At 34.5% G+C, this 72,089-nt stretch overlaps 1 protein-coding gene and 2 pseudogenes across 1 annotated transcript; all 3 read right to left on the bottom strand.

Moving 5' to 3' along the window:
• Positions 1-34,490: 34,490 nt before the first annotated feature.
• On the bottom strand, positions 34,491-45,085 carry LOC129250802 (uncharacterized). The gene is made up of 8 exons (XM_054890389.1): positions 45,017-45,085; positions 43,076-43,207; positions 41,945-43,018; positions 38,053-38,184; positions 36,815-37,995; positions 34,999-35,192; positions 34,550-34,680; positions 34,491-34,508 (listed from the first exon to the last, which is right to left on the bottom strand). Exons 1-8 carry the CDS (start codon positions 45,083-45,085, stop codon positions 34,491-34,493), a joined length of 2,931 nt encoding a protein of 976 aa, XP_054746364.1.
• A 155-nt stretch (positions 45,086-45,240) lies between these two features.
• LOC129250801 (uncharacterized) lies at positions 45,241-51,299 on the bottom strand (annotated as a pseudogene).
• Positions 51,300-51,479: 180 nt separating this feature from the next.
• Positions 51,480-56,846, bottom strand: LOC129250800 (uncharacterized; annotated as a pseudogene).
• Positions 56,847-72,089: the final 15,243 nt, after the last annotated feature.

The raw sequence follows: 72,089 nt of genomic DNA, 5'->3' as shown, positions 1-72,089 counted from the left end.
CGCCGATTCGCATGACTACTGAAGAAAATCATGCTCACTTTGTGCGGAACTCGATTTGCCTGTCGTGCCCTCTATTCCTCCTCGCGTTCAACTAATGCCATAAATTTATACTGACGGGCTAAGGGATTCACGGTTGATATTATCTCGTGTAGGCATTTCATCAAGGAACTATCGCAATTTGCATTCCTTTGTAGTCGAATGTCAGTGGATTGGTCAGTATCAAGTATATAAAGCTGTGCGTATAATGAGTTTGAATCATTATTAGCATGAAGAGGACCCACTCGATGGTAAATTGATCCATGTATCCGAAAACAATAAGGGCCACGTCCTGGTGGCCACGTCCTCTACAATTTTAGCTTCAAAAGATGCAAAAGCGAATGAGCTATTTATTTGTCTTATATTCTCTAAGTAATGGGACCGGAAAGAGTTCAAATTATTTTCAAAAACCCTTTCCAAAAAATCAGGTATGCGAGGTATCGGTATCTGCACTTTCCCACCGTGGCAGCATGTAAGGAATTGATTTCTTCCCTATAAAAAATTTTTCTTTATCAAGTTTACCAAAGTTTTTCAATAATGGAAAGTTACCTTTTCACATTTAAAATGTTTAGCATTGCAATGCAAACATATACTGGTTAAACCACCAAGCGTGTTATATTCTGCATCAAATGCTGGATCTAGAGCTTTTTTGTATGTACTTGTGCTTGCATGAATACGGACCTAAAAAACATGAAATCGTTTAAAACATATATTATATGAAGCGGAAGCAAAGAGATGTAAGTTTTCAACAAAAACCGATTTAAGCGCACAACCACTTTGTTAAAACTCTATCTTATTTGAAGGATAGACATGTACTCTTTTCTAGTCCGACACATCGCGTGCCAAATGCCAAAAGGGCGTTTACAGCAAGTAGATGTAATAATTTGTCTCTCTCTCTCTCTTCATTTTTTAAAACTATTTAAAATTTTGAGTTTTGCAAAAAGAATCAAGCGGACACAAAATTTTTAAATACATACATACGTTTATATATTGTAGATCAATTGTACCATATATGAACGAAAAGCAAAGTGGATGCTTCTACCAATCATATCCAATACGTGACGTTTCAAACATTTATCACTTACTTACCTGCTCTATTCCTCCACTTAAAGTAGGAACTCTTCTACGAACTCTTCTTGGGCGTCCTCTAGGCATATTTTAAAATTAAATATGTATGTATGTACTTTTTTCTCAAAATAAATTCTATTTTGCGTCTGCCCAAAACTCTTACTAATTTGCACTGTTACCGTTGTTTTAAGTGAACTGACAAATTTCAAGTAAATTGTCAATTTATACCACATCATGGCAATACCATCACAACAAAATTTTGAAAAAAATTCGCAGCAACCGTTGGGACTATGTTCATGAATACATATGTATTTATTAGTAAGGATAACAAAACAAAACAATTATTGAGAATCCAAATGTATACAATGCTGTGCTCATTAGAAAGAGAGCTAAACAAAGCAAACGTACTCATATATACATATGTGTTTGTGTGTCATCCCGCTTTGCATAGACATCGCTGTTATCAATATGAAAATTTTGATAACTTTACACGCAAATATTTCATGAACAAATTAATCAATTTTAATTTTTATAATTTTCCGGAAATATGCTCATCAAAACCTTTCTTTTGATATATAATATATTTCATATATGTACATATTGTAGTTAAGTCAGAATAAGCGCCATGTTTTAAAATAATAAAATAATACTATAGAAGAAGATAGAAGAAGAAGATTATTGCGATCACAACAAAATTCTGAAAAAAATTCGCAGCAGCCGTTGGGACTATGTTCATGAATACATATGTATTTATTAGTAAGGATAACAAAGCAAAACAATTATTGAGAATCCAAATGTATACAATGCTGTGCTCATTAAAAAGGGAGCTAAACAAAGCAAACGTACTCATATACATATAAGTTAATAAATCATAGATTTATTTTAGTTTTTAAAAAAGCTAGCGGACTTGTGTCCGCTTTTGACTTTATTAAAGTGAATCAAACTTAAGATTAATTACATTATATTTCTTACTTCTACATTACACCTATAATGGTCATCAATGTACTGACTGTTGTTGACTCGTACAATATGCTGACTGTTGTTGACCCGTATTGATTGGTAATTTGCTGATCGTTTCTTACGCAACTGGGTTGAAGCGTCAGCGGTTATGCTGATGCGCGTGCAGGGTAGTTGACCATTGTTAAGTGTCAACTTTGTTGAAATTTTGTAAGTTGTTGCGTTAACTCTTCCCCTCTTAAAAGCGATCGTCCTCGAGCGTTACGTGTTGTAGTTGAAATATGGTGCTGTACTATTCGTGTGGTCATCGTATTCTGTTGACTGTGTGTTAGCCTCTTCTTGTGTAGTTTTCATTCTCTCCAATGGTATTTGTTTTACGTATTTTCCGATTAATTTATTTTCCTTTATTGGTCTAAATTTCATCATTAGCCCTATTATTAGAACCAGTAATAGGCTGGATACGCCAAAATTTGTTACTGTTGATATTAAGGTTCTTCTTTTTGCTTCTTCGATGTGCTTAAGGTTTTTTAAATGCAATTCCTTCATCATTTCAAGACTTAGAATTTCTTCCTCTGGGTTTATTGTATTGCTGGGCTGGAGAATAGCAGGAAGTGGGTTGTTTGCTGATATTCCGTTGAAAATGTATTGCTGGTTGTCGATGATAACTGTGGAATTTTGGAATTGGATCGCATATGATCCACTGAGTCGCATTTCTTCATTGTCCAATGTGACTGACCCTTCATATTGGTTTAAAAATAGTATTCCTGGTAAAATGGCTTCTATTGCGGATACGTGTTGGTTGTTGATTGTTGTACAGTTAGCTGGATGACTGTTGAGTAGGTTTGGTATGCACGAGGAGTTGCTTATGTCAATAATGTCCTTATCATTACATATTTCTAATGTGTTATGCTTTTCGCACTCATTTCTTTTTCCAAATATTTTATTTTCACATATTAAAATTTTTTCGAATTGTATTTTATTTATTTTGTTTCCCTTTTTTATTGGTTTTATTAGTAATGATTCGCATGTATTTTTATTGGTTAAGGGAATATTTACTACATATAATATTACTGAGTTATTTGAAGCTACATTAACGTTAGAAAATTCTAAGGCTTCGTCTATATTATTAAAGGGGTTATTTTGATTTTCATGAATGCTTTTCATTAAATTTATTTCATTATTTGAAAAAATGTAAGAATTTACTGTGCCTATTTTTGCCCAATGAATGGCGTAATTTATGTTAGCAATATCTTCCTTTATTATATCTAGCTTATACTTAATATTAACAGCTACATTATGCTGTATGTTTTCATTATCTTTTAATGCACTTAGTATTTTATTAGATTGTTCTGTAATGTTTTTTATTCTTTCACTTAGTACTCTATTTATAATTATTTGATCATTACTGTTTTCCAATGCATTATTAATTTTTTCACTTAAGATTCTAAAGTCGTCATAATCTGGGCTTCCTGCAAGCCATTTCCAAGCAGTGCCTAATATTTTAATTGAGCGTTTATTTTTATTAATTTTTGGTTGTGTTTTTAATTTATCCAAATTGTTCTGGATGTTTTCAACTTCGTGTTTTAGGAAAGGAAGGAGTGGGTTAGTGTTAATTATTTTTTGCTGTATGGTAGTGTTAAGGTAGTCTAAGGTCTCTTGGTATTCGTCTAAGTTAATAACGTGTACGATCCTATATGTTCCAGTTTGCAGTCTTGTTCATCCTGTATTAAATGTAACTAATTGTGCGTTCGTATAGTCAATTATTCGAAATCCTGCGTTTGTCATTTGAAAATATAATCTAAATTGGGAATATAGAAAAGGGGACAAAAAATTTGTTTTAGGTCCTTATATTGGCTTTGTATACTGTCCGTCCTGTTTCTGTTATGACTACACTTCCTTTGTCTTCCTTAACAATTTCTTTTCTATATCTAGCAGTTAGTTTCGATCCTAAGCGTTTATTGATTTTTACATATATTGCATCACCTGGAGAATAAGTTTTTTGTGGGTTCCTTTTTTTATTATGTGATTCCAAATCTTTTGTTTGTTTCTGTCTGAGTGCTTCTATGTTTTCCTGTCTAGCAATTTCATATTGTTCTGGGGTTGTTGAAACTCTTCTTCCAAAGAATACTTCAATCGGTCTTTTCCCTGTTGTTGAGTGGATGGAGTAGTTGTATTCATATACTGATCTGTCAAGAAGTTCTATGAAGGATCTGTGAATTCGGTCTGTTTTCAGACATCTCATTATTTCAGAAAGAGTAGAATGAAAACGTTCTACTTGTCCGTTTACTGTACTGGCATATGGTGGGGTTTTATACACTTGAATGCCCAATTGGTCTTCAAGCATGAAATAGATTGATGCAGAATTAAGAGATTTCTCATTGTCTACTATTATGTGTTTGGGTACGCCGAAGGCGAAAATGATTTGTCTCAACGGCTCTCTGATGTCTTCTATTGCTTTGGATTGTATGATCCTCGTTTGCGCGTATTTAGAAAATTTATCTACTGCTGTGAGAACTAGATTTTTTTCGGTTCTGTATATGTCTATGTGGATTATTTCACCTGGGTATTGTGGGATAGGTGTTTCAGCTAATTGAGGTTTGTTTGGGTGACGGTCGTATTTGTATTCCTTCCGTCTATTCGTTCGCTAAACAGTCTGTCAACTAGTTGTGTCACATATTGGTCCATAGACCTCTGGTTCGCTACTGTTGGGGGGTTGGGGGCGTTTAGGACAGGGGGTCTAATTAGGTTTTCGGGGTTGGTCATATTTTTTTCTAATTTAGATATTACTTTTTCTTAGATTGTAAAAAATTCTTTGCAATTGTAGAAATTTCCTTAAATTTGTCTAAAATGTTTTACAGATTTTCTAATCTAATCTCTTTTCTTCTTCAAATTTTAAATAATTTTATTTTAATCAATTACATAAAGTTTCAGTTTTCCTGATATATTTTTTTTTCACTTCTGTATGTAAATTTAGTTTTAGTTATTGAATTTTTTTTTTTTTTTTGATCACTTTCACTTCTTAATTCTAATTTTAATATATTATATTTCTAATGAAATTTTAATAAAAAAAAAATTTTAGTGTGTCTTACATTATTAGTAGGAATATCATCCTTTCTGGAACCTCGGGCCGCTCGTGTTTGCTTCCACTCCCCTTTTGCTGCTCTACTCAGGTGCCTCGTTTCCCGTGGATTTTTTTGTTGGTTGGACCAGTAGATGTCTCCTCCTTTTTTTCGCTGCAGGCTATCCTTGTAGTCCGAGTTACGCGATTTGGAAGTTGTCCTCGGTCGGTTGTCCTGCGGTTACGGGTGATTATCTGCGGCGGGCTGCTTTAGGCCGACTTATGCGGAGAAAATATTTTTTTTTATTATTTTCACACTCGTTTTTTTTTACCGATTGCGGCGGGCTACTTTAGGCCGACTTATGCAATTTTTACTGGGACGTTTACCGACTGATCCTTTTGACACTACTGGTCCCTGCTCGGGCGCCAGTTAATAAATCATAGATTTATTTTAGTTTTTAAAAAAGCTAGCGGACTTGTGTCCGCTTTTGACTTTATTAAAGTGAATCAAACTTAAGATTAATTACATTATATTTCTTACTTCTACATTACACCTATAATGGTCATCAATGTGCTGACTGTTGTTGACTCGTACAATATGCTGACTGTTGTTGACCCGTATTGATTGGTAATTTGCTGATCGTTGCTTACGCAACTGGGTTGAAGCGTCAGCGGTTATGCTGATGCGCGTGCAGGGTAGTTGACCATTGTTAAGTGTCAACTTTGTTGAAATTTTGTAAGTTGTTGCGTTAACTTATATGCGTATATTTGTGTGTCAACCCGCTTTGCATAGACATCGCTGTTATCAATATGAAAATTTTGATAACTTTACACGCAAATATTTCATGAACAAATTAACCAATTTTAATTTTTATAATTTTCCGGAAATATGCTCATCAAAACCTTTCTTTTGATACATATTTCATATCTGTACGTGTTGTAGTTTAGTCAGAATAAGCGCCATGTTTTAAAATAATACTATAGATACTATAGAAGAAGATAAAAGAAGAAGATTATTGCGATCACAACAAAATTCTGAAAAAAATTCGCAGCAACCGTTGGGACTATGTTCATGAATACATATGTATTTATTAGTAAGGATAACAAAGCAAAACAATTATTGAGAATCCAAATGTATACAATGCTGTGCTCATTAGAAAGAGAGCTAAACAAAGCAAACGTACTCATATACATATATGCGTATATTTGTGTGTCAACCCGCTTTGCATAGATATCGCTGTTATCAATATGAAAATTTTGATAACTTTACACGCAAATATTTCATGAACTAATTAACCAATTTTAATTTTTATAATTTTCCGGAAATATGCTCATCAAAACCTTTCTTTTGATATATATTTCATATCTGTACGTGTTGTAGTTTAGTCAGAATAAGCGCCATGTTTTAAAATAATACTATAGATTATAAGATTATATTATATTAATTTTTATCGGTATGGGAAATTTAAAAACGCTGTGAGCAGTTCGCCCGCCTGGCAACAAAATTGAAGCTATACCTGTCCAAGCTACGGTAATCACTGTTTCTCCAATACCACGAATATAGTGAGTAAGAGTTTTATATAGAAATGTTTTTCCAGAGCCACCAGGTCCATCAATAAAAACAGCTTTAACAGATATGCCCTCATCATTTAGCATTGTACATACTTCGTCAAAAATGTGTTTTTGTTCTCGATTAAGCTGTTTGTGCGCAAATCAAATCGACTTTAATGTCAGTTGTTAAAGTTGTAAGGTTGTCTGCAAAAGAAACTTCCGGCAAACCAAAATGTTTTAAAGATGTATTGTGGGAAAGTATTGTAAAATTTGATTAATTTCCCGCAACGCCAATATTTCACTTTCTACTACATTATTATCTCTTACAAAATCTTCAATAAAATATTCTTTAAATGTTGTCCAAAGTTCAAGGGGCGAAGTAGGTTCTCCAAACACGCAAATCATGGCAAAAATACGTCTTAACTGTGAGGGTATTTTGAAGGTAGAAACTTCTGTCAAAACAGCAACCCATTCCGAGTTATCCACTAATAGCTTTCGTTTGACGGTGGAAGTCGTTATGTCATCAAAATTAATGCAGCTACTAACAGGTTGTTCAACGATCTGAATACTTGCACAATCATATCCTTTATAGATATATTTATGTAGGTACTTAACACTTTTGATTGAAGAACATATTTCAACATTGATGTGAGCGGCGTATTTTTTTGTTAAGTATTTATTATATGGTACGATCCATCGATTATCTAATTCAATTTGGTTTTGATTGACTCGAACTAAAACTTTGCTCCCGTCATCGCGGCGACGATACTGGGGATACCCATTGACATCTTGCAAAGTAACTTCTTGAAATAGTTTTGGATATTCTTTTGTGCATTCTCCAGATTCAGACATGCAAGGCGATGAAGGATTAAGTGGGCCACATGGACCATGCACCATACATTTTAAAACAATTTCATGAAGTTCAGGCTCAGTTTCTTTATTCGGAATTTCAGCACAAACAGCCAAGTCTATAATAGAAGCATCAATAATGGCATCTGCATCATGAAGAGCAACCAAAATATGTGCATGCGGTAGACCTCTTTTTTGAAATTCTATTACGTATAGAAAATATTTCACCCTTCCAAATACATGCTTTTTTGAAATATCATTTAAAAGATCTTTTAGTTTTTGCTTAAAAACTCGCGCTATTAACTCAGGACGCATTTGGGGTACTTGATACTGTTCAATGTTTTGAGTTATCTCAGGCCATTTTGGATTAGAGGTAAAAGTTATGAAAAGTGACGGCTTTCCATGTTTTCTAACAATAGCCATGGCATCTTGGTAATGCATATTCATATTGCGAGGTGAGCCTGGAAAACTGGAAGGCAGAACGACAATGCGACCAGGGCGTGCATTTTCTAGTTCTGCTTGACGCATAACATAATCGTGTAAGCCAGCATATGTTTCAACTCGAAGCTGATGTTGGTGATTACGCAAAAACGCCAACCTTGCACCCTCTATTCTAACGTACTGATCAACTAAATATTGTTGCCAAAGTTTACCTGAAGCATGAAGTAAGCTGAAACCTTCTCGAATCGACATTCGATATCCAACGAATTGCAACTGTGTGACCCTGAACCTGCGACTTGTTCTGTATTCTTGCTCATGTAGTAGTGCTTCGTCGTATCCTGGCTCACCATAGGGAAATAAAAGAGGGTAAACCAAGGGATCGCATAATCTATGTAAATTGAAATCGTGGTGCAATACTGTGTTTCTGAGCTGTGAGAAAATACTCTTAAATCAGGGCTTGCCGGTGGTTCACCATCCTCAGTTGTGAAAACGGCTGCAATTTCTGAGCAGTTAGGCAAATTATAACGCCGATTCGCATGACTACTGAAGAAAATCATGTTCACTTTGTGCGGGACTCGATTTGCCTGTCGTGCCCTCTGTTCCTCCTCGCGTTCAACTTGTGCCATAAATTTATACTGACGGGCTAAGGGATTCACGGTTGATATCATCTCGTGTAGGCATTTCATCAAGGAACTATCGCAATTTGCATTCCTTTGTAGTCGAATGTCAGTGGCTTGGTCAGTATCAAGTATATAAAGCTGTGCGTATAATGAGTTTGAATCATTATTAGCATGAAGAGGACCCACTCGATGGTAAATTGATCCATGTATCCGAAAACAATAAGGGCCACGTCCTGGTGGCCACGTCCTCTACAATTTTAGCTTCAAAAGATGCAAAAGCGAATGAGCTATTTATTTGTCTTATATTCTCTAAGTAATGGGACCGGAAAGAGTTCAAATTATTTTCAAAAACCCTTTCCAAAAAATCAGGTATGCGAGGTATCGGTATCTGCACTTTCCCACCGTGGCAGCATGTAAGGAATTGATTTCTTCCCTATAAAAATTTTTTCTTTATCAAGTTTACCAAAGTTTTTCAATAATGGAAAGTTACCTTTTCACATTTAAAATGTTTAGCATTGCAATGCAAACATATACTGGTTAAACCACCAAGCGTGTTATATTCTGCATCAAATGCTGGATCTAGAGCTTTTTTGTATGTACTTGTGCTTGCATGAATACGGACCTAAAAAACATGAAATCGTTTAAAACATATATTATATGAAGCGGAAGCAAAGAGATGTAAGTTTTCAACAAAAACCGATTTAAGCGCACAACCACTTTGTTAAAACTCTATCTTATTTGAAGGATAGACATGTACTCTTTTCTAGTACGACACATCGCGTGCCAAATGCCAAAAGGGCGTTTACAGCAAGTAGATGTAATAATTTGTCTCTCTCTCTCTCTTCATTTTTTAAAACTATTTAAAATTTTGAGTTTTGCAAAAAGAATCAAGCGGACACAAAATTTTTAAATACATACATACGTTTATATATTGTAGATCAATTGTACCATATATGAACGAAAAGCAAAGTGGATGCTTCTACCAATCATATCCAATACGTGACGTTTCAAACATTTATCACTTACTTACCTGCTCTATTCCTCCACTTAAAGTAGGAACTCTTCTACGAACTCTTCTTGGGCGTCCTCTAGGCATATTTTAAAATTAAATATGTATGTATGTACTTTTTTCTCAAAATAAATTCTATTTTGCGTCTGCCCAAAACTCTTACTAATTTGCACTGTTACCGTTGTTTTAAGTGAACTGACAAATTTCAAGTAAATTGTCAATTTATACCACATCATGGCAATACCATCACAACAAAATTTTGAAAAAAATTCGCAGCAACCGTTGGGACTATGTTCATGAATACATATGTATTTATTAGTAAGGATAACAAAACAAAACAATTATTGAGAATCCAAATGTATACAATGCTGTGCTCATTAGAAAGAGAGCTAAACAAAGCAAACGTACTCATATATACATATGTGTTTGTGTGTCATCCCGCTTTGCATAGACATCGCTGTTATCAATATGAAAATTTTGATAACTTTACACGCAAATATTTCATGAACAAATTAATCAATTTTAATTTTTATAATTTTCCGGAAATATGCTCATCAAAACCTTTCTTTTGATATATAATATATTTCATATATGTACATATTGTAGTTAAGTCAGAATAAGCGCCATGTTTTAAAATAATAAAATAATACTATAGAAGAAGATAGAAGAAGAAGATTATTGCGATCACAACAAAATTCTGAAAAAAATTCGCAGCAACCGTTGGGACTATGTTCATGAATACATATGTATTTATTAGTAAGGATAACAAAGCAAAACAATTATTGAGAATCCAAATGTATACAATGCTGTGCTCATTAAAAAGGGAGCTAAACAAAGCAAACGTACTCATATACATATAAGTTAATAAATCATAGATTTATTTTAGTTTTTAAAAAAGCTAGCGGACTTGTGTCCGCTTTTGACTTTATTAAAGTGAATCAAACTTAAGATTAATTACATTATATTTCTTACTTCTACATTACACCTATAATGGTCATCAATGTACTGACTGTTGTTGACTCGTACAATATGCTGACTGTTGTTGACCCGTATTGATTGGTAATTTGCTGATCGTTGCTTACGCAACTGGGTTGAAGCGTCAGCGGTTATGCTGATGCGCGTGCAGGGTAGTTGACCATTGTTAAGTGTCAACTTTGTTGAAATTTTGTAAGTTGTTGCGTTAACTCTTCCCCTCTTAAAAGCGATCGTCCTCGAGCGTTACGTGTTGTAGTTGAAATATGGTGCTGTACTATTCGTGTGGTCATCGTATTCTGTTGACTGTGTGTTAGCCTCTTCTTGTGTAGTTTTCATTCTCTCCAATGGTATTTGTTTTACGTATTTTCCGATTAATTTATTTTCCTTTATTGGTCTAAATTTCATCATTAGCCCTATTATTAGAACCAGTAATAGGCTGGATACGCCAAAATTTGTTACTGTTGATATTAAGGTTCTTCTTTTTGCTTCTTCGATGTGCTTAAGGTTTTTTAAATGCAATTCCTTCATCATTTCAAGACTTAGAATTTCTTCCTCTGGGTTTATTGTATTGCTGGGCTGGAGAATAGCAGGAAGTGGGTTGTTTGCTGATATTCCGTTGAAAATGTATTGCTGGTTGTCGATGATAAGTGTGGAATTTTGGAATTGGATCGCATATGATCCACTGAGTCGCATTTCTTCATTGTCCAATGTGACTGACCCTTCATATTGGTTTAAAAATAGTATTCCTGGTAAAATGGCTTCTATTGCGGATACGTGTTGGTTGTTGATTGTTGTACAGTTAGCTGGATGACTGTTGAGTAGGTTTGGTATGCACGAGGAGTTGCTTATGTCAATAATGTCCTTATCATTACATATTTCTAATGTGTTATGCTTTTCGCACTCATTTCTTTTTCCAAATATTTTATTTTCACATATTAAAATTTTTTCGAATTGTATTTTATTTATTTTGTTTCCCTTTTTTATTGGTTTTATTAGTAATGATTCGCATGTATTTTTATTGGTTAAGGGAATATTTACTACATATAATATTACTGAGTTATTTGAAGCTACATTAACGTTAGAAAATTCTAAGGCTTCGTCTATATTATTAAAGGGGTTATTTTGATTTTCATGAATGCTTTTCATTAAATTTATTTCATTATTTGAAAAAATGTAAGAATTTACTGTGCCTATTTTTGCCCAATGAATGGCGTAATTTATGTTAGCAATATCTTCCTTTATTATATCTAGCTTATACTTAATATTAACAGCTACATTATGCTGTATGTTTTCATTATCTTTTAATGCACTTAGTATTTTATTAGATTGTTCTGTAATGTTTTTTATTCTTTCACTTAGTACTCTATTTATAATTATTTGATCATTACTGTTTTCCAATGCATTATTAATTTTTTCACTTAAGATTCTAAAGTCGTCATAATCTGGGCTTCCTGCAAGCCATTTCCAAGCAGTGCCTAATATTTTAATTGAGCGTTTATTTTTATTAATTTTTGGTTGTGTTTTTAATTTATCCAAATTGTTCTGGATGTTTTCAACTTCGTGTTTTAGGAAAGGAAGGAGTGGGTTAGTGTTAATTATTTTTTGCTGTATGGTAGTGTTAAGGTAGTCTAAGGTCTCTTGGTATTCGTCTAAGTTAATAACGTGTACGATCCTATATGTTCCAGTTTGCAGTCTTGTTCATCCTGTATTAAATGTAACTAATTGTGCGTTCGTATAGTCAATTATTCGAAATCCTGCGTTTGTCATTTGAAAATATAATCTAAATTGGGAATATAGAAAAGGGGACAAAAAATTTGTTTTAGGTCCTTATATTGGCTTTGTATACTGTCCGTCCTGTTTCTGTTATGACTACACTTCCTTTGTCTTCCTTAACAATTTCTTTTCTATATCTAGCAGTTAGTTTCGATCCTAAGCGTTTATTGATTTTTACATATATTGCATCACCTGGAGAATAAGTTTTTTGTGGGTTCCTTTTTTTATTATGTGATTCCAAATCTTTTGTTTGTTTCTGTCTGAGTGCTTCTATGTTTTCCTGTCTAGCAATTTCATATTGTTCTGGGGTTGTTGAAACTCTTCTTCCAAAGAATACTTCAATCGGTCTTTTCCCTGTTGTTGAGTGGATGGAGTAGTTGTATTCATATACTGATCTGTCAAGAAGTTCTATGAAGGATCTGTGAATTCGGTCTGTTTTCAGACATCTCATTATTTCAGAAAGAGTAGAATGAAAACGTTCTACTTGTCCGTTTACTGTACTGGCATATGGTGGGGTTTTATACACTTGAATGCCCAATTGGTCTTCAAGCATGAAATAGATTGATGCAGAATTAAGAGATTTCTCATTGTCTACTATTATGTGTTTGGGTACGCCGAAGGCGAAAATGATTTGTCTCAACGGCTCTCTGATGTCTTCTATTGCTTTGGATTGTATGATCCTCGTTTGCGCGTATTTAGAAAATTTATCTACTGCTGTGAGAACTAGATTTTTTTCGGTTCTGTATATGTCTATGTGGATTATTTCACCTGGGTATTGTGGGATAGGTGTTTCAGCTAATTGAGGTTTGTTTGGGTGACGGTCGTATTTGTATTCCTTCCGTCTATTCGTTCGCTAAACAGTCTGTCAACTAGTTGTGTCACATATTGGTCCATAGACCTCTGGTTCGCTACTGTTGGGGGGTTGGGGGCGTTTAGGACAGGGGGTCTAATTAGGTTTTCGGGGTTGGTCATATTTTTTTCTAATTTAGATATTACTTTTTCTTAGATTGTAAAAAATTCTTTGCAATTGTAGAAATTTCCTTAAATTTGTCTAAAATGTTTTACAGATTTTCTAATCTAATCTCTTTTTTTCTTCAAATTTTAAATAATTTTATTTTAATCAATTACATAAAGTTTCAGTTTTCCTGATATATTTTTTTTTCACTTCTGTATGTAAATTTAGTTTTAGTTATTGAATTTTTTTTTTTTTTTTTGATCACTTTCACTTCTTAATTCTAATTTTAATATATTATATTTCTAATGAAATTTTAATAAAAAAAAAAATTTTAGTGTGTCTTACATTATTAGTAGGAATATCATCCTTTCTGGAACCTCGGGCCGCTCGTGTTTGCTTCCACTCCCCTTTTGCTGCTCTACTCAGGTGCCTCGTTTCCCGTGGATTTTTTTGTTGGTTGGACCAGTAGATGTCTCCTCCTTTTTTTCGCTGCAGGCTATCCTTGTAGTCCGAGTTACGCGATTTGGAAGTTGTCCTCGGTCGGTTGTCCTGCGGTTACGGGTGATTATCTGCGGCGGGCTGCTTTAGGCCGACTTATGCGGAGAAAATATTTTTTTTTATTATTTTCACACTCGTTTTTTTTTTACCGATTGCGGCGGGCTACTTTAGGCCGACTTATGCAATTTTTACTGGGACGTTTACCGACTGATCCTTTTGACACTACTGGTCCCTGCTCGGGCGCCAGTTAATAAATCATAGATTTATTTTAGTTTTTAAAAAAGCTAGCGGACTTGTGTCCGCTTTTGACTTTATTAAAGTGAATCAAACTTAAGATTAATTACATTATATTTCTTACTTCTACATTACACCTATAATGGTCATCAATGTGCTGACTGTTGTTGACTCGTACAATATGCTGACTGTTGTTGACCCGTATTGATTGGTAATTTGCTGATCGTTGCTTACGCAACTGGGTTGAAGCGTCAGCGGTTATGCTGATGCGCGTGCAGGGTAGTTGACCATTGTTAAGTGTCAATTTTGTTGAAATTTTGTAAGTTGTTGCGTTAACTTATATGCGTATATTTGTGTGTCAACCCGCTTTGCATAGACATCGCTGTTATCAATATGAAAATTTTGATAACTTTACACGCAAATATTTCATGAACAAATTAACCAATTTTAATTTTTATAATTTTCCGGAAATATGCTCATCAAAACCTTTCTTTTGATACATATTTCATATCTGTACGTGTTGTAGTTTAGTCAGAATAAGCGCCATGTTTTAAAATAATACTATAGATACTATAGAAGAAGATAGAAGAAGAAGATTATTGCGATCACAACAAAATTCTGAAAAAAATTCGCAGCAACCGTTGGGACTATGTTCATGAATACATATGTATTTATTAGTAAGGATAACAAAGCAAAACAATTATTGAGAATCCAAATGTATACAATGCTGTGCTCATTAGAAAGAGAGCTAAACAAAGCAAACGTACTCATATACATATATGCGTATATTTGTGTGTCAACCCGCTTTGCATAGATATCGCTGTTATCAATATGAAAATTTTGATAACTTTACACGCAAATATTTCATGAACTAATTAACCAATTTTAATTTTTATAATTTTCCGGAAATATGCTCATCAAAACCTTTCTTTTGATATATATTTCATATCTGTACGTGTTGTAGTTTAGTCAGAATAAGCGCCATGTTTTAAAATAATACTATAGATTATAAGATTATATTATATTAATTTTTATCGGTATGGGAAATTTAAAAACGCTGTGAGCAGTTCGCCCGCCTGGCAACAAAATTGAAGCTATACCTGTCCAAGCTACGGTAATCACTGTTTCTCCAATACCACGAATATAGTGAGTAAGAGTTTTATATAGAAATGTTTTTCCAGAGCCACCAGGTCCATCAATAAAAACAGCTTTAACAGATATGCCCTCATCATTTAGCATTGTACATACTTCGTCAAAAATGTGTTTTTGTTCTCGATTAAGCTGTTTGTGCGCAAATCAAATCGACTTTAATGTCAGTTGTTAAAGTTGTAAGGTTGTCTGCAAAAGAAACTTCCGGCAAACCAAAATGTTTTAAAGATGTATTGTGGGAAAGTATTGTAAAATTTGATTAATTTCCCGCAACGCCAATATTTCACTTTCTACTACATTATTATCTCTTACAAAATCTTCAATAAAATATTCTTTAAATGTTGGCCAAAGTTCAAGGGGCGAAGTAGGTTCTCCAAACACGCAAATCATGGCAAAAATACGTCTTAACTGTGAGGGTATTTTGAAGGTAGAAACTTCTGTCAAAACAGCAACCCATTCCCAGTTATCCACTAATAGCTTTCGTTTGACGGTGGAAGTCGTTATGTCATCAAAATTAATGCAGCTACTAACAGGTTGTTCAACGATCTGAATACTTGCACAATCATATCCTTTATAGATATATTTATGTAGGTACTTAACACTTTTGATTGAAGAACATATTTCAACATTGATGTGAGCGGCGTATTTTTTTGTTAAGTATTTATTATATGGTACGATCCATCGATTATCTAATTCAATTTGGTTTTGATTGACTCGAACTAAAACTTTGCTCCCGTCATCGCGGCGACGATACTGGGGATACCCATTGACATCTTGCAAAGTAACTTCTTGAAATAGTTTTGGATATTCTTTTGTGCATTCTCCAGATTCAGACATGCAAGGCGATGAAGGATTAAGTGGGCCACATGGACCATGCACCATACATTTTAAAACAATTTCATGAAGTTCAGGCTCAGTTTCTTTATTCGGAATTTCAGCACAAACAGCCAAGTCTATATTAGAAGCATCAATAATGACATCTGCATCATGAAGAGCAACCAAAATATGTGCATGCGGTAGACCTCTTTTTTGAAATTCTATTACGTATAGAAAATATTTCACCCTTCCAAATACATGCTTTTTTGAAATATCATTTAAAAGATCTTTTAGTTTTTGCTTAAAAACTCGCGCTATTAACTCAGGACGCATTTGGGGTACTTGATACTGTTCAATGTTTTGAGTTATCTCAGGCCATTTTGGATTAGAGGTAAAAGTTATGAAAAGTGACGGCTTTCCATGTTTTCTAACAATAGCCATGGCATCTTGGTAATGCATATTCATATTGCGAGGTGAGCCTGGAAAACTGGAAGGCAGAACGACAATGCGACCAGGGCGTGCATTTTCTAGTTCTGCTTGACGCATAACATAATCGTGTAAGCCAGCATATGTTTCAACTCGAAGCTGATGTTGGTGATTACGCAAAAACGCCAACCTTGCACCCTCTATTCTAACGTACTGATCAACTAAATATTGTTGCCAAAGTTTACCTGAAGCATGAAGTAAGCTGAAACCTTCTCGAATCGACATTCGATATCCAACGAATTGCAACTGTGTGACCCTGAACCTGCGACTTGTTCTGTATTCTTGCTCATGTAGTAGTGCTTCGTCGTATCCTGGCTCACCATAGGGAAATAAAAGAGGGTAAACCAAGGGATCGCATAATCTATGTAAATTGAAATCGTGGTGCAATACTGTGTTTCTGAGCTGTGAGAAAATACTCTTAAATCAGGGCTTGCCGGTGGTTCACCATCCTCAGTTGTGAAAACGGCTGCAATTTCTGAGCAGTTAGGCAAATTATAACGCCGATTCGCATGACTACTGAAGAAAATCATGTTCACTTTGTGCGGGACTCGATTTGCCTGTCGTGCCCTCTGTTCCTCCTCGCGTTCAACTTGTGCCATAAATTTATACTGACGGGCTAAGGGATTCACGGTTGATATCATCTCGTGTAGGCATTTCATCAAGGAACTATCGCAATTTGCATTCCTTTGTAGTCGAATGTCAGTGGCTTGGTCAGTATCAAGTATATAAAGCTGTGCGTATAATGAGTTTGAATCATTATTAGCATGAAGAGGACCCACTCGATGGTAAATTGATCCATGTATCCGAAAACAATAAGGGCCACGTCCTGGTGGCCACGTCCTCTACAATTTTAGCTTCAAAAGATGCAAAAGCGAATGAGCTATTTATTTGTCTTATATTCTCTAAGTAATGGGACCGGAAAGAGTTCAAATTATTTTCAAAAACCCTTTCCAAAAAATCAGGTATGCGAGGTATCGGTATCTGCACTTTCCCACCGTGGCAGCATGTAAGGAATTGATTTCTTCCCAATAAAAATTTTTTCTTTATCAAGTTTACTAAAGTTTTTCAATAATGGAAAGTTACCTTTTTACATTTAAAATGTTTAGTATTGCAATGCAAACATATACTGGTTAAACCACCAAGCGTGTTATATTCTGCATTAAATGCTGGATCTAGAGCTTTTTTGTATGTACTTGTGCTTGCATGAATACGGACCTAAAAAACATGAAATCGTTTAAAACATATATTATATGAAGCGGAAGCAAAGAGATGTAAGTTTTCAACAAAAACCGATTTAAGCGCACAACCACTTTGTTAAAACTCTATCTTATTTGAAGGATAGACATGTACTCTTTCCTAGTACGACACACCGCGTGCCAAATGCCAAAAGGGCGTTTACAGCAAGTAGATGGATCCATGCCAAAAGCGTATCAAATAAAAAACTAATTTGTCTCTCTCTCTTCATTTTTTAAAACTATTTAAAATTTTGAGTTTTGCAAAAAGGATCAAGCGGACACAAAATTTTTAAATAATATACATACATACGTTTATATATTGTAGATCAATTGTACCATATATGAACGAAAACAAAAGTGGATGCTTCTACCAATCATATCCAATACGTGACGTTTCAAACATTTATCACTTACTTACCTGCTCTATTCCTCCACTTAAAGTAGGAACTCTTCTACGAACTCTTCTTGGGCGTCCTCTAGGCATATTTTAAAATTAAATATGTATGTATGCACTTTTTTCTCAAAATAAATTCTATTTTGCGTCTGCCCAAAACTCTTACTAATTTGCACTGTTACCGTTGTTTTAAGTGAACTGACAAATTTCAAGTAAATTGTCAATTTATACCACATCATGGCAATACCATCACAACAAAATTTTGAAAAAAATTCGCAGCAACCGTTGGGACTATGTTCATGAATACATATGTATTTATTAGTAAGGATAACAAAACAAAACAATTATTGAGAATCCAAATGTATACAATGCTGTGCTCATTAGAAAGAGAGCTAAACAAAGCAAACGTACTCATATATACATATGTGTTTGTGTGTCATCCCGCTTTGCATAGACATCGCTGTTATCAATATGAAAATTTTGATAACTTTACACGCAAATATTTCATGAACAAATTAATCAATTTTAATTTTTATAATTTTCCGGAAATATGCTCATCAAAACCTTTCTTTTGATATATAATATATTTCATATATGTACATATTGTAGTTAAGTCAGAATAAGCGCCATGTTTTAAAATAATAAAATAATACTATAGAAGAAGATAGAAGAAGAAGATTATTGCGATCACAACAAAATTCTGAAAAAAATTCGCAGCAGCCGTTGGGACTATGTTCATGAATACATATGTATTTATTAGTAAGGATAACAAAGCAAAACAATTATTGAGAATCCAAATGTATACAATGCTGTGCTCATTAAAAAGGGAGCTAAACAAAGCAAACGTACTCATATACATATAAGTTAATAAATCATAGATTTATTTTAGTTTTTAAAAAAGCTAGCGGACTTGTGTCCGCTTTTGACTTTATTAAAGTGAATCAAACTTAAGATTAATTACATTATATTTCTTACTTCTACATTACACCTATAATGGTCATCAATGTACTGACTGTTGTTGACTCGTACAATATGCTGACTGTTGTTGACCCGTATTGATTGGTAATTTGCTGATCGTTGCTTACGCAACTGGGTTGAAGCGTCAGCGGTTATGCTGATGCGCGTGCAGGGTAGTTGACCATTGTTAAGTGTCAACTTTGTTGAAATTTTGTAAGTTGTTGCGTTAACTCTTCCCCTCTTAAAAGCGATCGTCCTCGAGCGTTACGTGTTGTAGTTGAAATATGGTGCTGTACTATTCGTGTGGTCATCGTATTCTGTTGACTGTGTGTTAGCCTCTTCTTGTGTAGTTTTCATTCTCTCCAATGGTATTTGTTTTACGTATTTTCCGATTAATTTATTTTCCTTTATTGGTCTAAATTTCATCATTAGCCCTATTATTAGAACCAGTAATAGGCTGGATACGCCAAAATTTGTTACTGTTGATATTAAGGTTCTTCTTTTTGCTTCTTCGATGTGCTTAAGGTTTTTTAAATGCAATTCCTTCATCATTTCAAGACTTAGAATTTCTTCCTCTGGGTTTATTGTATTGCTGGGCTGGAGAATAGCAGGAAGTGGGTTGTTTGCTGATATTCCGTTGAAAATGTATTGCTGGTTGTCGATGATAACTGTGGAATTTTGGAATTGGATCGCATATGATCCACTGAGTCGCATTTCTTCATTGTCCAATGTGACTGACCCTTCATATTGGTTTAAAAATAGTATTCCTGGTAAAATGGCTTCTATTGCGGATACGTGTTGGTTGTTGATTGTTGTACAGTTAGCTGGATGACTGTTGAGTAGGTTTGGTATGCACGAGGAGTTGCTTATGTCAATAATGTCCTTATCATTACATATTTCTAATGTGTTATGCTTTTCGCACTCATTTCTTTTTCCAAATATTTTATTTTCACATATTAAAATTTTTTCGAATTGTATTTTATTTATTTTGTTTCCCTTTTTTATTGGTTTTATTAGTAATGATTCGCATGTATTTTTATTGGTTAAGGGAATATTTACTACATATAATATTACTGAGTTATTTGAAGCTACATTAACGTTAGAAAATTCTAAGGCTTCGTCTATATTATTAAAGGGGTTATTTTGATTTTCATGAATGCTTTTCATTAAATTTATTTCATTATTTGAAAAAATGTAAGAATTTACTGTGCCTATTTTTGCCCAATGAATGGCGTAATTTATGTTAGCAATATCTTCCTTTATTATATCTAGCTTATACTTAATATTAACAGCTACATTATGCTGTATGTTTTCATTATCTTTTAATGCACTTAGTATTTTATTAGATTGTTCTGTAATGTTTTTTATTCTTTCACTTAGTACTCTATTTATAATTATTTGATCATTACTGTTTTCCAATGCATTATTAATTTTTTCACTTAAGATTCTAAAGTCGTCATAATCTGGGCTTCCTGCAAGCCATTTCCAAGCAGTGCCTAATATTTTAATTGAGCGTTTATTTTTATTAATTTTTGGTTGTGTTTTTAATTTATCCAAATTGTTCTGGATGTTTTCAACTTCGTGTTTTAGGAAAGGAAGGAGTGGGTTAGTGTTAATTATTTTTTGCTGTATGGTAGTGTTAAGGTAGTCTAAGGTCTCTTGGTATTCGTCTAAGTTAATAACGTGTACGATCCTATATGTTCCAGTTTGCAGTCTTGTTCATCCTGTATTAAATGTAACTAATTGTGCGTTCGTATAGTCAATTATTCGAAATCCTGCGTTTGTCATTTGAAAATATAATCTAAATTGGGAATATAGAAAAGGGGACAAAAAATTTGTTTTAGGTCCTTATATTGGCTTTGTATACTGTCCGTCCTGTTTCTGTTATGACTACACTTCCTTTGTCTTCCTTAACAATTTCTTTTCTATATCTAGCAGTTAGTTTCGATCCTAAGCGTTTATTGATTTTTACATATATTGCATCACCTGGAGAATAAGTTTTTTGTGGGTTCCTTTTTTTATTATGTGATTCCAAATCTTTTGTTTGTTTCTGTCTGAGTGCTTCTATGTTTTCCTGTCTAGCAATTTCATATTGTTCTGGGGTTGTTGAAACTCTTCTTCCAAAGAATACTTCAATCGGTCTTTTCCCTGTTGTTGAGTGGATGGAGTAGTTGTATTCATATACTGATCTGTCAAGAAGTTCTATGAAGGATCTGTGAATTCGGTCTGTTTTCAGACATCTCATTATTTCAGAAAGAGTAGAATGAAAACGTTCTACTTGTCCGTTTACTGTACTGGCATATGGTGGGGTTTTATACACTTGAATGCCCAATTGGTCTTCAAGCATGAAATAGATTGATGCAGAATTAAGAGATTTCTCATTGTCTACTATTATGTGTTTGGGTACGCCGAAGGCGAAAATGATTTGTCTCAACGGCTCTCTGATGTCTTCTATTGCTTTGGATTGTATGATCCTCGTTTGCGCGTATTTAGAAAATTTATCTACTGCTGTGAGAACTAGATTTTTTTCGGTTCTGTATATGTCTATGTGGATTATTTCACCTGGGTATTGTGGGATAGGTGTTTCAGCTAATTGAGGTTTGTTTGGGTGACGGTCGTATTTGTATTCCTTCCGTCTATTCGTTCGCTAAACAGTCTGTCAACTAGTTGTGTCACATATTGGTCCATAGACCTCTGGTTCGCTACTGTTGGGGGGTTGGGGGCGTTTAGGACAGGGGGTCTAATTAGGTTTTCGGGGTTGGTCATATTTTTTTCTAATTTAGATATTACTTTTTCTTAGATTGTAAAAAATTCTTTGCAATTGTAGAAATTTCCTTAAATTTGTCTAAAATGTTTTACAGATTTTCTAATCTAATCTCTTTTTTTCTTCAAATTTTAAATAATTTTATTTTAATCAATTACATAAAGTTTCAGTTTTCCTGATATATTTTTTTTTCACTTCTGTATGTAAATTTAGTTTTAGTTATTGAATTTTTTTTTTTTTTTTTGATCACTTTCACTTCTTAATTCTAATTTTAATATATTATATTTCTAATGAAATTTTAATAAAAAAAAAAATTTTAGTGTGTCTTACATTATTAGTAGGAATATCATCCTTTCTGGAACCTCGGGCCGCTCGTGTTTGCTTCCACTCCCCTTTTGCTGCTCTACTCAGGTGCCTCGTTTCCCGTGGATTTTTTTGTTGGTTGGACCAGTAGATGTCTCCTCCTTTTTTTCGCTGCAGGCTATCCTTGTAGTCCGAGTTACGCGATTTGGAAGTTGTCCTCGGTCGGTTGTCCTGCGGTTACGGGTGATTATCTGCGGCGGGCTGCTTTAGGCCGACTTATGCGGAGAAAATATTTTTTTTTATTATTTTCACACTCGTTTTTTTTTTACCGATTGCGGCGGGCTACTTTAGGCCGACTTATGCAATTTTTACTGGGACGTTTACCGACTGATCCTTTTGACACTACTGGTCCCTGCTCGGGCGCCAGTTAATAAATCATAGATTTATTTTAGTTTTTAAAAAAGCTAGCGGACTTGTGTCCGCTTTTGACTTTATTAAAGTGAATCAAACTTAAGATTAATTACATTATATTTCTTACTTCTACATTACACCTATAATGGTCATCAATGTGCTGACTGTTGTTGACTCGTACAATATGCTGACTGTTGTTGACCCGTATTGATTGGTAATTTGCTGATCGTTGCTTACGCAACTGGGTTGAAGCGTCAGCGGTTATGCTGATGCGCGTGCAGGGTAGTTGACCATTGTTAAGTGTCAATTTTGTTGAAATTTTGTAAGTTGTTGCGTTAACTTATATGCGTATATTTGTGTGTCAACCCGCTTTGCATAGACATCGCTGTTATCAATATGAAAATTTTGATAACTTTACACGCAAATATTTCATGAACAAATTAACCAATTTTAATTTTTATAATTTTCCGGAAATATGCTCATCAAAACCTTTCTTTTGATACATATTTCATATCTGTACGTGTTGTAGTTTAGTCAGAATAAGCGCCATGTTTTAAAATAATACTATAGACTAGTATGTAACCCCCGAAAATCGGGTGGGCTTTTTTCCCACGGAAAGTAAACAGCATATGTGACACTTTTATATATTAAAAGTTATGATGATTAGAAAAGTGTATATTTTTATTCATATGTAATACCTATGCAAGAACTTATGCATGCCTATAACATTTTTAAAATTTTGTTCAGTTAAATGAGTAATTTTCTTTTTTAAATTACTTCATTATAAACTACATTCAACGTGAGGTTTTCGTTATTGCCCATTTGAACGCGTATATTTTCCCAGGATCTAACCCGGCTTAACGCAACATAAAGTTGGCCGTGGGCAAAGCAATCCTCCTTTAAATGAAGCCCCACCCTTGATAATGTTCGCCCCTGGGCCTTATTTATAGTTATGGCGAAGGCTATTATAATTGGAAATTGGCGACGCTTCAACGTAAAGGGAAGTGTGGTTTCGCTCGGCTGCAAATTTATACGAGGCAATAGAAATCGCCTTCCCTGAGCCTCTCCGCATAACACTTCCGCGTGCAAGCAATTCGGATGCATTTCTTTTACGATAAGTCGTGTGCCATTCACCAATCCTTCTGCTGGGCTTAAATTGCGAATCAACATTATCACTGTTCCAATTTTCAATTGAAGCTTATGCGGCGGAGTTCCACTAAAATTGAGGGAGTGTAAAAATTCCACTGGGAATCTTTCCTGATCTTGTGAATCTTGTGAAACAATCGTATCAGCGCTGAGATATGTACGCTCTTGACCAGGTAGCATATCGACTATACTCGAGTTTATGATGGCACATTGATCATTTTTTGGACATAATATGGCTCGGTCTTTTAAATTATCAATTTCTATTATTGCATTATTTGGTTGGAAACCCCAGTCAATGAGGTTTCCGTTTTTTAAAAGAATTTGATCAGGAATTTTTACTCTTGATACATTGTCTTGCCCTTCACCGTGTCCTATGCGCAAAAGAAAATTACAATAGTCGGGTTCTTGACTACGCATATTGATTGTGAGCTTAAATGATTTAAAAAATTTCCACAAAGAGCAACGTTTTAAACAATTATCAACTAAGCCAGTTCGCGTACTTCTCGGTACCACAGGCAAAACTTGCCTAAAGTCTCCACCCAGAATAATAATTTTCCCACCAAAAGGCGTTTCATTTTGGTGAATATCGCGCAAAAGACGATCTAAACACAACAGAGCTCTGCCAGGTACCATGCTAGCTTCATCCCAAATAATAGCTTTTGCTGCCTTTAATGCCTGACCAACTTTAGTGTTTGGTTTTACCAAAGAAACTGACGATTCAGTCAACGGTATGGGAAATTTAAAAACGCTGTGAGCAGTTCGCCCGCCTGGCAACAAAATTGAAGCTATACCTGTCCAAGCTACGGTAATCACTGTTTCTCCAATACCACAAATATAGTGAGTAAGAGTTGTATATAGAAATGTTTTTCCAGAGCCACCAGGTCCATCAATAAAAACAGCTTTAACAGATATACCCTCATCATTTAGCATTGTACACACTTCGTTAAAAATGTGTTTTTGTTCTCGATTAAGCTGATCTTTTAATGTTTGTGCGCATATCAAATCGACTTCAATGTCAGTTGTTAAAGTTGTAAGGTTGTCTGCAAAAGAAACTTCCGGCAAACCAAAATGTTTTAAAGATGTATTGTGGGAAAGTATTGCAAAATTTGATTAATTTCCCGCAACGCCAATATTTCACTTTCTACAACATTATTACCTCTTACAAAATCTTCAATAAAATATTCTTTAAATGTTGTCCAAAGTTCAAGGGGCGAAGTAGGTTCTCCAAACACGCAAATCATGGCAAAAATACGTCTTAACTGTGAGGGCATTTTGAAGGTAGAAACTTCTGTCAAAACAGCAACCCATTCCGAGTTATCCACTAATAGCTTTCGTTTGACGGCCGATTCCCAAAAAGAAGAGAGGAGCTCATTACCAACTGTCAATAAATCATTGTATGATTTAGGACCCTTTATGGAAACTAACAGTAAACGTAATGTATAAATTCTGCCTATTGCGTTGGCTAAATTTTATCTTCTCTGCCACGAACGTGAGCCTTGTTGCCAAGTGCAATGTTCAGGAATTTCTTGGTAAGTCAATGTATTAGCAAAAGTATCTATTGTATTCAGCTTAAAGTACGCAGTAAGTGTAGTGTCTCGGAATTCCGTAATCGCTTCTGCTATAATAGCCCTGTCTTCACGAAAGTAAATATTTTGTAAATTTGGAAGGTGTACCGCAAGAGGTTTTACTGTGTGTGATTTTTCCTGCATTGGAAATTCAAAAAGTCTCCAACACGCTTCTGGTGCGCTTACATACCTAGCATCTACAAAAGTCGTTATCTCATCAAAATTAATGCAGTTACTACCAGGTTGTTCAATGATCCCTTTATAGATATATTTATGTAGGTACTTAACACTTTTGATTGAAGAACATATTTCAACATTGATGTGAGCGGCATATTTTTTTGTTAAGTATTTATTATATGGTACGATCCATCGATTATCTAATTCAATTTGGTTTTGATTGACTCGAACTAAAACTTTGCTCCCGTCATCGCGGCGACGATACTGGGGATACCCATTGACATCTTGCAAAGTAACTTCTTTAAATAGTTTTGGATATTTTTTTGTGCATTCTCCAGATTCAGACATGCAAGGCGATGAAGGATTAAGTGGGCCACATGGACCATGCACCATACATTTTAAAACAATTTCATGAAGTTCAGGCTCAGTTTCTTTATTCGGAATTTCAGCACAAACAGCCAAGTCTATATTAGAAGCATCAATAATGGCATCTGCATCATGAAGAGCAACCAAAATATGTGCATGCGGTAGACCTCTTTTTTGAAATTCTATTACGTATAGAAAATATTTCACCCTTCCAAATACATGCTTTTTTGAAATATCATTTAAAAGATCTTTTAGTTTTTGCTTAAAAACTCGCGCTATTAACTCAGGACGCATTTGGGGTACTTGATACTGTTCAATGTTTTGAGTTATCTCAGGCCATTTTGGATTAGAGGTAAAAGTTATGAAAAGTGACGGCTTTCCATGTTTTCTAACAATAGCCATGGCATCTTGGTAATGCATATTCATATTGCGAGGTGAGCCTGGAAAACTGGAAGGCAGAACGACAATGCGACCAGGGCGTGCATTTTCTAGTTCTGCTTGACGCATAACATAATCGTGTAAGCCAGCATATGTTTCAACTCGAAGCTGATGTTGGTGATTACGCAAAAACGCCAACCTTGCACTCTCTATTCTAACGTACTGATCAACTAAATATTGTTGCCAAAGTTTACCTGAAGCATGAAGTAAGCTGAAACCTTCTCGAATCGCCATTCGATATCCAACGAATTGCAACTGTGTGACCCTGAACCTGCGACTTGTTCTGTATTCTTGCTCATGTAGTAGTGCTTCGTCGTATCCTGGCTCACCATAGGGAAATAAAAGAGGGTAAACCAAGGGATCGCATAATCTATATTATGTAAAGTTGAAATCGTGGTGCAATACTTTGTTTCTGAGCTGTGAGAAAATACTCTTAAATCAGGGCTTGCCGGTGGTTCACCATCCTCAGTTGTGAAAACGGCTGCAATTTCTGAGCAGTTAGGCAAATTATAACGCCGCTTCGCATGACTACTGAAGAAAATCATGTTCACTTTGTGCGGAACTCGATTTGCCTGTCGTGCCCTCTATTCCTCCTCGCGTTCAACTTGTGCCATAAATTTATACTGACGGGCTAAGGGATTCACGGTTGATATCATCTCGTGTAGGCATTTCATCAAGGAACTATCGCAATTTGCATTCCTTTGTAGTCGAATGTCAGTGGCTTGGTCAGTATCAAGTACATAAAGCTGTGCGTATAATGAGTTTGAATCATTATTAGCATGAAGAGGACCCACTCGATGGTAAATTGATCCATGTATCCGAAAACAATAAGGGCCACGTCCTGGTGGCTCTACAATTTTAGCTTCAAAAGATGCAAAAGCGAATGAGCTATTTATTTGTCTTATATTCTCTAAGTAATGGGACCGGAAAGAGTTCAAATTATTTTCAAAAACCCTTTCCAAAAAATCAGGTATGCGAGGTATCGGTATCTGCACTTTCCCACCGTGGCAGCATGTAAGGAATTGATTTCTTCCCTATAAAAAATTTTTCTTTATCAAGTTTACCAAAGTTTTTCAATAATGGAAAGTTACCTTTTCACATTTAAAATGTTTAGCATTGCAATGCAAACATATACTGGTTAAACCACCAAGCGTGTTATATTCTGCATTAAATGCTGGATCTAGAGCTTTTTTGTATGTACTTGTGCTTGCATGAATACGGACCTAAAAAACATGAAATCATTTAAAACATATATTATATGAAGCGGAAGCAAAGAGATGTAAGTTTTCAACAAAAACCGATTTAAGCGCACAACCACTTTGTTAAAACTCTATCTTATTTGAAGGATAGACATGTACTCTTTTCTAGTACGACACACCGCGTGCCAAATGCCAAAAGGGCGTTTACAGCAAGTAGATGGATCCATGCCAAAAGCGTATCAAATAAAAAACTAATTTGTCTCTCTCTCTTCATTTTTTAAAACTATTTAAAATTTTGAGTTTTGCAAAAAGGATCAAGCGGACACAAAATTTTTAAATACATACATACGTTTATATATTGTAGATCAATTGTACCATATATGAACGAAAAGCAAAGTGAATGCTTCTACCAATCATATCCAATACGTGACGTTTCAAACATTTATCACTTACTTACCTGCTCTATTCCTCCACTTAAAGTAGGAACTCTTCTACGAACTCTTCTTGGGCATCCTCTAGGCATATTTTAAAATTAAATATGTATGTATGTACTTTTTTCTCAAAATAAATTCTATTTTGCGTCTGTCCAAAACTCTTACTAATTTGCACTGTTACCGTTGTTTTAAGTGAACTGACAAATTTCAAGTAAATTGTCAATTTATACCACATCATGGCAATACCATCACAACAAAATTTTGAAAAAAATTCGCAGCAACCGTTGGGACTATGTTCATGAATACATATGTATTTATTAGTAAGGATAACAAAACAAAACAATTATTGAGAATCCAAATGTATACAATGCTGTGCTCATTAGAAAGAGAGCTAAACAAAGCAAACGTACTCATATATACATATGCGTTTGTGAGTCATCCCGCTTTGCATAGACATCGCTGTTATCAATATGAAAATTTTGATAACTTTACACGCAAATATTTCATGAACAAATTAACCAATTTTAATTTTTATAATTTTCCGGAAATATGCTCATCAAAACCTTTCTTTTCATATATAATATATTTCATATGGGGAGGTTGGCAACTCTGCATGGTGACAGTCGTGTAACTTGTGCGCTCCTATAAAAGTTTTGATTTTACCACGGATATTCTGAGATATAAATAAGCTCTGGCAGTTGTAGCGGAAGTGGTACTGGTGGTGATTGCATTTGTAAGGCGAAACGTTTGTACGAGTGAGTTGGAATTGAGATTAGCCTGGTGGTGTTTCTTTTGGTGTTCCTTTTGTTCACTTCTTCGCGCGGATCAGTGTCCTAGTAACTGGAAGGAGAAGCGACGTCTAGCGGAAGGATCAAATACCGAAACAATCTTTTGGTTCGTGCATTAGATAAATGAGTGTTCAGACAATTGGAAGGTGAAGCGACATCTGGCGGAAGGACATCATCCCAAAACGATTTCTGGGTTGGTGTATTAGCTAAAGGAGGTGAAATACCATCCTATAAAGGTTGAAGGCGCAACTTAGCATCCTGGAGAAAAGAAAAGCTGACCAGCTGTCCCCAATGGACACTAAAAACCAAACCTCAAAAATGCACAAAATGAGTATCCAAAAAGTTGGTGATTTGGATGTAGAAACTCTTAAGCTTATAATCAAAGAGAGTAACAATGAGATGCTTGAAAAATTAAATGAATTAAGTAGTGGTGTGGCGGAGCTAAAGAAACAAAATGAATACTTATCGCAGGAGATCGAAAAAATTAAAGCTGAAAAGAATATGGATAAAATAAGACTCGCCCAGACTCGCCTAACTGTAAGTACATCGACCAAGGAGGCAGTTGATAAAGTGTGCAAGGAAGTACTACAGATAAATGACGCATCAATTGTCAAATCGACAAAGAAAATCTACGAGCGAGATGGAAAAATGACGGTGCTGGCAGAAATCAGATCAGAAAAGGATATCGGAGATATTTTCAAAAAATCAAGTAAGCTTGCGGGTACAACAATCTATGTAGAAAGAGATCTTAATTTAGAGCGGCAACAAGACAAGAAAGTTATGATGCAATTGAAAAAAGATATTATGGCGATTTCCTCTAAACATCGAATTGGCGTCCGAGACGATAGGATGAAAGTAGCAAACAAATGGTTGAGATGGAATAAAGATAAAAAGCTGGTATGTGGCATGGAAGATGCAAATATTACATTGCAACTTTTATATGAAAACAGACTTCAGAACGTTAAAATAGATTATAATATATTGTTAAGTAAAATTATTTCAAAAAATTAGAAAACGTCTGTCATAGCAAAATGATTAGCAAGAATAACCTTAAAAGTATTAGAATTGAAAATAATTTAAAATGTGTACAAATTAAATTTAATATTATTTCCTTTAATGTCAATGGCCTTGAAAACAAATATATCTTCTCTGCGTTTTTCGACTATGTTAAAAAGCATGACGTTTTTGAACTTATAGAGACCCACCTAACCGAAGAGAAAATAAATCAAGCAAATAAATATTTCCCCGAGTTTGACACTTACTGGAAACCAGCAAGTCGTAGCAGCAAATTTGGAAGAGCGTCTGGAGGTTGCGTGTATGGAGTCAAAAAAGAGTTGCAAAAAAAGGGCATACGACATAGTTTCAAAGCCGAAAATGGAGTAGATCTGATAAGATTCCACGTAAAGGATGACATAATCACATTTATACCACTGTATATAAGAGGAGCAGCTTGGCACGAAGAAATTGAGGTTGTTAAGGAATTTTTCAAGGAAAACACAGAGAAGATATCCGTCGTTATGGGAGATCTAAATGTTAGAGTTGGAAATATACAACAAAATATTGAAGACTTGTACACAGCTACATTCTCAGCAGATACTGGAAAAAGGAGCTCAAGAGACGCGGTAATAAATAATAGAGGCAAAAATTTTATGGATTTCTGTGAAGACTATGGTTTAATTATATTGAATGGCAGAACAGCTGGTGATGAGGAAGGTAATTTGACTTACATAAGTGCAGTTGGTAATTCCGTAAACGATATATGCGCAGTTTCCCAAGAAGGTTTGAAATACATTGAAAGATTCGAAGTTGAATCAAAGGTATGGTCTGACCACATGCCAATTAAATTAATATTAAAAACAAATATGGTACTAAACGAATTGGAAAACATCAACTTATTGCCGAAAGTAGTGCTTAAAGGAAAAGATAAGATAAATTATCAATTAAAACTAAACCAATACCTAAATAAGTTTAAAAATGGAGGAGAAATTATGGATCTGAAGAAGCTTGCCGACGTAGTGAAAATGTCAGTGCCACAGTCACCTGCCAGAAATATTAAAATCACTTTTAAAAAAGCATGGTTCAATTTCAAATGTTTTAAGGCTAGGGAGCTATCCTTCAAATATCTGAATGATTTTAGAAAATCTAACATTGAAGACGATAAGCAAAAATATCTAAAAGCAAATCAATTTTATAGAAACGCATGTGAAAAAGCAAAGAAAGAATATTACGAAAAAATTGAAAAACGAATCAACAAAACTGCAAATGCAAAAGAATGGTGGAGTTTAGCGAAGGATATAAGAGGAAAGTCATTTCAAGTTGGTACAAATATCACTGCGAACGATTTTAAATACTATTTTCAAAGCCTACTAAACCAACCGCAATTAACAAAAGACATTTATTACGCAGCTGCGTTATGTAAAGATGAATATCTCGATAAAGATATAACATTTATGGAAGTTGAAAAAACCATTGAAAATGCTAAAACCAATAAAGCGCCAGGAGAAGATAGAATACCTTATGAGCTGCTAAAGTTTGCTTCGCCAGAATTTAAGTTAGAGTTAACAAAGGTATACAACATAATTTTTGAGAGCGGAAGAATCGATGAAACTTTTGAAAAAACGATAATTTTCCCAATTTTTAAGAAGGGAGATGTAAATGCAGCCAGTAACTATCGGGGAATATCGTTTATGAATTCTATCGCAAAGGTGTTAATGGGATTGATAAACGCAAGACTTACTAATTGAGTAGAAAAAAACAACGTGCTCACAGAATTCCAAGCCGGCTTTAGAAGAAACTATTCAACTGTAGATAACATTTATAATCTTGCGTCTATTGTACATCTAAAGTTTAATGAAAATCAAAAAGTTTACGCATATTTTGTTGATTTCAAGGCGGCGTTCGACAGGGTGCCGAGGAGACCGATGATTTATAAACTTCGACAGATGGGAATATCTAGCAAAATAACGAACCTCATAGAAAATATTTACGGTAATACTAGATCGGCGGTTTGGACGGGAAAAGAAGTATCCGACTATTTTGAAACCTGCACTGGTGTGAAACAAGGATGTCTGTTGTCGCCATTATTGTTCATTTTATATCTAAACGATTTGCACGACTATTTAGAAGGTGGTCTATTGGTTGAGGGCATGAATATACGTATTCTCCTTTATGCCGATGATATCGTTCTCCTAGCGGATAACCCTAAAGTCATGCAATCCATGATTAATAAACTGGAGAAATACTGCGCTGAATGGAATATGGAAGTAAACCAAAATAAATCGGAGATGATGGTGTTTAGAAGAGGTGGACGACTTTCCCAGGCTGAAAAATGGTGGTACCAAGGTAAAGAAATTAAATTGGTGGCCGAATATAAATATCTTGGTGTCACTCTCACACCCAAAATGGCATTCGGCAAGCACTTAGAAGCCAGAAATACTTCAGCAAAAGCTAGTATTAATTGCACATGGAACGATTTTTTAGCGAAGCCATTAATTTCATTAAAATCAAAATGGAAGCTGTTCCAAGCGGTATGCAGAGCGATACAAACCTACGCAGCGCAAGTTTGGGGATATGCCTTATACGATGAGGTAAATAAACTTCAACGCTACTTTATTAAAAGAATCCTCAAACTACCCGAGTTCACTCCAAATTATGCAATAACATTAGAAACTAATATAGAAGATAGCCACATGTATTCTTTAGAATTACACATGAAGTATATCTGGAAAACTATTTACAAATATAATTGCAACAGACTCCCACACAAACTAACGCAAGGCATCTTAAATAAAAATGTATTTTGGCTTAAACATCTGAACGACATGGGAATGGAGTTCGGTCTGAAGTTTGAAGAAAACATCACTTCTATAGACTGGCAAGATCGTTGTGTGCAACTTCTTACCGAAATGAGAGTAAAAGATATCAACATGGCAAGGCAAAAAGCACAGTCAAGCGAGAAGCGAATTTATAAACATTTAGACCACTCAAAAGGGGAATCATATATTAAAGAAGATATGCGGCTAGCTGATATTACGACAATTTTCAAAGCAAGATGTGGTTTACTGAAGCTAAATGCAACTACGTATGGAAATGCTCAGAAAATATGCACCCTCTGCAATTTAAACGAGGAAGAAAATATGCAGCACTTCTTAGGAAGATGTCCGGTACTGAAGGAGATCAGAATAAAATACCTAAACGCAGCAAAGCTAAATGGAATTGGAAAATACTAACTTGCTTTATATACTCAGCCTTACGCTATAGAAATTTTCTTATTGCAGAGTTCAATTTTTGATTAATTTTTGAGTTGTGACAGACAACATTGTTATTGCCACAAATTTATTCTTTATTTCTTTATGTATTTATATGTATATTTAAACGAATTATTGTAAAAATTATTGTAATGTAAGATGAAATATTTATAAATAAATAAAGAAGAATTACTACATTACTACTATATTTCATATCTGTACATATTGTAGTTAAGTCAGAATAAGCGCCATGTTTTAAAATAATAAAATAATACTATAGAAGAAGATAAAACAAGAAGATTATTGCGATCACAACAAAATTCTGAAAAAAATGCACAGCAACCGTTGGGACTATGTTCATGAATACATATGTATTTATTAGTAAGGATAACAAAGCAAAACAATTATTGAGAATCCAAATGTGTACAATGCTGTGCTCATTAGAAAGAGAGCTAAACAAAGCAAACGTACTCATATATACATATGCGTTTGTGTGTCATCCCGCTTTGCATAGACATCGCTGTTAACAATATGAAGAAGATAAAATAAGAAGATTATTGCGATCACAACAAAATTCTGAAAAAAATTCACAGCAACCGTTGGGACTATGTTCATGAATACATATGTATTTATTAGTAAGGATAACAAAGCAAAACAATCATTGAGAATCCAAATGTATACAATGCTGTGCTCATTAGAAAGGGAGCTAAACAAAGCAAACGTACTCATATACATATATGCGTATATTTGTGTGTCAACCCGCTTTGCATAGACATCGCTGTTATCAATATGAAAATTTTGATAACTTTACACGCAAATATTTCATGAACTAATTAACCAATTTTAATTTTTATAATTTTCCGGAAATATGCTCATCAAAACCTTTCTTTTGATATATATTTCATATCTGTACGTGTTGTAGTTTAGTCAGAATAAGCGCCATGTTTTAAAATAATACTATAGACTAGTATGTAACCCCCGAAAATCGGGTGGGCTTTTTTCCCACGGAAAGTAAACAGCATATGTGACACTTTTATATATTAAAAGTTATGATGATTAGAAAAGTGTATATTTTTATTCATATGTAATACCTATGTAAGAACTTATGCATGCCTATAACATTTTTAAAATTTTGTTCAGTTAAATGAGTAATTTTCTTTTTTAAATTACTTCATTATAAACTACATTCAACGTGAGGTTTTCAGTATTGCCCATTTGAACGCGTATATTTTCCCAGGATCTAACCCGGCTTAACGCAACATAAAGTTGGCCGTGGGCAAAGCAATCCTCCTTTAAATGAAGCCCCACCCTTGATAATGTTCGCCCCTGGGCCTTATTTATAGTTATGGCGAAGCCTATTATAATTGGAAATCGGCGACGCTTCAACGTAAAGGGAAGTGTGGTTTCGCTCGGCTGCAAATTTATACGAGGCAATAGAAATCGCCTTCCCTGAGTCTCTCCGCATAACACTTCCGCGTGCAAGCAATTCGGATGCATTTCTTTTACGATAAGTCGTGTGCCATTCACCAATCCTTCTGCTGGGCTTAAATTGCGAATCAACATTATCACTGTTCCAATTTTCAATTGAAGCTTATGCGGCGGAGTCCCACTAAAATTGAGGGAGTGTAAAAATTCCACTGGGAATCTTACCTGATCTTGTGAATCTTGTGAAACAATCGTATCAGCGCTGAGATATGTACGCTCTTGACCAGGTGGCATATCGACTATACTCGAGTTTATGATGGCACATTGATCATTTTTTGGACATAATATGGCTCGGTCTTTTAAATTATCAATTTCTATTATTGCATTATTTGGTTGGAAAACCTAGTCAATGAGGTTTCCGTTTTTTTAAAGAATTTGATCAGGAATTTTTACTCTTGATACATTGTCTTGCCCTTCGCCGTGTCCTATGCGCAAAAGAAAATTACAATAGTCGGGTTCTTGACTACGCATATTGATTGTGAGCTTAAATGATTTAAAAAATTTCCACAAAGAGCAACGTTTTAAACAATTATCAACTATGCCAGTTCGCGTACTTCTCGGTACCACAGGCAAAACTTGCCTAAAGTCTCCACCCAGAATAATAATTTTCCCACCAAAAGGCGTCTCATTTTGGTGAATATCGCGCAAAAGACGATCTAAACACAACAGAGCTCTGCCAGGTACCATGCTAGCTTCATCCCAAATAATAGCTTTTGCTGCCTTTAATGCCTGACCAACTTTAGTGTTTGGTTTTACCAAAGAAACTGACGATTCAGTCAACGGTATGGGAAATTTAAAAACGCTATACCTGTAGTGGGTAATATAGTGAGTAAGAGTTTTATATAGAAATGTTTTTCCAGAGCCACCAGGTCCATCAATAAAAACAGCTTTAACAGATATACCCTCATCATTTAGCATTGTACACACTTCGTTAAAAATGTGTTTTTGTTCTCGATTAAGCTGATCTTTTAATGTTTGTGCGCATATCAAATCGACTTCAATGTCAGTTGTTAAAGTTGTAAGGTTGTCTGCAAAAGAAACTTCCGGCAAACCAAAATGTTTTAAAGATGTATTGTGGGAAAGTATTGTAAAATTTGATTAATTTCCCGCAACGCCAATATTTCACTTTCTACTACATTATTATCTCTTACAAAATCTTCAATAAAATATTCTTTAAATGTTGTCCAAAGTTCAAGGGGCGAAGTAGGTTCTCCAAACACGCAAATCATGGCAAAAATACGTCTTAACTGTGAGGGCATTTTGAAGGTAGAAACTTCTGTCAAAACAGCAACCCATTCCGAGTTATCCACTAATAGCTTTCGTTTGACGGCCGATTCCCAAAAAGAAGAGAGGAGCTCATTACCAACTGTCAATAAATCATTGTATGATTTAGGACCCTTTATGGAAACTAACAGTAAACGTAATGTAAATCGTTCTCGATCCTTGGGATCGACCGTATAAATTCTGCCTATTGCGTTGGCTAAATTTTTTCTTCTCTGCCACGAACGTGAGCCTTGTTGCCAAGTGCAATGTTCAGGAATTTCTTGGTAAGTCAATGTATTAGCAAAAGTATCTATTGTATTCAGCTTAAAGTACGCAGTAAGTGTAGTGTCTCGGAATTCCGTAATCGCTTCTGCTATAATAGCCCTGTCTTCACGAAAGTAAATATTTTGTAAATTTGGAAGGTGTACCGCAAGAGGTTTTACTGTGTGTGATTTTTCCTGCATTGGAAATTCAAAAAGTCTCCAACACGCTTCTGGTGCGCTTACATACCTAGCATCTACAAAAGTCGTTATCTCATCAAAATTAATGCAGTTACTACCAGGTTGTTCAATGATCTGAATACTTGCACAATCATATCCTTTATAGATATATTTATGTAGGTACTTAACACTTTTGATTGAAGAACATATTTCAACATTGATGTGAGCGGCATATTTTTTTGTTAAGTATTTATTATATGGTACGATCCATCGATTATCTAATTCAATTTGGTTTTGATTGACTCGAACTAAAACTTTGCTCCCGTCATCGCGGCGACGATACTGGGGATACCCATTGACATCTTGCAAAGTAACTTCTTGAAATAGTTTTGGATATTTTTTTGTGCATTCTCCAGATTCAGACATGCAAGGCGATGAAGGATTAAGTGGGCCACATGGACCATGCACCATACATTTTAAAACAATTTCATGAAGTTCAGGCTCAGTTTCTTTATTCGGAATTTCAGCACAAACAGCCAAGTCTATATTAGAAGCATCAATAATGACATCTGCATCATGAAGAGCAACCAAAATATGTGCATGCGGTAGACCTCTTTTTTGAAATTCTATTACGTATAGAAAATATTTCACCCTTCCAAATACATGCTTTTTTGAAATATCATTTAAAAGATCTTTTAGTTTTTGCTTAAAAACTCGCGCTATTAACTCAGGACGCATTTGGGGTACTTGATACTGTTCAATGTTTTGAGTTATCTCAGGCAATTTTGGATTAGAGGTAAAAGTTATGAAAAGTGACGGCTTTCCATGTTTTCTAACAATAGCCATGGCATCTTGGTAATGCATATTCATATTGCGAGGTGAGCCCAGAAAACTGGAAGGCAGAACGACAATGCGACCAGGGCGTGCATTTTCTAGTTCTGCTTGACGCATAACATAATCGTGTAAGCCAGCATATGTTTCAACTCGAAGCTGATGTTGGTGATTACGCAAAAACGCCAACCTTGCACCCTCTATTCTAACGTACTGATCAACTAAATATTGTTGCCAAAGTTTACCTGAAGCATGAAGTAAGCTGAAACCTCGAATCGCCATTCGATATCCAACGAATTGCAACTGTGTGACCCTGAACCTGCGACTTGTTCTGTATTCTTGCTCATGTAGTAGTGCTTCATCGTATCCTGGCTCACCATAGGGAAATAAAAGAGGGTAAACCAAGGGATCGCATAATCTATGTAAAGTTGAAATCGTGGTGCAATACTGTGTTTCTGAGCTGTGAGAAAATACTCTTAAATCACGGCTTGCCGGTGGTTCACCATCCTCAGTTGTGAAAACGGCTGCAGTTTCTGAGCAGTTAGGCAAATTATAACGCCGATTCGCATGACTACTGAAGAAAATCATGTTCACTTTGTGCGGAACTCGATTTGCCTGTCGTGCCCTCTGTTCCTCCTCGCGTTCAACTTGTGCCATAAATTTATACTGACGGGCTAAGGGATTCACTTTTGATATCATCTCGTGTAGGCATTTCATCAAGGAACTATCGCAATTTGCATTCCTCTGTAGTCGAATGTCAGTGGCTTGGTCAGTATCAAGTATATAAAGCTGTGCGTATAATGAGTTTGAATCATTATTAGCATGAAGAGGACCCACTCGATGGTAAATTGATCCATGTATCCGAAAACAATAAGGGCCACGTCCTGGTGGCTCTACAATTTTAGCTTCAAAAGATGCAAAAGCGAATGAGCTATTTATTTGTCTTATATTCTCTAAGTAATGGGACCGGAAAGAGTTCAAATTATTTTCAAAAACCGTTTCCAAAAAATCAGGTATGCGAGGTATCGGTATCTGCACTTTCCCACCGTGGCAGCATATAAGGCATTGATTTCTTCCCTATAAAAAATTTTTCTTTATCAAGTTTACCAAAGTTTTTCAATAATGGAAAGTTACCTTTTCACATTTAAAATGTTTAGCATTGCAATGCAAACATATACTGGTTAAACCACCAAGCGTGTTATATTCTGCATCAAATGCTGGATCTAGAGCTTTTTTGTATGTACTTGTGCTTGCATGAATACGGACCTAAAAAACATGAAATCGTTTAAAACATATATTATATGAAGCGGAAGCAAAGAGATGTAAGTTTTCAACAAAAACCGATTTAAGCGCACAACCACTTTGTTGAAACTCTATCTTATTTGAAGGATAGACATGTACTCTTTTCTAGTACGACACATCGCGTACCAAATGCCAAAAGGGCGTTTACAGCAAGTAGATGGATCCATGCCAAAAGCGTATCAAATAAAAAACTAATTTGTCTCTCTCTCTTCATTTTTTAAAACTATTTAAAATTTTGAGTTTTGCAAAAAGGATCAAGCGGACACAAAATTTTTAAATACATACATACGTTTATATATTGTAGATCAATTGTACCATATATGAACGAAAACAAAAGTGGATGCTTCTACCAATCATATCCAATACGTGACGTTTCAAACATTTATCACTTACTTACCTGCTCTATTCCTCCACTTAAAGTAGTAACTCTTCTACGAACTCTTCTTGGGCGTCCTCTAGGCATATTTTAAAATTAAATATGTATGTATGCACTTTTTTCTCAAAATAAATTCTATTTTGCGTCTGCCCAAAACTCTTATTAATTTGCACTGTTACCGTTGTTTTAAGTGAACTGACAAATTTCAAGTAAATTGTCAATTTATACCACATCATGGCAATACCATCACAACAAAATTTTGAAAAAAATTCGCAGCAACCGTTGGGACTATGTTCATGAATACATATGTATTTATTAGTAAGGATAACAAAACAAAACAATTATTGAGAATCCAAATGTATACAATGCTGTGCTCATTAGAAAGAGAGCTAAACAAAGCAAACGTACTCATATATACATATGCGTTTGTGTGTCATCCCGCTTTGCACAGACATCGCTGTTATCAATATGAAAATTTTGATAACTTTACACGCAAATATTTCATGAACAAATTAACCAATTTTAATTTTTATAATTTTCCGGAAATATGCTCATCAAAACCTTTCTTTTGATATATAATATATTTCATATCTGTACATATTGTAGTTAAGTCAGAATAAGCGCCATGTTTTAAAATAATAAAATAATACTATAGAAGAAGATAAAACAAGAAGATTATTGCGATCACAACAAAATTCTGAAAAAAATTCACAGCAACCGTTGGGACTATGTTCATGAATACATATGTATTTATTAGTAAGGATAACAAAGCAAAACAATTATTGAGAATCCAAATGTATACAATGCTGTGCTCATTAGAAAGAGAGCTAAACAAAGCAAACGTACTCATATATACATACATATGCGTTTGTGTGTCATCCCGCTTTGCATAGACATCGCTGTTAACAATATGAAAATTTTGATAATTTTACACGCAAATATTTCATGAACAAATTAACCAATTTTAATTTTTATAATTTTCCGGAAATATGCTCATCAAAACCTTTCTTTTGATATATATTTCATATCTGTACGTGTTGTAGTTTAGTCAGAATAAGCGCCATGTTTTAAAATAATACTATAGATACTATAGAAGAAGATAAAAGAAGAAGATTATTGCTATCACAACAAAATTCTGAAAAAAATTCACAGCAACCGTTGGGACTATGTTCATGAATACATATGTATTTATTAGTAAGGATAACAAAGCAAAACAATTATTGAGAATCCAAATGTATACAATGCTGTGCTCATTAGAAAGGGAGCTAAACAAAGCAAACGTACTCATATACATATATGCGTATATTTGTGTGTCAACCCGCTTTGCATAGACATCGCTGTTATCAATATGAAAATTTTGATAACTTTACACGCAAATATTTCATGAACTAATTAACCAATTTTAATTTTTATAATTTTCCGGAAATATGCTCATCAAAACCTTTCTTTTGATATATATTTCATATCTGTTCGTGTTGTAGTTTAGTCAGAATAAGCGCCATGTTTTAAAATAATACTATAGATTATAAGATTATATTATATTAATTTTTATCGGTATGGGAAATTTAAAAACGCTGTGAGCAGTTCGCCCGCCTGGCAACAAAATTGAAGCTATACCTGTCCAAGCTACGGTAATCACTGTTTCTCCAATACCACGAATATAGTGAGTAAGAGTTTTATATAGAAATGTTTTTCCAGAGCCACCAGGTCCATCAATAAAAACAGCTTTAACAGATATACCCTCATCATTTAGCATTGTACACACTTCGTTAAAAATGTGTTTTTGTTCTCGATTAAGCTGATCTTTTAATGTTTGTGCGCATATCAAATCGACTTCAATGTCAGTTGTTAAAGTTGTAAGGTTGTCTGCAAAAGAAACTTCCGGCAAACCAAAATGTTTTAAAGATGTATTGTGGGAAAGTATTGTAAAATTTGATTAATTTCCCGCAACGCCAATATTTCACTTTCTACTACATTATTATCTCTTACAAAATCTTCAATAAAATCTTCTTTAAATGTTGTCCAAAGTTCAAGGGGCGAAGTAGGTTCTCCAAACACGCAAATCATGGCAAAAATACGTCTTAACTGTGAGGGCATTTTGAAGGTAGAAACTTCTGTCAAAACAGCAACCCATTCCGAGTTATCCACTAATAGCTTTCGTTTGACGGCCGATTCCCAAAAAGAAGAGAGGAGCTCATTACCAACTGTCAATAAATCATTGTATGATTTAGGACCCTTTATGGAAACTAACAGTAAACGTAATGTATAAATTCTGCCTATTGCGTTGGCTAAATTTTTTCTTCTCTGCCACGAACGTGAGCCTTGTTGCCAAGTGCAATGTTCAGGAATTTCTTGGTAAGTCAATGTATTAGCAAAAGTATCTATTGTATTCAGCTTAAAGTACGCAGTAAGTGTAGTGTCTCGGAATTCCGTAATCGCTTCTGCTATAATAGCCCTGTCGTCACGAAAGTAAATATTTTGTAAATTTGGAAGGTGTACCGCAAGAGGTTTTACTGTGTGTGATTTTTCCTGCATTGGAAATTCAAAAAGTCTCCAACACGCTTCTGGTGCGCTTACATACCTAGCATCTACAAAAGTCGTTATCTCATCAAAATTAATGCAGTTACTACCAGGTTGTTCAATGATCTGAATACTTGCACAATCATATCCTTTATAGATATATTTATGTAGGTACTTAACACTTTTGATTGAAGAACATATTTCAACATTGATGTGAGCGGCATATTTTTTTGTTAAGTATTTATTATATGGTACGATCCATCGATTATCTAATTCAATTTGGTTTTGATTGACTCGAACTAAAACTTTGCTCCCGTCATCGCGGCGACGATACTGGGGATACCCATTGACATCTTGCAAAGTAACTTCTTGAAATAGTTTTGGATATTTTTTTGTGCATTCTCCAGATTCAGACATGCAAGGCGATGAAGGATTAAGTGGGCCACATGGACCATGCACCATACATTTTAAAACAATTTCATGAAGTTCAGGCTCAGTTTCTTTATTTGGAATTTCAGCACAAACAGCCAAGTCTATATTAGAAGCATCAATAATGGCATCTGCATCATGAAGAGCAACCAAAATATGTGCATGCGGTAGACCTCTTTTTTGAAATTCTATTACGTATAGAAAATATTTCACCCTTCCAAATACATGCTTTTTTGAAATATCATTTAAAAGATCTTTTAGTTTTTGCTTAAAAACTCGCGCTATTAACTCAGGACGCATTTGGGGTACTTGATACTGTTCAATGTTTTGAGTTATCTCAGGCCATTTTGGATTAGAGGTAAAAGTTATGAAAAGTGACAGCTTTCCATGTTTTCTAACAATAGCCATGGCATCTTGGTAATGCATATTCATATTGCGAGGTGAGCCTGGAAAACTGGAAGGCAGAACGACAATGCGACCAGGGCGTGCATTTTCTAGTTCTGCTTGACGCATAACATAATCGTGTAAGCCAGCATATGTTTCAACTCGAAGCTGATGTTGGTGATTACGCAAAAACGCCAACCTTGCACCCTCTATTCTAACGTACTGATCAACTAAATATTGTTGCCAAAGTTTACCTGAAGCATGAAGTAAGCTGAAACCTTCTCGAATCGCCATTCGATATCCAACGAATTGCAACTGTGTGACCCTGAACCTGCGACTTGTTCTGTATTCTTGCTCATGTAGTAGTGCTTCGTCGTATCCTGGCTCACCATAGGGAAATAAAAGAGGGTAAACCAAGGGATCGCATAATCTATGTAAAGTTGAAATCGTGGTGCAATACTGTGTTTCTGAGCTGTGAGAAAATACTCTTAAATCACGGCTTGCCGGTGGTTCACCATCCTCAGTTGTGAAAACGGCTGCAGTTTCTGAGCAGTTAGGCAAATTATAACGCCGATTCGCATGACTACTGAAGAAAATCATGTTCACTTTGTGCGGAACTCGATTTGCCTGTCGTGCCCTCTGTTCCTCCTCGCGTTCAACTTGTGCCATAAATTTATACTGACGGGCTAAGGGATTCACGGTTGATATCATCTCGTGTAGGCATTTCATCAAGGAACTATCGCAATTTGCATTCCTTTGTAGTCGAATGTCAGTGGCTTGGTCAGTATCAAGTATATAAAGCTGTGCGTATAATGAGTTTGAATCATTATTAGCATGAAGAGGACCCACTCGATGGTAAATTGATCCATGTATCCGAAAACAATAAGGGCCACGTCCTGGTGGCTCTACAATTTTAGCTTCAAAAGATGCAAAAGTGAATGAGCTATTTATTTGTCTTATATTCTCTAAGTAATGGGACCGGAAAGAGTTCAAATTATTTTCAAAAACCCTTTCCAAAAAATCAGGTATGCGAGGTATCGGTATCTGCACTTTCCCACCGTGGCAGCATGTAAGGCATTGATTTCTTCCCTATAAAAAATTTTTCTTTATCAAGTTTACCAAAGTTTTTCAATAATGGAAAGTTACCTTTTCACATTTAAAATGTTTAGCATTGCAATGCAAACATATACTGGTTAAACCACCAAGCGTGTTATATTCTGCATTAAATGCTGGATCTAGAGCTTTTTTGTATGTACTTGTGCTTGCATGAATACGGACCTAAAAAACATGAAATCGTTTAAAACATATATTATATGAAGCGGAAGCAAAGAGATGTAAGTTTTCAACAAAAACCGATTTAAGCGCACAACCACTTTGTTGAAACTCTATCTTATTTGAAGGATAGACATGTACTCTTTTCTAGTACGACACATCGCGTACCAAATGCCAAAAGGGCGTTTACAGCAAGTAGATGGATCCATGCCAAAAGCGTATCAAATAAAAAACTAATTTGTCTCTCTCTCTTCATTTTTTAAAACTATTTAAAATTTTGAGTTTTGCAAAAAGGATCAAGCGGACACAAAATTTTTAAATACATACATACGTTTATATATTGTAGATCAATTGTACCATATATGAACGAAAACAAAAGTGGATGCTTCTACCAATCATATCCAATACGTGACGTTTCAAACATTTATCACTTACTTACCTGCTCTATTCCTCCACTTAAAGTAGGAACTCTTCTACGAACTCTTCTTAGGCGTCCTCTAGGCATATTTTAAAATTAAATATGTATGTATGTACTTTTTTCTCAAAATAAATTCTATTTTGCGTCTGCCCAAAACTCTTACTAATTTGAAATATGCTCATCAAAACCTTTCTTTTGATATATATTTCATATCTGTACGTGTTGTAGTTTAGTCGGAATAAGCGCCATGTTTTAAAATAATACTATAGATACTATAGAAGAAGATAAAAGAAGAAGATTATTGCGATCACAACAAAATTCTGAAAAAAATTCACAGCAACCGTTGGGACTATGTTCATGAATACATATGTATGTATTTATTAGTAAGGATAACAAAGCAAAACAATCATTGAGAATCCAAATGTATACAATGCTGTGCTCATTAGAAAGGGAGCTAAACAAAGCAAACGTACTCATATATACATATGTGTTTGTGTGTCATCCCGCTTTGCATAGACATCGCTGTTATCAATATGAAAATTTTGATAACTTTACACGCAAATATTTCATGAACAAATTAATCAATTTTAATTTTTATAATTTTCCGGAAATATGCTCATCAAAACCTTTCTTTTGATATATATTTCATATCTGTACGTGTTGTAGTTTAGTCAGAATAAGCGCCATGTTTTAAAATAATACTATAGACTAGTATGTAACCCCCGAAAATCGGGTGGGCTTTTTTCCCACGGAAAGTAAACAGCATATGTGACACTTTTATATATTAAAAGTTATGATGATTAGAAAAGTGTATATTTTTATTCATATGTAATACCTACATATGTAAGAACTTATGCATGCCTATAACATTTTTAAAATTTTGTTCAGTTAAATGAGTAATTTTCTTTTTTAAATTACTTCATTATAAACTACATTCAACGTGAGGTTTTCGGTATTGCCCATTTGAACGCGTATATTTTCCCAGGATCTAACCCGGCTTAACGCAACATAAAGTTGGCCGTGGGCAAAGCAATCCTCCTTTAAATCAAGCGCCACCCTTGATAATGTTCGCCCCTGGACCTTATTTATAGTTATGGCGAAGCCTATTATAATTGGAAATTGGCGACGCTTCAACGTAAAGGGAAGTGTGGTTTCGCCGGCTGCAAATTTATACGAGGCAATAGAAATCGCCTTCCCTGAGTCTCTCCGCATAACACTTCCGCGTGCAAGCAATTCGGATGCATTTCTTTTACGATAAGTCGTGTGCCATTCACCAATCCTTCTGCTGGGCTTAAATTGCGAATCAACATTATCACTGTTCCAATTTTCAATTGAAGCTTATGCGGCGGAGTCCCACTAAAATTGAGGGAGTGTAAAAATTCCACTGGGAATCTTACCTGATCTTGTGAATCTTGTGAAACAATCGTATCAGCGTTGAGATATGTACGCTCTTGAGCAGGTAGCATATCGACTATACTCGAGTTTATGATGGCACATTGATCATTTTTTGGACATAATATGGCTCGGTCTTTTAAATTATCAATTTCTATTATTCCATTATTTGGTTGGAAAACCCAGTCAATGAGGTTTCCGTTTTTTAAAAGAATTTGATCAGGAATTTTTACTCTTGATACATTGTCTTGCCCTTCGCCGTGTCCTATGCGCAAAAGAAAATTACAATAGTCGGGTTCTTGACTACGCATATTGATTGTGAGCTTAAATGATTTAAAAAATTTCCACAAAGAGCAACGTTTTAAACAATTATCAACTATGCCAGTTCGCGTACTTCTCGGTACCACAGGCAAAACTTGCCTAAAGTCTCCACCCAGAATAATAATTTTCCCACCAAAAGGCGTCTCATTTTGGTGAATATCGCGCAAAAGACGATCTAAACACAACAGAGCTCTGCCAGGTACCATGCTAGCTTCATCCCAAATAATAGCTTTTGCTGCCTTTAATGCCTGACCAACTTTAGTGTTTGGTTTTACCAAAGAAACTGACGATTCAGTCAACGGTATGGGAAATTTAAAAACGCTGTGAGCAGTTCGCCCGCCTGGCAACAAAATTGAAGCTATACCTGTCCAAGCTACGGTAATCACTGTTTCTCCAATACCACGAATATAGTGAGTAAAAGTTTTATATAGAAATGTTTTCCAGAGCCACCAGGTCCATCAATAAAAACAGCTTTAACAGATATACCCTCATCATTTAGCATTGTACACACTTCGTTAAAAATGTGTTTTTGTTCTCGATTAAGCTGATCTTTTAATGTTTGTACGCATATCAAATCGACTTCAATGTCAGTTGTTAAAATTGTAAGGTTTCTGCAAAAGAAACTTCCGGCAAACCAAAATGTTTTAAAGATGTATTGTGGGAAAGTATTGTAAAATTTGATTAATTTCCCGCAACGCCAATATTTCACTTTCTACTACATTATTATCTCTTACAAAATCTTCAATAAAATATTCTTTAAATGTTGTCCAAAGTTCAAGGGGCGAAGTAGGTTCTCCAAATACGCAAATCATGGCAAAAATACGTCTTAACTGTGAGGGCATTTTGAAGGTAGAAACTTCTGTCAAAACAGCAACCCATTCCGAGTTATCCACTAATAGCTTTCGTTTGACGGCCGATTCCCAAAAAGAAGAGAGGAGCTCATTACCAACTGTCAATAAATCATTGTATGATTTAGGACCCTTTATGGAAACTAACAGTAAACGTAATGTATAAATTCTGCCTATTGCGTTGGCTAAATTTTTTCTTCTCTGCCACGAACGTGAGCCTTGTTGCCAAGTGCAATGTTCAGGAATTTCTTGGTAAGTCAATGTATTAGCAAAAGTATCTATTGTATTCAGCTTAAAGTACGCAGTAAGTGTAGTGTCTCGGAATTCCGTAATCGCTTCTGCTATAATAGCCCTGTCTTCACGAAAGTAAATATTTTGTAAATTTGGAAGGTGTACCGCAAGAGGTTTTACTGTGTGTGATTTTTCCTGCATTGGAAATTCAAAAAGTCTCCAACACGCTTCTGGTGCGCTTACATACCTAGCATCTACAAAAGTCGTTATCTCATCAAAATTAATGCAGTTACTAACAGGTTGTTCAATGATCTGAATACTTGCACAATCATATCCTTTATAGATATATTTATGTAGGTACTTAACACTTTTGATTGAAGAACATATTTCAACATTGATGTGAGCGGCATATTTTTTTGTTAAGTATTTATTATATGGTACGATCCATCGATTATCTAATTCAATTTGGTTTTGATTGACTCGAACTAAAACTTTGCTCCCGTCATCGCGGCGACGATACTGGGGATACCCATTGACATCTTGCAAAGTAACTTCTTGAAATAGTTTTGGATATTTTTTTGTGCATTCTCCAGATTCAGACATGCAAGGCGATGAAGGATTAAGTGGGCCACATGGACCATGCACCATACATTTTAAAACAATTTCATGAAGTTCAGGCTCAGTTTCTTTATTCGGAATTTCAGCACAAACAGTTAAGTCTATATTAGAAGCATCAATAATGGCATCTGCATCATGAAGAGCAACCAAAATATGTGCATGCGGTAGACCTCTTTTTTGAAATTCTATTACGTATAGAAAATATTTCACCCTTCCAAATACATGCTTTTTTGAAATATCATTTAAAAGATCTTTTAGTTTTTGCTTAAAAACTCGCGCTATTAACTCAGGACGCATTTGGGGTACTTGATACTGTTCAATGTTTTGAGTTATCTCAGGCCATTTTGGATTAGAGGTAAAAGTTATGAAAAATGACGGCTTTCCATGTTTTCTAACAATAGCCATGGCATCTTGGTAATGCATATTCATATTGCGAGGTGAGCCTAGAAAACTGGAAGGCAGAACGACAATGCGACCAGGGCGTGCATTTTCTAGTTCTGCTTGACTCATAACATAATCGTGTAAGCCAGCATATGTTTCAACTCGAAGCTGATGTTGGTGATTACGCAAAAACGCCAACCTTGCACCCTCTATTCTAACTTTATCAACTAAATATTGTTGCCAAAGTTTACCTGAAGCATGAAGTAAGCTGAAACCTTCTCGAATCGCCATTCGATATCCAACGAATTGCAACTGTGTGACCCTGAACCTGCGACTTGTTCTGTATTCTTGCTCATGTAGTAGTGCTTCGTCGTATCCTGGCTCACCATAGGGAAATAAAAGAGGGTAAACCAAGGGATCGCATAATCTATGTAAAGTTGAAATCGTGGTGCAATACTGTGTTTCTGAGCTGTGAGAAAATACTCTTAAATCACGACTTGCCGGTGGTTCACCATCCTCAGTTGTGAAAACGGCTGCAGTTTCTGAGCAGTTAGGCAAATTATAACGCCGATTCGCATGACTACTGAAGAAAATCATGTTCACTTTGTGCGGAACTCGATTTGCCTGTCGTGCCCTCTATTCCTCCTCGCGTTCAACTTGTGCCATAAATTTATACTGACGGGCTAAGGGATTCACGGTTGATATCATCTCGTGTAGGCATTTCATCAAGGAACTATCGCAATTTGCATTCCTTTGTAGTCGAATGTCAGTGGCTTGGTCAGTATCAAGTATATAAAGCTGTGCGTATAATGAGTTTGAATCATTATTAGCATGAAGAGGACCCACTCGATGGTAAATTGATCCATGTATCCGAAAACAATAAGGGCCACGTCCTGGTGGCTCTACAATTTTAGCTTCAAAAGATGCAAAAGTGAATGAGCTATTTATTTGTCTTATATTCTCTAAGTAATGGGACCGGAAAGAGTTCAAATTATTTTCAAAAACCCTTTCCAAAAAATCAGGTATGCGAGGTATCGGTATCTGCACTTTCCCACCGTGGCAGCATGTAAGGAATTGATTTCTTCCCTATAAAAAATTTTTCTTTATCAAGTTTACCAAAGTTTTTCACATTTAAAATGTTTAGTATTGCAATGCAAACATATATTGGTTAAACCACCAAGCGTGTTATATTCTGCATTAAATGCTGGATCTAGAGCTTTTTTGTATGTACTTGTGCTTGCATGAATACGGACCTAAAAAACATGAAATCGTTTAAAACATATATTATATGAAGCGGAAGCAAAGAGATGTAAGTTTTCAACAAAAACCGATTTAAGCGCACAACCACTTTGTTAAAACTCTATCTTATTTGAAGGATAGACATGTACTCTTTTCTAGTACGACACATCGCGTGCCAAATGCCAAAAGGGCGTTTACAGCAAGTAGATGGATCCATGCCAAAAGCGTATCAAATAAAAAACTAATTTGTCTCTCTCTCTTCATTTTTTAAAACTATTTAAAATTTTGAGTTTTGCAAAAAGGATCAAGCGAACACAAAATTTTTAAATACATACATACGTTTATATATTGTAGATCAATTGTACCATATATGAACGAAAATAAAAGTGGATGCTTCTACCAATCATATCCAATACGTGACGTTTCAAACATTTATCACTTACTTACCTGCTCTATTCCTCCACTTAAAGTAGGAACTCTTCTACGAACTATTCTTGGGCGTCCTCTAGGCATATTTTAAAATTAACTATGTATGTATGTACTTTTTTCTCAAAATAAATTCTATTTTGCGTCTGCCCAAAACTCTTACTAATTTGAAATATGCTCATCAAAACCTTTCTTTTGATATATATTTCATATCTGTACGTGTTGTAGTTTAGTCGGAATAAGCGCCATGTTTTAAAATAATACTATAGATACTATAGAAGAAGATAAAAGAAGAAGATTATTGCGATCACAACAAAATTCTGAAAAAAATTCACAGCAACCGTTGGGACTATGTTCATGAATACATATGTATTTATTAGTAAGGATAACAAAGCAAAACAATTATTGAGAATCCAAATGTATACAATGCTGTGCTCATTAGAAAGAGAGCTAAACAAAGCAAACGTACTTATATACATATATGCGTATATTTGTGTGTCAACCCGCTTTGCATAGATATCGCTGTTATCAATATGAAAATTTTGATAACTTTACACGCAAATATTTCATGAACTAATTAACCAATTTTAATTTTTATAATTTTCCGGAAATATGCTCATCAAAACCTTTCTTTTGATATATATTTCATATCTGTACGTGTTGTAGTTTAGTCAGAATAAGCGCCATGTTTTAAAATAATACTATAGATTATAAGATTATATTATATTAAATTTTATCGGTATGGGAAATTTAAAAACGCTGTGAGCAGTTCGCCCGCCTGGCAACAAAATTGAAGCTATACCTGTCCAAGCTACGGTAATCACTGTTTCTCCAATACCACGAATATAGTGAGTAAGAGTTTTATATAGAAATGTTTTTCCAGAGCCACCAGGTCCATCAATAAAAACAGCTTTAACAGATATGCCCTCATCATTTAGCATTGTACATACTTCGTCAAAAATGTGTTTTTGTTCTCGATTAAGCTGATCTTTTAATGTTTGTGCGCATATCAAATCGACTTCAATGTCAGTTGTTAAAGTTGTAAGGTTGTCTGCAAAAGAAACTTCCGGCAAACCAAAATGCTTTAAAGATGTATTGTGGGAAAGTATTGCAAAATTTGATTAATTTCCCGCAACGCCAATATTTCACTTTCTACTACATTATTATCTCTTACAAAATCTTCAATAAAATATTCTTTAAATGTTGTCCAAAGTTCAAGGGGCGAAGTAGGTTCTCCAAACACGCAAATCATGGCAAAAATACGTCTTAACTGTGAGGGCATTTTGAAGGTAGAAACTTCTGTCAAAACAGCAACCCATTCCGAGTTATCCACTAATAGCTTTCGTTTGACGGCGGAAGTCGTTATCTCATCAAAATTAATGCAGTTACTAACAGGTTGTTCAATGATCTGAATACTTGCACAATCATATCCTTTATAGATATATTTATGTAGGTACTTAACACTTTTGATTGAAGAACATATTTCAACATTGATGTGAGCGGCGTATTTTTTTGTTAAGTATTTATTATATGGTACGATCCATCGATTATCTAATTCAATTTGGTTTTGATTGACTCGAACTAAAACTTTGCTCCCGTCATCGCGGCGACGATACTGGGGATACCCATTGACATCTTGCAAAATAACTTCTTGAAATAGTTTTGGTTATTTTTTTGTGCATTCTCCAGATTTAGACATGCAAGGCGATGAAGGATTAAGTGGGCCACATGGACCATGCACCATACATTTTAAAACAATTTCATGAAGTTCAGGCTCAGTTTCTTTATTCGGAATTTCAGCACAAACAGTTAAGTCTATATTAGAAGCATCAATAATGGCATCTGCATCATGAAGAGCAACCAAAATATGTGCATGCGGTAGACCTCTTTTTTGAAATTCTATTACGTATAGAAAATATTTCACCCTTCCAAATACATGCTTTTTTGAAATATCATTTAAAAGATCTTTTAGTTTTTGCTTAAAAACTCGCGCTATTAACTCAGGACGCATTTGGGGTACTTGATACTGTTCAATGTTTTGAGTTATCTCAGGCCATTTTGGATTAGAGGTAAAAGTTATGAAAAGTGACGGCTTTCCATGTTTTCTAACAATAGCCATGGCATCTTGGTAATGCATATTCATATTGCGAGGTGAGCCTGGAAAACTGGAAGGCAGAACGACAATGCGACCAGGGCGTGCATTTTCTAGTTCTGCTTGACGCATAACATAATCGTGTAAGCCAGCATATGTTTCAACTCGAAGCTGATGTTGGTGATTACGCAAAAACGCCAACCTTGCACCCTCTATTCTAACGTACTGATCAACTAAATATTGTTGCCAAAGTTTACCTGAAGCATGAAGTAAGCTGAAACCTTCTCGAATCGCCATTCGATATCCAACGAATTACAACTGTGTGACCCTGAACCTGCGACTTGTTCTGTATTCTTGCTCATGTAGTAGTGCTTCGTCGTATCCTGGCTCACCATAGGGAAATAAAAGAGGGTAAACCAAGGGATCGCATAATCTATGTAAAGTTGAAATCGTGGTGCAATACTGTGTTTCTGAGCTGTGAGAAAATACTCTTAAATCACGGCTTGCCGGTGGTTCACCATCCTCAGTTGTGAAAACGGCTGCAATTTCTGAGCAATTAGGCAAATTATAACGCCGATTCGCATGACTACTGAAGAAAATCATGCTCACTTTGTGCGGAACTCGATTTGCCTGTCGTGCCCTCTATTCCTCCTCGCGTTCAACTTGTGCCATAAATTTATACTGACGGGCTAAGGGATTCACGGTTGATATCATCTCGTGTAGGCATTTCATCAAGGAACTATCGCAATTTGCATTCCTTTGTAGTCGAATGTCAGTGGCTTGGTCAGTATCAAGTATATAAAGCTGTGCGTATAATGAGTTTGAATCATTATTAGCATGAAGAGGACCCACTCGATGGTAAATTGATCCATGTATCCGAAAACAATAAGGGCCACGTCCTGGTGGCTCTACAATTTTAGCTTCAAAAGATGCAAAAGCGAATGAGCTATTTATTTGCCTTATATTCTCTAAGTAATGGGACCGGAAAGAGTTCAAATTATTTTCAAAAACCCTTTCCAAAAAATCAGGTATGCGAGGTATCGGTATCTGCACTTTCCCACCGTGGCAGCATGTAAGGAATTGATTTCTTCCCAATAAAAATTTTTTCTTTATCAAGTTTACCAAAGTTTTTCAATAATGGAAAGTTACCTTTTCACATTTAAAATGTTTAGCATTGCAATGCAAACATATATTGGTTAAACCACCAAGCGTGTTATATTCTGCATTAAATGCTGGATCTAGAGCTTTTTTGTATGTACTTGTGCTTGCATGAATACGGACCTAAAAAACATGAAATCGTTTAAAACATATATTATATGAAGCGGAAGCAAAGAGATGTAAGTTTTCAACAAAAACCGATTTAAGCGCACAACCACTTTGTTAAAACTCTATCTTATTTGATGGATAGACATGTACTCTTTTCTAGTACGACACACCGCGTGCCAAATGCCAAAAGGGCGTTTACAGCAAGTAGATGGATCCATGCCAAAAGCGTATCAAATAAAAAACTAATTTGTCTCTCTCTCTTCATTTTTTAAAACTATTTAAAATTTTGAGTTTTGCAAAAAGGATCAAGCGGACACAAAATTTTTAAATACATACATACGTTTATATATTGTAGATCAATTGTACCATATATGAACGAAAAGCAAAGTGAATGCTTCTACCAATCATATCCAATACGTGACGTTTCAAACATTTATCGCTTACTTACCTGCTCTATTCCTCCACTTAAAGTAGGAACTCTTCTACGAACTCTTCTTGGGCGTCCTCTAGGCATATTTTAAAATTAAATATATATGTATGTACTTTTTTCTCAAAATAAATTTTATTTTGCGTCTGCCCAAAACTCTTACTAATTTGCACTGTTACCGTTGTTTTAAGTGAACTGACAAATTTCAAGTAAATTGTCAATTTATACCACATCATGGCAATACCATCACAACAAAATTTTGAAAAAAATTCGCAGCAACCGTTGGGACTATGTTCATGAATACATATGTATTTATTAGTAAGGATAACAAAACAAAACAATTATTGAGAATCCCAATGTATAAGTTAACACCGCTTACGCTGAAAGGTCATCCGCTGCACGCGCTTCCGTTCTAAAACCTTTTTGCTGACGCTATGTTTGCTACAAACCGTATGAACGGCAATACATGAAATTCCGGGAACACGAGCACGTGGCACGGCAGGTGAATGAGGTGATGGATAAGTTACAATAGCTTTAAGTAACTCTGTAACAGTTAGTCTTAATTTGACAAGTGAATAAATAACAAGGAGCTTGCTCCGAAAAAATAATTTTTTTTACATTTCTCAAAATAAATGTAATTAATTGGCGCCCAACGTGGTAAGGGCAAAAGGATAACGGGTTTTTTTTGGTGAAAAGTTAATAACAGTGTTTAATTCGGCCTAATTAGCCCGCCACACGCAAAATAAAATCGAGTATTCACCGATGCCTAAGTCGGCCTAAAGTAGCCCGCAGCATAAAAAGTAAAAATCCCGTCGTCACCAGTGCTTAAGTCGGCCTAAAGAAGCCCGCCGGACAATCCGAAGCCCTGAACACCACGAAGAACTCCTGTAAAAGGACATGTTACAACCACGTCTGTAGACCAGTTCGCAGACAACCTCGCGAGAAGGAGTACTGATAGACCCCCAGTAGCTGAAATAGGCAAAAAGGACCCCCTACAGACTTTGTGTAGGCAACGGCGAAGCAACATGGTAAATAGCAAGGACACACTACTAACGTTGATCATACTTATCTTGACGACCACTAGTCTAGCGGACACGGAAATATTGAATTACACAAAAAATCACATAATAACGATTAATAACGGACAAGCTAAGATACAGGAAGGAACATTTAAGATAATACATCTTATTGACTTGGACCAATACGACTATTTCCTAAAGGACATACTTACATACCTCGACAAGAACATTCCCATAAACAACCTTTTCTACCCCATCCTCAAATCTCAAATAGATATATCATTAGAAATACTTTCAAATATAAGACCTAAAAAGGAATTTAGAACTAAGAGAGCAATAAATACATTAGGAACGGTATGGAAGTATATTGCAGGTACTCCAGACCACGAGGATTTTGAAATTTTGAATAATGATTTAAATGAACTTAAGAAAAACAATAATGAACAAGTAATAATTAATGAAGCTTTTAACGAAAGAATTAACAATTTAACCAAGCTAGGAAATCAGTTACTAAACTCGATAAGGAAAGATAATTATGTAATAAGTGAAATAACATTGAATCTTGAAAGTAGAATAAGAATTATCAAAGAAGAATTAATAAATATAAAGTATGCCATTCAATGGGCAAAAATTGGAATCATTAATACAATATTATTGAATAAAAGAGAAATTGAAATAGCGATTATGAAATTAAAAGAAGAAAGAATGCCATTCGCATCAATTGAAGAAGCATTAGAATATGCAAAAGTTAATATAATAAGTAAAGAATCAAGAATTTTGTACTTAGTAAAAATACCACTAACGAGTAACATTACTTATAAGAATATTATAATAAGATCAGTTAAGAGAAACAAAGAAATTATCAAACTTTATTTTGAAGAAATTTTAAAAGATAAAAATGATATATATGGTATTAAAGATAAATGTACGAAATACAATGGAATAAAAATTTGTGAAAGAAGCAAAGTAATTAACTTTAGTAATAGTACCTGCATCCCTCAATTAATAAGTAGTCAAAATTCACTTTGTACGATAAGCAACAATCAACACATACCGACTATAGAAGAGATACAACCCGGAATAATTCTACTAAATGATTTCAATGGAACAGTAAAAACGGAAAGAGAGCAGAGATCAATTATGGGTACATACCTAATTAAATTCCACAACACATCACTAAGTATCAACAACGAAACATTCACCAATATGGAAATGCCAACACTAATAGCAGAACCAGCGATTATACAGCCAACACCGTTAGAAAAAGAACGCATCAGCATTTTGTCATTAGAAGCCCTCAACGAGTTGCAAATTAACAACACAAAAAGAATAAACCTGTTAAAAACAGATTCAGCAGTAAACAAGAGCACAATGCTAGGACTAGCAATCATCCTAACAGCAATCGTAATAACCTTTAAATTCTGGATAAAACCCAAGTCAAAGGCTATCATTCAAGAAGTACCAAATGAACCACTCACAATAGTCGATCTAAAGACCAGCGCGTCAGCGAATCTCCCAGCTGCACCAATCAACCCAATCAATAGCCAACTCGAAGCCACCATTAGTTATTCAAATCTTCGGTTACATGACCTACCCTATTTTTAAATAAGACGATCGAGGACAATCGTTCTTAAGAAGGGAGGAGTTAACACCGCTTACGCTGAAAGTTCATTCGCTGCACGCGCTTCCGTTCTAAAACCTTTTTGCTGACGCTATGTTTGCTACAAACCGTGTGAACGGCAATACATGAAATTCCGGGAACACGATCACGTGGCACGGCAGGTGAATGAGATGATGAATAAGTTACAATAGCTTTAAGTAACTCTGTAACAGTTAGTCTTAATTTGACAAGTGAATAAATAACAAGGAGCTTGCTCCGAAAAAATATTTTTTTTTACATTTCTCAAAATAAATGTAATTAATTTATACAATGCTGTGCTCATTAGAAAGGGAGCTAAACAAAGCAAACTTACTTATATACATATATGCGTATATTTGTGTGTCAACCCGCTTTGCATAGACATCGCTGTTATCAATATGAAAATTTTGATAACTTTACACGCAAATATTTCATGAACTAATTAACCAATTTTAATTTTTATAATTTTCCGGAAATATGCTCATCAAAACCTTTCTTTTGATATATATTTCATATTTGTACGTGTTGTAGTTTAGTCAGAATAAGCGCCATGTTTTAAAATAATACTATAGACTAGTATGTAACCCCCGAAAATCGGGTGGGCTTTTTTCCCACGGAAAGTAAACAGCATATGTGACACTTTTATATATTAAAAGTTATGATGATTAGAAAAGTGTATATTTTTATTCATATGTAATACCTATGTAAGAACTTATGCATGCCTATAACATTTTTAAAATTTTGTTCAGTTAAATGAGTAATTTTCTTTTTTAAATTACTTCATTATAAACTACATTCAACGTGAGGTTTTCGTTATTGCCCATTTGATCGCGTATATTTTCCCAGGATCTAACCCGGCTTAACGCAACATAAAGTTGGCCGTGGGCAAAGCAACCCTCCTTTAAATCAAGCGCCACCCTTGATAATGTTCGCCCCTGGACCTTATTTATAGTTATGGCGAAGGCTACTATAATTGGAAATTGGCGAGGCTTCAACGTAAAGGGAAGTGTGGTTTCGCTCGGCTGCAAATTTATACGAGGCAATAGAAATCGCCTTCCCTGAGTCTCTCCGCATAACACTTCCGCGTGCAAGCAATTCGGATGCATTTCTTTTACGATAAGTCGTGTGCCATTCACCAATCCTTCTGCTGGGCTTAAATTGCGAATCAACCTTATCACTGTTCCAATTTTCAATTGAAGCTTATGCGGCGGAGTCCCACTAAAATTGAGGGAGTGTAAAAATTTCACTGGGAATCTTACCTGATCTTGTGAATCTTGTGAAACAATCGTATCAGCACTGAGATATGTACGCTCTTGACCAGGTAGCATATCGACTATACTCGAGTTTATGATGGCACATTGATCATTTTTTGGACATAATATGGCTCGGTCTTTTAAATTATCAATTTCTATTATTCCATTATTTGGTTGGAAAACCCAGTCAATGAGGTTTCCGTTTTTTAAAAGAATTTGATCAGGAATTTTTACTCTTGATGCATTGTCTTGCCCTTCGCCGTGTCCTATGCGCAAAAGAAAATTACAATAGTCGGGTTCTTGACTACGCATATAGTCATATATGGGCCACTTGAGACACCTCCATAAAGACATACTTACATACATAAACATAAAGACATACTTGCATACATTAATATATAAATATGTAAATCCAAATAAACACACATACGTACATACATATGAAGACACTTTACGCGCGAGTTCTAAAGACGTGACATAAACGTAAACAAAATGCAGGTGTATGTTATTAAAGTTTCAAATTCGGCATGTGAACGGATCACAAAAAGCGTTCTCACGAAATGCCAACAAAAAACATATATTGTATTTCTAATGTTAGTTTTAGCTTGTAAATTGTTTGGAAGCGAAAATAAAGTGCAGTTGAAGAAAACTACCGAAGAAGGAAGACTTCTTTCAATTCAACACATAACTGGCGACGAGGAAAAGAAAAATAAATTCGATCATAAGATTAATCCAAAGAAGGATTACTTCAAGCATCAAATTAAGCTTACAAAATTCGAACATCAAATTAAGCCAAGGAAGGACTAATTCGAGCATCAAATCAAGCCAAGGGAAGACTAATTCCAGCATCAAATCAAGCCAAGGGAATACTAATTCGAACATCAAACTAAGCCAAGGAAGGACTACTTCAAGCATCTAATTAAACCAAGGAAGGACTATCAAATTAAGTAAGATACCTTTATTTTTAAGTGCAAAAAAAAAAAAAGTGTGAGCGCAAAAATGAACAGAAGCTACAAAGGAAATATAATAGAAATCTTTACAAATTCAGTAAAAGATAATAATGTCTGCGAATCCATAAACACAGACCATTTAAACGACGTCGACAAAAATAAATTGATAACCATTCTAAGGAAAAATAAAATAGTTTTCAACAATGAAAATGACAATTTGACATTTACTAATCAAGTAAAGCACCGTATAGAGACAAAAAATGATATTCCAGTTTATTCAAGAATATATAATTATCCAGAGATACATAAAGATGAAATAAATAAACAAATCGAACAAATGCTAGAACAGGGCATAATTAGAGAATCTGCCAGTCCTTACAACAGCCCTATTTGGATTGTTCCAAAGAAGCTGGGTGCGTCAAATGAACAAAAATGGCGCCTTGTAATCGACTACAGGAAATTGAACAGCGTAACTACTGAGGATAGGTTTCCTATTCCAAATATGGAAGAAATATTTGATAAATTAGGAAGATGTCAGTATTTTACAACGATCGATCTAGCTAAAGGATTCCATCAGATAGAAATGGACAAACGAGACATACACAAAACAGCATTTTCTACAGCAAATGGACATTACGAATTCCTAAGAGCGTAGACGAACATTTAGAATCACTAACTAAAATTTTAGCACGTCTAAAAGAAACGAATTTAAAGGTCCAATTGAATAAATGCAATTTTTTGAAACAAGAAACAGAATTCCTGGGTCACCTGGTAACAAAAGAAGGCATTAAACCGAATCCAAAAAAAGTGGAAGCAATAGATAAGATTCTACTTCCTAAAAACCAAAAAGAAATTAAATCATTTCTTGGGATTACTGGATATTATAGGAGATTCATAAGGGATTATTCGAAAGTTGCCTATCATATAATAAAATACTTAAAGAAAAACGTAAAAATTAATTTGCAAGATAAATATTACATTGAAGCTTTTGAAAAACTAAAGTTGCTGATCAAATCTGATCCTATTTTAATACATCCAGATTTCAGAAAAGAATTCACACTGGTTACCGATGCAAGCAATGTTGCGCTCGGAGCAGTTTTAATGCAAAATAACAAAGTTATTTGTTATGCGAGTAGATCACTTAATGGTCATGAGAAAAACTATAGTACAATAGAAAAAGAGTTATTAGCTATTGTGTGGGCAACAAAATATTTTCGACCATACTTATTTGGTAGGAAGTTTACAATAAAAACCGACCATCGACCTCTTGTTTGGCTGAATAACTTAAAAGAGTCAAACTCTAAACTACAAAGATGGAAAATAAAATTAAATGAATACGATTTCAACATAGAATATATAAAGGGAAAAGAAAATGTTATTGCAGATGGTTTGAGTAGAATCGTTGTCAATGCAGAAGTCAATTTAAATGAACTATTTGAGGATGATTTAAGTACCGTACACAGTGCAGAGACTGACAGTACTTACTTCATAAAAATAACAGAAAATTCAATTAACATATTTAAGAATCAATTAATTTTGAAATACGCGCAGAAGGAGTCAATAACTAAGAGAATATTATATAAACAAAAAATTCGAACCATAATAAATGTGACATCGGAAAGTGACATCTTAGAAATAATGAGCGTAAACTTACTACAAAAAGGTTTGACAGTAATATATTGCCCTGACAATAAATTATTTTTACATTTTCAAGAGTTATACAGAAACTATTTCGCTAGCAATTCAAAGATGAGAGTGCTGAGATCGAACATTATACTGAAAGATATAACAGATAGAGGAGAACTTTTAACATTGATCGAAGAAAAACATTTGGAAAACAATCACAGAGGCATAAATGAAGTATTCGAGGAAATAAAGAGAACACATTATTACCCCAAGTTACAGGTAGAAATAAATAAATACATTAATAATTGCGAAATATGCAATAAAGCGAAATTCGATCGCAATCCTATTAAACATAATCTTAATGTTACAAAGACTCCAGGGAAGGCTAATGATATAGTTCACTTTGATATTTGGTATCCACAAAGAGGCATAATGTTCCTTACAAGTATCGATAAATTAACAAAGTATGCCACAGCTCACCTATTAAATGACAGAACATGGGTTTCCATATTAGATGCAATCAAACAAAGAATCCAATATTTAGGTAAGCCAAAAACTCTAGTAACAGATAATGAACTAGATACGACAATGATAAGAGAATTCTTGAAAGATAATAAAATTGAACTACATTTAACTACAACCTATAACAAAACCGGTAACGCAGATGTAGAAAGATTGCACTCCACACTAAATGAACATGTGAGAATTTTTAACGCTGATGCGAAAAATGATGATGATTTAAAAGGAAAGGTCTTCAAAGCAGTAATTTCTTATAACAACACAATACATTCGACAACAAGAATAAGACCGATTGATTTTATAAATAACTTGCTGTCTGAGCAAGACTTGAATAAGTTTTCTGAAAAACTACATAAAGAAAAGAAAGATAAAATAAAAGCCTTGAACAATAAAAATAATAGAACTAATGACCCGAATTTCGAAAATAATTATATAAAAAACTATAGAGTTAGTAAATCACAGCCTAAATATAAAAAAATAAACTACTTTCAAAGAGAAGGGGACCATTTAATTTCAAAAAATAATAACTTCAAAAAAGTTTACAAAACACAAGTAAAACGAAAATTTAAATTTCAGGATGAAAATGTTGACTAAAGCTATGACATTAATTACGACGCTGGTAATCATCAACGCATTACTTCAAATAAACCAGATAGAAAATGAAGCGGGATACGCAAGAATACAAATAAGGGAAACAGAAATTGTTAATAAAACAGCAACAATTCTTCATTTTATTCATCCTAAAGAAATAATATATCTAATCGATAAAATAGAAAATAATATAGAGAGTAACTTAGACCAATTTAATATAGATGGTAGAAATATGCTTTATGGAGAAATAAAAACAATTAGAGCCAAAATAAATACTCTGATTCCAGTAAATAGCGCTAGGAAAAAACGGGGTTTAGTTAATATTGTAGGCACAACTTACAAGTGGTTATTTGGACTTATGGACGAAGACGACAGAGAACAAATATTAAACCATTTAGAAATAACAGACAAAAATAACCATAATATTATAAAAACTGTAAACAAACAGATCCATATTAATGAGAATTTCAATGAGACTATTAATATATTAAAAAAGGCTATAGAAGATGACAGAACAAAAGTATTATATGCATTTAATGAATCACGGTTAACAAACAACAGAATAGCCAAACAAATGTTATTTACAGACCAAATGCTCAAACTTAAATATTTAGAAAATAAAATAGAACAATTGCAAGACAATATAGCGTCTGCGAAATATAATATTTTGCACCCTAGTATTTTATCGGCGGAGGAAACATTTAACATAGATTTTTATAAATTAAAATTAGTTGAAATGGGACTTCTAACATACAAAGATGACTCTTTAATATTAGCAATAAAGCTGCCCACTTCATACATTAAAGGAGATTTAACATTAATAACTCCAGTACCAAACAAAAATTTTTTAGAAATAGCAGAAGAAAATAAATATGTTGTCAATATAGATAACAAAATGTACGAATATAAAGAAGGCGTTAGTTTTAAGAATCTGAAGAAAACAAGCATTTGCAACTTAAACACATGTAAATTAAGATATAATAATAAAACAATTATAGAAAATATTGGAGAAGATACCTTAATTATCAAAAATGCGTTCGATATGAAAATAAAACAAAATTGTGATAACCGAAATATCGTAATAAAAGGAAATGTTTTGATAACTTTTTATAACTGTAAAATTGAAATATGTAATGAAACATTCTACAACACTAAAACTATTGTAAACGAAAAGTACTTCTATCCAGAAACACCATCTAATGAATTGAACTTTGAAAATCAGATAACTTTCTCAGATATCCTCATTAACCAAGAAGATAATATTTCAAAAATAGACGAACTGAAAATGCATAAAAATGCAAGTTACGCAATAAATGCACTGATCGTGATTTTGATAGGAATTATTGTAATTTATATTATCTATAAAAGAAATAAAGCTAAAATAAATGATAAAATTGTAAATCTAGAATTAAACATACAACCTGCTTCAACAGAGACTGTTGAAACTAGGGGTGGTGGAGTCATATATGGGCCACTTGAGACACCTCCATAAAGACATACTTACATACATAAACATAAAGACATACTTGCATACATAAATATATAAATATGTAAATCCAAATAAACACACATACGTACATACATATGAAGACACTTTACGCGCGAGTTCTAAAGACGTGACATAAACGTAAACAAAATGCAGGTGTATGTTATTAAAGTTTCAAATACGGCATGTGAACGGATCACAAAAAGCGTTCTCACGAAATGCCAACAAAAAACATATATTGTATTTCTAATGTTAGTTTTAACTTGTAAATTGTTTGGAAGCGAAAATAAAGTGCAGTTGAAGAAAACTACCGAAGAAGGAAGACTTCTTTCAATTCAACACATAACTATATTGATTGTGAGCTTAAATGATTTAAAAAATTTCCACAAAGAGCAACGTTTTAAACAATTATCAACTATGCCAGTTCGCGTACTTCTCGGTACCACAGGCAAAACTTGCCTAAAGTCTCCACCCAGAATAATAATTTTCCCACCAAAAGGCGTCTCATTTTGGTGAATATCGCGCAAAAGACGATCTAAACACAACAGAGCTCTGCCAGGTACCATGCTAGCTTCATCCCAAATAATAGCTTTTGCTGCCTTTAATGCCTGACCAACTTTAGTGTTTGGTTTTACCAAAGAAACTGACGATTCAGTCAACGGTATGGGAAATTTAAAAACGCTGTGAGCAGTTCGCCCGCCTGGCAACAAAATTGAAGCTATACCTGTCCAAGCTACGGTAATCACTGTTTCTCCAATACCACGAATATAGTGAGCAAGAGTTTTATATAGAAATGTTTTTCCAGAGCCACCAGGTCCATCAATAAAAACAGCTTTAACAGATATGCCCTCATCATTTAGCATTGTACACACTTCGTTAAAAATGTGTTTTTGTTCTCGATTAAGCTGATCTTTTAATGTTTGTGCGCATATCAAATCGACTTCAATGTCAGTTGTTAAAGTTGTAAGGTTTCTGCAAAAGAAACTTCCGGCAAACCAAAATGTTTTAAAGATGTATTGTGAGAAAGTATTGCAAAATTTGATTAATTTCCCGCAACGCCAATATTTCACTTTCTACTACATTATTATCTCTTACAAAATCTTCAATAAAATATTCTTTAAATGTTGTCCAAAGTTCAAGGGGCGAAGTAGGTTCTCCAAACACGCAAATCATGGCAAAAATACGTCTTAACTGTGAGGGCATTTTGAAGGTAGAAACTTCTGTCAAAACAGCAACCCTTTCCGAGTTATCCATTAATAGCTTTCGTTTGACGGCCGATTCCCAAAAAGAAGAGAGGAGCTCATTACCAACTGTCAATAAATCATTGTATGATTTAGGACCCTTTATGGAAACTAACAGTAAACGTAATGTATAAATTCTGCCTATTGCGTTGGCTAAATTTTTTCTTCTCTGCCACGAACGTGAGCCTTGTTGCCAAGTGTAATGTTCAGGAATTTCTTGGTAAGTCAATGTATTAGAAAAGGTATCTATTGTATTCAGCTTAAAGTACGCAGTAAGTGTAGTGTCTCGGAATTCCGTAATCGCTTCTGCTATAATAGCACTGTCTTCACGAAAGTAAATATTTTGTAAATTTGGAAGGTGTACCGCAAGAGGTTTTACTGTGTGTGATTTTTCCTGCATTGGAAATTCAAAAAGTCTCCAACACGCTTCTGGTGCGCTTACATACCTAGCATCTACAAAAGTCGTTATCTCATCAAAATTAATGCAGTTACTAACAGGTTGTTCAATGATCTGAATACTTGCACAATCATATCCTTTATAGATATATTTATGTAGGTACTTAACACTTTTGATTGAAGAACATATTTCAACATTGATGTGAGCGGCATATTTTTTTGTTAAGTATTTATTATATGGTAAGATCCATCGATTATCTAATTCAATTTGGTTTTGATTGACTCGAACTAAAACTTTGCTCCCGTCATCGCGGCGACGATACTGGGGATACCCATTGACATCTTGCAAAGTAACTTCTTGAAATAGTTTTGGATATTTTTTTGTGCATTCTCCAGATTCAGACATGCAAGGCGATGAAGGATTAAGTGGGCCACATGGACCATGCACCATACATTTTAAAACAATTTCATGAAGTTCAGGCTCAGTTTCTTTATTCGGAATTTCAGCACAAACAGCCAAGTCTATATTAGAAGCATCAATAATGGCATCTGCATCATGAAGAGCAACCAAAATATGTGCATGCGGTAGACCTCTTTTTTGAAATTCTATTACGTATAGAAAATATTTCACCCTTCCAAATACATGCTTTTTTGAAATATCATTTAAAAGATCTTTTAGTTTTTGCTTAAAAACTCGCGCTATTAACTCAGGACGCATTTGGGGTACTTGATACTGTTCAATGTTTTGAGTTATCTCAGGCCATTTTGGATTAGAGGTAAAAGTTATGAAAAGTGACGGCTTTCCATGTTTTCTAACAATAGCCATGGCATCTTGGTAATGCATATTCATATTGCGAGGTGAGCCTAGAAAACTGGAAGGCAGAACGACAATGCGACCAGGGCGTGCATTTTCTAGTTCTGCTTGACGCATAACATAATCGTGTAAGCCAGCATATGTTTCAACTCGAAGCTGATGTTGGTGATTACGCAAAAACGCCAACCTTGCACCCTCTATTCTAACGTACTGATCAACTAAATATTGTTGCCAAAGTTTACCTGAAGCATGAAGTAAGCTGAAACCTTCTCGAATCGCCATTCGATATCCAACGAATTGCAACTGTGTGACCCTGAACCTGCGACTTGTTCTGTATTCTTGCTCATGTAGTAGTGCTTCGTCGTATCCTGGCTCACCATAGGGAAATAAAAGAGGGTAAACCAAGGGATCGCATAATCTATGTAAAGTTGAAATCGTGGTGCAATACTGTGTTTCTGAGCTGTGAGAAAATACTCTTAAATCACGGCTTGCCGGTGGTTCACCATCCTCAGTTGTGAAAACGGCTGCAGTTTCTGAGCAGTTAGGCAAATTATAACGCCGATTCGCATGACTACTGAAGAAAATCATGTTCACTTTGTGCGGAACTCGATTTGCCTGTCGTGCCCTCTATTCCTCCTCGCGTTCAACTTGTGCCATAAATTTATACTGACGGGCTAAGGGATTCACGGTTGATATCATCTCGTGTAGGCATTTCATCAAGGAACTATCGCAATTTGCATTCCTTTGTAGTCGAATGTCAGTGGCTTGGTCAGTATCAAGTATATAAAGCTGTGCGTATAATGAGTTTGAATCATTATTAGCATGAAGAGGACCCACTCGATGGTAAATTGATCCATGTATCCGAAAACAATAAGGGCCACGTCCTGGTGGCCACGTCCTCTACAATTTTAGCTTCAAAAGATGCAAAAGTGAAGGAGCTATTTATTTGTCTTATATTCTCTAAGTAATGGGACCGGAAAGAGTTCAAATTATTTTCAAAAACCCTTTCCAAAAAATCAGGTACGCGAGGTATCGGTATCTGCACTTTCCCACCGTGGCAGCATGTAAGGAATTGATTTCTTCCTTATAAAAAATTTTTCTTTATCAAGTTTGCCAAAGTTTTTCAATAATGGAAAGTTACCTTTTCACATTTAAGATGTTTAGTATTGCAATGCAAACATATACTGGTTAAACCACGAAGCGTCTTATATTCTGCATTAAATGCTGGATCTAGAGCTTTTTTGTATGTACTTGTGCTTGCATGAATACGGACCTAAAAAACATGAAATCGTTTAAAACATATATTATATGAAGCGGAAGCAAAGAGATGTAAGTTTTCAGCAAAAACCGATTTAAGCGCACAACCACTTTGTTAAAACTCTATCTTATTTGAAGGATAGACATGTACTCTTTTCTAGTACGACACATCGCGTGCCAAATGCCAAAAGGGCGTTTACAGCAAGTAGATGGATCCATAACTGATAACTTTACACGCAAATATTTCATGAACAAATTAACCAATTTTAATTTTTATAATTTTCCGGAAATATGCTCATCAAAACCTTTCTTTTGATATATAATATATTTCATATCTGTACATATTGTAGTTAAGTCAGAATAAGCGCCATGTTTTAAAATAATAAAATAATACTATAGAAGAAGATAGAGGAAGAAGATTATTGCGATCACAACAAAATTCTGAAAAAAATTCGCAGCAACCGTTGGGACTATGTTCATGAATACATATGTATTTATTAGTAAGGATAACAAAACAAAACAATTATTGAGAATCCAAATGTATACAATGCTGTGCTCATTAGAAAGAGAGCTAAACAAAGCAAACGTACTCATATACATACATATGTATATGCGTATATTTGTGTGTCAATCAGTGTTGCCATTTTGGTGATTTTGGAGCTAGATTTAGCTCTTTTTTTTTTAAATTGCTCCAAAAATTTGGATTTAGCTCCTAGCTCTTTTTTTAGCTCTTTTTAAAATGAAATGGTTCTTTTTAGCTACAAATATTTTAAATATTTAAACAAAATAATTTACTACTCTTTGTACTTAAATTAATTCGACGTGTTTGTTTGTTGCCGTGTGGTAACTCCTGTAGCCATGAACGATTTCTATGTTCTATAATCGATTAGTTTCAAAAGTATCATACCTTTTCACTTAAAAACGCGCAATGGAGAGGTAAGCCTTTTTTTATTTTTCTAATTAATAATACTTTAAGATCACTTTTTACTTATGCAGATTTATAAGCAAAAGACTGCCGACTGCCGCCAATGAGGGTTCTGACCATGAATGTTTGGCAAAGCAAATAAGGTAAAATTTTTGGTATTTTGTTTAGTATAAAAATAACCTCTTTAATGCTGTAGGAAGTACGAGCAAAAACCGCGATCTACATGGCTTCAAGACAAAAGATTCAGGAAGTGGTTGATCGAGACTGGAAAAGGTTTGCAATGTAAGTACTGCCACTGCAGCTTGAAATCCAAATTACACGGCCTTATTTGTCACGCTGCCACAAGCAAGCACATAAATGCAGCTTCGCCATTTATGTCGGGCTCTCAGCCGACAGTTTCATTTATAAAAAAGCAAGAAATGGAAGTACACAGAGCGGAATTGGCCAATGCGTTATTCATCGGAGTACACACTTCAATTAGAGTGGTTGACCACCTAACCATTTTGCAAAGCGGGATATTTTCGGATAGCAAAGCTGCACCCAATTTGAAGCTACGAAGATCAAAGTGTAGCGCTATACTTAAAAATGTGCTAAGTCCCTATTTTAAAAGTTTGCAAATGGCTGATCTCAAAGATAATAAATTTAGTCTAATTATCGACGAAGCAACAGACATAACTACAAAAAAATATGTGGGCATTGTAGTCAGATACTACAGTAACTCATCGAAAGTTTTCGTTAATACTTTTTTAAAACTCGCGGAGTTGGAAAAGTGCACGGCAGATGGCATTGTGTTAGCCATTTCCAATACATTAAAGGAATTTAATTTAAGTTTTGAAAACATGGTGGGTGTAGGAACAGATAATGCTAGCGTTATGGTTGGGGTTAATAACGGAGTCATTACTCGACTGAAGGAATTCAATGCCAATATCAAACTCGTTCCTTGCATTTGTCACTCAATACAACTAGCTGTTTGTGCGGCTTCGAAATGTATGCCAAATGAAATCGAATTTATAATTTCCGAAACCTACAACTGGTTTTCAAAATCTTCGCTGCGACAAGCACAATACGAGTCTCTATACTCTACCATTAACGATGGTATGTGTCCATTAAAAATTACTCGAGCGTGTGAAACACGGTGGCTGTCAATCGAACCAGCAGTCAAAAGAATTGTAGATCAGTGGTTGGAACTTAAAACTCATTTTGGCATAGCCGCTTTGAATGAATCATGTCACGAAGCCCAACTTCTTTCAAAAATGTACACTGATGAAAATTTGGCATATTTCCAGTTTTTAAAACCAATTTTAAGTGAAGTGCAAAAAGTGAACAAACTTTTTGAAAGTAACATAGCTGACCCTATGAAATTGTTTTCCGAAGTTGTATATTTAATTTCAAGCTTGTGCATCAGTATAGTGTCACCTTCTGAAGATTTCAACCCTTTAACGTCTGAATTAGACAATTTTTTTACTCCTATTCCTTACTTTCATTATAATTTTGAACAATTTATTCGACAAAAAAAAGAAGAAAACACCATAAATGAGAGCACAGAAAACGAAATTCGTAATATTTGTCGAAAATTTATAATGAAATTAATTGAACAGTTGAGGCAACGTTTGCCACATAACATAAATACTTTAAAAAAAAATTGATTTTTTTCCACTGAAAATACTCTAAAAACAATAAAGCCTCAAATTTTTGATTACTTTGAAACGAAAAAAATAATTTCAATATAGATGAAATTACATGCTTGGAAATGCAGTGGCGCAACATACATTTATATGATTGGAAAAATGTGAACAATACTTTAGATTTTTGGATCGAGGTTAAGGAATATAAAAATTCTGTAAATGATAATCCGTTTAATGAACTGGCAAATTTTGTATTTTCTCTTCTTGTGCTACCACTTAGCAACGCTGAAGTTGAAAGAACTTTTTCGATGATGAATTGCATTAAAAATAAACAACGCAATAAAATTAATTTGGTTATGTTAAACACTTTGTTAACAATAAGATGTGGGCTTAAGAGACTTAATAAGTGTTGCCATGATTTTGTCATAAAAGATGATCTCTTAAAGTTGATGAGAAATGATATATACGACTGCAACAATAATGATGATATTGTAGAAGATTTTTGTGGTGATGAAGAATTTGATATATTTTGATATATTTAAATTGATATGTTATATCGTTACACTTTATTTAAAAAAAAAGTAAGAAATGTATTTTTTTTTATTGTTTTCCATACATAAATGTGTTCCTAATGAATTCTTTAAAGTACAAGATTTATTTAATGTGATGTTTAATACACTATTTTTTTTTGTTTCTGCTTTTGCAAATAAATGAATATATGAACTTTTTCATATATTGTTATTACTGAATTGTTTAAAAATAATTTTAATTTTTGTAAAAAAATAAAATATGTGAATATATAAATGTGAAATATAATAAAAGTCACTGAAAAAATTTTAGCTCTTTTATTAGCTCCAAAAAAAAATTTTTGGCTCTTTTTAGCTCTTTTTTTTTGACAAATTTAGCTCCAACAGCAAATTTTTTCCGGCAACACTGGTGTCAATCCGCTTTGCATAGACATCGCTGTTATCAATATGAAAATTTTGATAACTTTATACGCAAATATTTCATGAACTAATTAACCAATTTTAATTTTTATAATTTTCCGGAAATATGCTCATCAAAACCTTTCTTTTGATATATATTTCATATCTGTACGTGTTGTAGTTTAGTCAGAATAAGCGCCATGTGTTAAAATAATACTATAGACTAGTATGTAACCCCCGAAAATCGGGTGGGCTTTTTTCCCACGGAAAGTAAACAGCATATGTGACACTTTTATATATTAAAAGTTATGATGATTAGAAAAGTGTATATTTTTATTCATATGCAATACCTATGTAAGAACTTATGCATGCCTATAACATTTTTAAAATTTTGTTCAGTTAAATGAGTAATTTTCTTTTTTAAATTACTTCATTATAAACTACATTCAACGTGAAGTTTTCGTTATTGCCCATTTGAACGCGTATATTTTCTCAGGATCTAACCCGGCTTAACGCAACATAAAGTTGGCCGTGGGCAAAGCAATCCTCCTTTAAATGAAGCGCCACCCTTGATAATGTTTGCCCCTGGGCCTTATTTATAGTTATGGCGAAGGCTATTATAATTGGAAACAATAAAGCCTCAAATTTTTGATTACTTTGAAACGAAAAAAATAATTTCAATATAGATGAAATTACATGCTTGGAAATGCAGTGGCGCAACATACATTTATATGATTGGAAAAATGTGAACAATACTTTAGATTTTTGGATCGAGGTTAAGGAATATAAAAATTCTGTAAATGATAATCCGTTTAATGAACTGGCAAATTTTGTATTTTCTCTTCTTGTGCTACCACTTAGCAACGCTGAAGTTGAAAGAACTTTTTCGATGATGAATTGCATTAAAAATAAACAACGCAATAAAATTAATTTGGTTATGTTAAACACTTTGTTAACAATAAGATGTGGGCTTAAGAGACTTAATAAGTGTTGCCATGATTTTGTCATAAAAGATGATCTCTTAAAGTTGATGAGAAATGATATATACGACTGCAACAATAATGATGATATTGTAGAAGATTTTTGTGGTGATGAAGAATTTGATATATTTTGATATATTTAAATTGATATGTTATATCGTTACACTTTATTTAAAAAAAAAAGTAAGAAATGTATTTTTTTTTTATTGTTTTCCATACATAAATGTGTTCCTAATGAATTCTTTAAAGTACAAGATTTATTTAATGTGATGTTTAATACACTATTTTTTTTTTGTTTCTGCTTTTGCAAATAAATGAATATATGAACTTTTTCATATATTGTTATTACTGAATTGTTTAAAAATAATTTTAATTTTTGTAAAAAAATAAAATATGTGAATATATAAATGTGAAATATAATAAAAGTCACTGAAAAAATTTTAGCTCTTTTTTTAGCTCCAAAAAAAAATTTTTGGCTCTTTTTAGCTCTTTTTTTTTGACAAATTTAGCTCCAACAGCAAATTTTTTCCGGCAACACTGGTGTCAATCCGCTTTGCATAGACATCGCTGTTATCAATATGAAAATTTTGATAACTTTATACGCAAATATTTCATGAACTAATTAACCAATTTTAATTTTTATAATTTTCCGGAAATATGCTCATCAAAACCTTTCTTTTGATATATATTTCATATCTGTACGTGTTGTAGTTTAGTCAGAATAAGCGCCATGTTTTAAAATAATACTATAGACTAGTATGTAACCCCCGAAAATCGGGTGGGCTTTTTTCCCACGGAAAGTAAACAGCATATGTGACACTTTTATATATTAAAAGTTATGATGATTAGAAAAGTGTATATTTTTATTCATATGCATTACCTATGTAAGAACTTATGCATGCCTATAACATTTTTAAAATTTTGTTCAGTTAAATGAGTAATTTTCTTTTTAAATTACTTCATTATAAACTACATTCAACGTGAAGTTTTCGTTATTGCCCATTTGAACGCGTATATTTTCTCAGGATCTAACCCGGCTTAACGCAACATAAAGTTGGCCGTGGGCAAAGCAATCCTCCTTTAAATGAAGCGCCACCCTTGATAATGTTTGCCCCTGGGCCTTATTTATAGTTATGGCGAAGGCTATTATAATTGGAAATTGGCGACGCTTCAACGTAAAGGGAAGTGTGGTTTCGCTCGGCTGCAAATTTATACGAGGCAATAGAAATCGCCTTCCCTGAGCCTCTCCGCATAACACTTCCGCGTGCAAGCAATTCGGATGCATTTCTTTTACGATAAGTCGTGTGCCATTCACCAATCCTTCTGCTGGGCTTAAATTGCGAATCAACATTATCACTGTTCCAATTTTCAATTGAAGCTTATGCGGCGGAGTTCCACTAAAATTGAGGGAGTGTAAAAATTCCACTGGGAATCTTACCTGATCTTGTGAATCTTGTGAAACAATCGTATCAGCGCTGAGATATGTGCGCTCTTGACCAGGTAGCATATCGACTATACTCGAGTTTATGATGGCACATTGATCATTTTTTGGACATAATATGGCTCGGTCTTTTAAATTATCAATTTCTATTATTCCATTATTTGGTTGGAAAACCCAGTCAATGAGGTTTCCGTTTTTTAAAAGAATTTGATCAGGAATTTTTACTCTTGATGCATTGTCTTGCCCTTCGCCGTGTCCTATGCGCAAAAGAAAATTACAATAGTCGGGTTCTTGACTACGCAAATTGATTGTGAGCTTAAATGATTTAAAAAATTTCCACAAAGAGGAACGTTTTAAACAATTATCAACTATGCCAGTTCGCGTACTTCTCGGTACCACAGGCAAAACTTGCCTAAAGTCTCCACCCAGAATAATAATTTTCCCACCAAAAGGCGTCTCATTTTGGTGAATATCGCGCAAAAGACGATCTAAACACAACAGAGCTCTGCCAGGTACCATGCTAGCTTCATCCCAAATAATA

Source organism: Anastrepha obliqua, chromosome 6 (assembly GCF_027943255.1).
Source record: "Anastrepha obliqua isolate idAnaObli1 chromosome 6, idAnaObli1_1.0, whole genome shotgun sequence".
In the NCBI taxonomy this organism is placed as follows: domain Eukaryota; kingdom Metazoa; phylum Arthropoda; class Insecta; order Diptera; family Tephritidae; genus Anastrepha; species Anastrepha obliqua.
The sequence above is the reverse complement of the archived record's forward strand: the minus strand, read 5'-3'. Positions and strand labels throughout refer to the sequence as shown.

Bases quoted from the DNA above. Each gene is read 5' to 3' on its own strand.
- LOC129250802 (XM_054890389.1), bottom strand. From the start codon at position 45,085: ATGCTACCTGCTCAAGAGCGTACATATCTCAACGCTGATACGATTGTT. The intron at 43,208-45,016 runs GTAAGATTCCCA...CATGTTTTTTAG, and splicing joins CACAAGATTCACAAGATCAG to GTCCGTATTCATGCAAGCAC. The intron at 35,193-36,814 runs GTTAATAGCGCG...TACCCACTACAG, and splicing joins GTACCCCAAATGCGTCCTGA to GTATAGCGTTTTTAAATTTC.